The 72089-nt window shown below is 33.7% G+C and overlaps 4 protein-coding genes across 5 annotated transcripts; 2 read left to right on the forward strand and 2 right to left on the reverse strand.

The window, feature by feature from the left end:
- The first annotated feature begins 1981 nt into the window (after positions 1-1981).
- Positions 1982-7006, forward strand: LOC109135358 (cytochrome P450 86B1). The gene is made up of 2 exons (XM_019250384.3): positions 1982-2688; positions 5731-7006. Exons 1-2 carry the CDS (start codon positions 2191-2193, stop codon positions 6829-6831), a joined length of 1599 nt encoding a protein of 532 aa, XP_019105929.2. The 5' UTR covers positions 1982-2190; the 3' UTR covers positions 6832-7006.
- A 12116-nt stretch (positions 7007-19122) lies between these two features.
- Positions 19123-26439, forward strand: LOC104897308 (proteasome subunit beta type-7-A). 2 transcript variants are annotated; one of them, XM_048637488.1, is made up of 9 exons: positions 19123-19293; positions 19408-19565; positions 20326-20467; positions 24643-24739; positions 24843-24912; positions 24996-25100; positions 25345-25443; positions 25583-25670; positions 26049-26439. In XM_048637488.1, the coding sequence occupies exons 2-9, from the start codon at positions 19422-19424 to the stop codon at positions 26120-26122; spliced, it is 819 nt and encodes a 272-aa protein (XP_048493445.1). In that variant the 5' UTR covers positions 19123-19293; positions 19408-19421; the 3' UTR covers positions 26123-26439. The 2 variants fall into 2 exon arrangements, with proteins under 2 accessions (XP_048493445.1, XP_019105928.2); XM_019250383.2 differs by having other exon boundaries at positions 19124-19293; positions 19381-19565.
- Positions 26440-34098: 7659 nt separating this feature from the next.
- Positions 34099-43040, reverse strand: LOC104897212 (glycosyl hydrolase 5 family protein-like). The gene is made up of 4 exons (XM_048637521.2): positions 42591-43040; positions 36106-36353; positions 35181-35701; positions 34099-34791 (listed from the first exon to the last, which is right to left on the reverse strand). The coding sequence occupies exons 1-4, from the start codon at positions 43002-43004 to the stop codon at positions 34364-34366; spliced, it is 1611 nt and encodes a 536-aa protein (XP_048493478.1). The 5' UTR covers positions 43005-43040; the 3' UTR covers positions 34099-34363.
- Positions 43041-59036: 15996 nt separating this feature from the next.
- On the reverse strand, positions 59037-68162 carry LOC104897211 (hypothetical protein). The gene is made up of 4 exons (XM_010684042.4): positions 67706-68162; positions 62389-62636; positions 60913-61433; positions 59037-59594 (listed from the first exon to the last, which is right to left on the reverse strand). Exons 1-4 carry the CDS (start codon positions 68123-68125, stop codon positions 59131-59133), a joined length of 1653 nt encoding a protein of 550 aa, XP_010682344.2. The 5' UTR covers positions 68126-68162; the 3' UTR covers positions 59037-59130.
- Positions 68163-72089: the final 3927 nt, after the last annotated feature.

The raw sequence follows: 72089 nt of genomic DNA on the forward strand, positions 1-72089 counted from the left end.
ACGATATTCTTTCTCCTCTTTTGTGTCTCCATAAATCATGATTATTTTTTTTTAGAAATATCCAGATGATGCTATATTGCTATGTAAAGACACATCAATCTCTACTTTGTATTTTATTTAATTAATTATTGCAAGTTTAATTTTTTCTAGAAATAATAATGCAATATTGTCACCTATTTTGAAAAATTCATCTACATATTGGTATAATGTATTACGTATAGTTCTCAAATAAATATACTTTGTAATTTCATAGCTAGCCAAGCAACAAGAAAAACAAGTTTCTAATAAGTGATTCCATTACTTGATTGAAGCAAACACCTAATAAAAGTAACAATTACTATTACCATTCCTTTTCTTATACAATTCCATCCCCTTTCCATTCCACAATATTGAACCAAACGCCCTCTTAGTGTAAAATGATTTTCATGAAAAACAATTTACAATGAAAAACACAATTCCAAAAATCAGTTTTTAGTTGTTTGGTTGTATGTAAGAAAAACGATGAAACGAAAGGAAAATGAAAGGAAAATTAAGGAGTTAGAGGGAGGAGTGTATAAGAGAGATAAGGAAAAGGAAAGAAAACAATGTTCTCTTCATTTTGAAGGAAAAATGGTTTTCCATCTTTGGAAGAGTAATTTCACTCTTAGAGAAAATGTTTTTACACTCCTTCACAAACCAAACAATGTAAAATTAAAATAGAGAAAATTATTTTTTTTTAAAAATGGTTTACGCCCTACCAAACGGAACCTTAATCAAAGTTATTTAAGTTTAGTAATCCACTTATTTATTGATTTTTGTGTATATTAATTAAGTTTGTATGATGTGTGGAGATAGCTGAAGAAAAAGAAATGCTAAAACCCTAAAATTAGCCTACTATGGGCTATAATTAAAAGTGAAATGATGCCCTCTATCTCTGTTTATTTGGAATACTTTTGTTTGTTAAGAATTATTATATCATAAGGTAGGATCTTAATAAGCCTGTTTTAATGTTCATTTTCACAATTTCATCTTAGCTTTTTCTACATACTCCATCCGTCTCCAAAATATTGTAACACAACTTTGCCACTATTTTACATGTTTATCACAAAGGTTGTAAGTAATTGGCAATTATTATTCCATTATATACATATACATATACATATACATATACATATACATATACATATACATATACATATTATCCCAGACAAACAAATGTCATGTTGCCACATGTACTCTTCCTCCCCCACCCAATCAAATGATACATTAAGCAATAAAAATGTGTGTTGTAAGATTTGAACCCATGACCTCTCATTTGATAGGCTAATGCACTAACCAACTACGCTAGAATACTCATGTTAGTCTTTGAGAGGGAAAAATCATTTAAAGACAAGATACTATTTCTACTTTTGAAGACTTCAAATGCACGTTAAAATAATCTGGGGCGTATCGCCCGAGACAAGAACTAGTTATAACCTATAACTAATCCTTATTGTTGTTGTTGTTTTTATTATACAATATCAAATGATAATGTTGGAATATCTTACATTTGTAGTCTGGTGCTCCGGATAACCCATCATACCAGTCAACAAGTCGGAGTCTAGGGGTAAAGCGCTCTGGTTTGGGGTTTTGGGGGTGCGGGGTGGCCTCCATAATATTCAGTATATAGGGTTTACAGTTTTATTTTCAGTTTTGAGCGCTAATTTGGCCTATTTTGTTTAAGGTTGATTAGAAAAATATTATATAAACCTTTTAATTAACGTTTTCCTACATATTCTATAATCTATACTATCTCTCCGCAAATAATAATAAAAAAGAATTTCTCCTCTATTTGTAAATGTAACTAAGATATTATTAGTAAATCACATTAATTTCATGTGTCAAAATTGTTCTGTATTTGTACGTTGCTTTTGTTATAACAGATACACAAACTATAAGACAGAAGATATGAATTTGATGACTTCCATATAATCACCCCATATTCAATCCTTTAAGAATAAACTCTATGAAAGTCCAAATGTCATAGTCGTACAATCTATATACATTATGCACTAATTATGTAGACAGTTAATAGTCATTTGCGAACCTCTACATGTGCTATAATAAGACCATTAGTTCTTCTTCATCCATCCAAATCTAATCCCTCCCAAATTATATTTTACTTAAGAGTGTTTCCCTGTTCTTTCCTTCTTCCCAAGACTAACGAAAACTATGGAAACCACAAGCTTTCTGATCTCATTTTTCACCCACATAGAATTTTATGATATACTTTTAGCTTTGCTTGGACTCTTCTTTTTCTCTTACATCCATGAAAAACTCACCAACAAAGGCCCTACTTTATGGCCTATTCTTGGTATGCTCCCTTCTTTTGCTCTTCATGTCCATGAAATCCATGAATGGAACACCAAAACTTTGGAAAAGAGTGGAGGTAGTTATAGAATTAGGGGTCTTTTGGGTGGGTTTCAAGGGATTATGCTAGGTGATCCTGTTAAGATTGAGTATATTCTCAAAACTAAATTTAAGAACTTCCCTAAAGGGAAGTACTACAGGGAGAGATTCAGAGAGCTCCTCGGCGACGGCATCTTTAACGCCGACGATGATGGATGGAAGGAGCAACGGCGGATTGCTACGTCCGAGATGCATACTAGTCGGTTCGTGCAGTACTCTTTGCAGACCATGCAGAGTCTAGTGCATGATAAATTACTCAAGGCATGGGTTTTTCTCTGCCATGTTCTTGTTATCATTTTTTTATCTATATATTTTAATTAATATACATTTGTGTTTTAGGCACAGGCCTAGTCATGCTGGGAGACTAATAAGGTCACGTCAAGGTTGAACTAGTCTAATTTAGGCTTAATACAACATATTTTGCCCCTATTACAATGCATATAGTGTGTTATCGTCGTTGTCCTTTAATATAATAGTGTATGTAGTAAAGGATAGGAATTAGCTCAAGTGGGTAGAGCGTTCCCCTTGGCTCCTGAGGTCAGGGGTTCAATCCTTACCCCCAGCATTATGTTGGGGTATTTTCGTAGCATGCTATGCATGCCTTACCAGCCAATGTGTTGGTGTTTCTACAGCCTAGTAGCCTTGTAGGGGTTAGCCCTTGGGCTAACTTAATTTCCTAATAAAAAAATAAAAAATAGTAGTATATGTAGTGGACCTTACCAACCACCGCGACTATTTGCGAACCTATTCAAATAAAGTTGATTACAAGCGCCACCAATTTTAACAAAAGGTCACTTCTTAATTCGATTTCTATGTGTATTTTGGATTGAACTTAACCGTTGTCTAAATTGAATCGAACTGAAATGAAATAAATTGAACTGAAATGAATGAAAACTGTGAGAGAAAAATAATTGAACTGAACTAAATTAAAATAAAATAAATATGTTTAAATTCAACTGAATTGAATTTTTATTAATTCACTCAAAAAAAACATATACTTATGGTTCTTCCTCTTAATTCTGCCCGGCCTGATGGACACCTTTAACATATTGTACATATCAACATATGCCTTTCAAATTTTTAAGAGAAATAAATAGGCTTGTCGATAACAAGTTGCTATACAAGTTATTGTCGTTGCCAGTATTGGGAAGAGGGGAGGTTATGATTCCACTTCACCCAGTCCCTCCTCATTAGGACGATAGTAGTTGCCAAATAAATTAAAAAAAAACGGGTTGATAGTATTCTTGGTCCATGCAATAGATGTTAATCAAGCAAAGGCCCTTCTAGTATTTACTTCCAAGAGAATTTTTATTTTTTTTTAGATATAGCAGTGTACGTAGATTGTTTATTTCTCCTTTTCATATACTTTGTCGGATTATATTTTTGCACTCCATATCAAGTAGTACTTGGTTTATTGGTAAGGAGTAGTGGCGGATTTAGGATTTTTATATAGGGTGAGCCAAACTTATTGATTAATTTCTTTGAAAAAAAACTAAAAACAAATGTCCTTAGAATTGAACTCGTGACTTGATGCCTAGTATAGGCGCGCTCCAACCACTCGCTCCACAATACCTATTTGCATTACTATCTCACATAGATTACTTATAGAAATTTCATTATTTTGGATAATGGGGTTAGCCGAGGCTAGGGGTGTAAGTGGATTGGACTGTATTGGACTTTGCCAAATCCAAATTCAGTCCAAGTTTTTTGGACTCGAGAAATTGAGTCCAAGTCCGATCCAAATATTTTTTGAGTCCAGTCCAATCCAGTCCGATAATTTTTTCTTGAGTCCGAATCCAGTCCAGTCCAGTCCGATTATTATATCTTTTTTTTCCGATTTAGATCAATGATACACGTTTTTTGAGATGCTTGAGCATTTGACATCTGATTCAATTATCAATATCCACAAATTAGATTGAAAGCTTAAATCAAAGTAAAATACTATGAATAAAAAGGTGAATTAGATGCTTACCTTGATCTAAGTTGAGAGGAAGCAGAGAGACTGAGAATTAATCTGAGGAAGAAATAGAGAATGCGAAAGTCGAGACAGCGAGATAGAAAGAAAATGAAGAGTAAGAGGAAGTGAGCAATAAGGACTGAGGAGTGAAGTGAGATAGAATTAGTCAACTACTAGCCTACTACTGCAGTACTGCCAGTATAATTTACTTATTTAACAAATGGAGCTAAGTGCAATAGTCTGGCTTTATTTTTAATTATCAAAAAAAAAAAAAAAAAAAAAAAAAAAAAAGTGCAATAGTCTGGCGTCAAGTAAAATTGTCTGGCGCCAGTTGAAATATTTAGAGAGGGAAGGTTGAAAACTCACAAAATTTTAAAAATAGTATAATTTTTTTTTAATATATACATTATATATGTATTAAATATATATTATATATAAAAATATTTTTGGACTGGACTAGACTTATTGGACTCCAAAGGGATGAGTCCAAATCCAGTCCAAAAATATTTGGACTCGAAAATTTGAGTCCGAGTCCAGTCCGAAAATTTTTCAGTCCAGTCCGACAAGTTTGGACTGGACTGGATTGGACTCTGGATTTTTCGTAGTCCGCTTATACCCCTAGTCGAGGCCCGGGTAGGCCACCCCCTAGATCCGCCCCTGGTAAAGAGAGTATCCTGGGGTTCCAATCCCCACTAGTGACACTTTGAGGGTAGGGATTCCCTTTACTCTCAAGTGTCTGGCCCATTAAGACCCGAACGGGGTTCGAGCCACTTCTTTTTACCAAAAATAAAAAGTCTTGCACTCCATTGGTCCCACTTAATTACAGCTTCTGCTATAATTTTGTCAATAGTCATTAACTTTAATCGAATCTTATAACTAAAATATCAAAAAGTAAATCAATGTGAAATTTTGTTTAATTTATTTGAATGTATACTTTTTAAATATTAATTTTCTATAATTTGTATTAGTAGATAGATGAAGAAATTAATAGTTAAAGACATATTTGAGAGACTGTGACATAAAAGTTGCAACTATATTATGATGCAAAAAGTATATTATTGCGTCATAATTTCCTTTTCGAATTGGGTCATTTTGATATGAGTTTAGTTCTAGATTTTCTGGATTAGTTTAAAATCGAGTCATAGATTCCTTCAATGATGAAAGTTAATCATCATAAAACATAACTAATAGTGGATAAATCTTATTTTATTGTGATGAGCCATCTAATTACTCTCAAATAGTATCAAGAACTTAGATTTTTCTAAAGGTAAATATGTAATATGATTCTAAATCTTATTTTCTACTTAATTGTCACAATAACATCTATATGAATTCCTTGGTTATAGGTAATAGACAAGCAAGTATTTTTATCAACAAACAACACAATGGACCTTCAAGAATTACTCCTTCGTTTCACCTTCGACAACGTATGCGTGGCGGCTTTCGGTGTTGATCCTGGTTGTGTGGCCCTGGACTTGCCTGAAATCCCTTTCGCGAAAGCATTCGAAGAAGCAACAGAGTATTCTCTGTTTAGGTTCTTAGTTCCACCCGTTGTTTGGAAGACCATGAGGTTCTTCAATATAAGCAACGAAAGGAAACTCAAAGATGCTGTTAAAATTGTGCATGAATTTGCTGAGACAACAGTAAAAAATCGCAAGGCCGATTTAAATAAGCCTGGTAAATTAGATCATGAACCTTGTGATCTTTTATCTAGGCTTATAAAAATGCAGGATCATCAACTTCACAAAAATTCTCATGATATCACCACAGTTTTCTCTGACAAGTTTCTTAAAGATTTTTGTATAAGTTTTATCTTAGCAGGGCGTGACACTAGCTCTGTGGCATTAGTCTGGTTCTTTTGGCTCCTACATGAAAACCCAAATGTCGAAAACAAAATCTTACATGAAATTAACGAGATCTTAACTCAAAGAGGCGCGACAAAAGATGAACTGAACAATATTGTTTTCGGAGCAGAGGAATTGGACAAGATGGTGTATTTGCAAGCTGCGTTATCTGAGTCGCTTAGACTTTACCCTTCAGTGCCAATTGATTTTAAACAAGCTAAAGAAGATGATGTTTTCCCTGATGGTATGCCAATTCCAAAGGGTCGTAGAGTCTTATATCATGTGTACGCATTAGGGAGGGTGAAGTCGATTTGGGGTGAAGACTGCTTGGAATTTAGGCCGGAAAGATGGTTGAAAGACGGCCAATTTGTGAGCGAAAACCAGTTCAAATATGCTGTGTTCAATGCTGGACCGCGGCTTTGTATTGGAAAGAAATTTGCTTATACGCAAATGAAAATGGTGGCTGCCTCAATTCTTCTGAGGTATAAAGTTAAGGTAATTGATGGTCAAGTTATAACTCCCAAGGTTACTACTACTCTTTACATGAAGCATGGTTTGTCAGTTACCTTTCAGCCGAGGCAACTTGAAGGCAAACCCTTCTAGCTCGAATGATTAACGGGTAATTAATATCATTGTTTCATACTGCATACAGTTGTGGTAGAGTGAAATCGAGTACTACATTACTACTATCTATAGTAAAGTTGTATGTGGACAATATACAGGACTATTTAGAGGGATGAAGTTGGCTCTTCCAAAATTTATACATTCCTGTAGGGGAAAGCATGCATGATTTCCAATGCGCCTCTTGTAAACAGGAGTGTGTTTATGAATTTTGGTAAGCATTGAAATCGATAGTAGAATATCTTTCTTACCGGGTGAAATGTATGCTATTTGTCTAAACCTGATGTGATACGCACATGATAAATAAGTTAAAATGTTTTAGTTGTGTATAAATCTACCTCCAAAATTTATTTCCGTCAAAGTTGCAAATCTTTCGATTATGGATTTATGTAAAAAATTGATAGTCAGATGTCAAATACTCCCTCCGTCCCAATTTATTTGCTACATTTTGCCATTTAGGAGTGTCTCAATTTATTTGCTACATTTGCAAATATTTCCATATATAGTACATAGGTCCCACACTTTATTTACAAATTTGCCATCACTCCCTTCTTGATTTTGTAAATGTTTTCATATATAATACATAGGTCCCACAATTTACCTATTTGTTTTTTTGTTAATTCCATTTATATCAATGGTCCCCACTCCCTCTTTGGTCTTTGTGAAAAAGTGTTTGTAGCAAATAAATTGGGACGGAGAGAGTAATAGAGCATGCAGTTGAGATGGTGATGTTATCCAGATTGTATGTCAATTTCAATTTCCAAAGCATAGTAGAGTCCTATACACCATAACACAATCGAATATGGTAGATTGGTAGCCGCCTCAACCCTAGTAAATTATATATTAATAATATTATGCTATGATAAAGATATAATAATATTATTAATTTAATATATTCTTAGAAATATTTGCAATAAGTATATGATTAGTATTAGGAATAATATATTTTTAGAAATATTTTCCTATTAATAGTCTATTTGTACTTTTATATATATTATATTCATGGTTCATTATTATTGAACTTTTATATATATTATATTCATGGTTCATTATTGAACACACATTAATATAATATAAGCTTTTATTATTTTCTCCCTCTCTAAACTTAATGGAATCAAGGCAGATTAGGTCTTAGAAACCCCTCAAAAAAAAAGGCCCTTCAATGAAGATGTTATAATGATTGATGTTTTTGGTATGGAGGTAACGTGAGACATGATTCTATTAACAAAAATAAAGATAAAGAAAGAAAAAGAAAAGAGTAAGTTTGGTGTTGATGTTGCTGACAGTTTTGTGGATTGTCTTGTAGTTTCCTCACAAGCACTCTAGACGTTTATTTACTGTTGACTATTGATTTCTTGTGTTGACTTTTTTAGTTGCTTTGTGATCTCATGTGAGACCTTGATAATTAACTCTCTTGATGATTTTTTCGGCTTTCCCTGTATTGTGAGACATGATTTATTTGTTCTCCTGATAATGTGAATTGGTTCTCCTTGTATCGTGAGACAATGTTTAATTCTCCTTTGTCATGAGATTGAGGTTTAATGTGTTGTGAGCGCGGTTATGCTCGAAAAAATCAACATTTGAAGAGAACTCGACTTTGCTCAAAAAAAAGTCCTCTGTGAGCGTAACATAAAGGTCACAGGTTCAAATCTCATACATCCCTCCTTTCTAAGTGGAATATTTAGCATCAAGTTTGAGGGAGGCATGTATTGCCACACTTCAAGCCCAATGGGCTCTCTCGTAAGAGGGTGTGATAAAGTATAGAAACTAATCCTCGGACTCCAATCGTCAGCTTAAACTTTTGGTCGAGTTGATCGTTTAACATGGTATCAGAGTCAGGCCCACAGCTGGAACCATTAATTTACTCTATGCCAATAGAAAAAAAGGGACCTCGCATGTAAGGAGGAGTGTTGAAGCTATGATGTATAAATGCGACTTGCGAGCGTCCCACATTAATAAAAAAAGAGAGAGATTGATTTACTTTATAATGCAAAGGGGCTACTCCCCTTATTGCCATGTGGTTTCAAGGTGGAAACTCCTTGTTCTTATGAAGTGGATTATCTCTCTTTGTGATGGATGCGACCCAGGTTCAAATTTAACTGTATAAAGTCAAGGTAGTTAATAGTCAACTTATTATCCGCAAGGTTACTACTACTCTTTTATATGAACCATTATTTATCAGTAACCTTTCATCCAAGGGAAATTGGAGCCAAATAGTGCTTTGTAACCCAATAAAATGATTTGAGTCATTTGTCTCGCAGGTGAAATTTAGTATTGTTGATGCATCACTTTTTATCATTTGTCTTTTCAATAGAGTGTTTCATTTATTTTCAAATGAAAGAATATATATAAATATTAGATTGCTAAAGTTGTACTCTCAAAATTAATAACTACGCTCCTACTGGCAAAAGCATGATTTTCAATATTTCTATCATACATTAAAGTGCGATTATGAATTTTAGGGATGTATTTAAATTGGTTGTCAAATATATTATGTTCGTTTATCTAGGTCAAATTTATATGTCATTCGTCTAAATCAGATGTGATATATAAGTACATCATAAGAAATCCCAAGAAGCTATGGATTAATGTTGTACTATGTACTACTCCCTCCGTTCCAAAATATAGTTCTCATTTCTCTTTTTTCACGGTAACTTATACAAGTAGAATCTAAGAGGGATAGTAAAAAAAATATTTATTTAAATAAATGTTGTATGGAAAAATATGATTTTAGGAGAGAGAATGGAGAATAATTGGTAAAAGAGTTTTAATTGTAACATTTTGGTTGAATAAACAAAGAAAAAACCAAAATTATAAGAAGCAAATAAATGATGGGACACAGTTTTTCTAAACAAATTATGAAAAAATATGGAACTAAATATGAAAATGGGAAGTATATTTTGGGACACCCAAAATGAAAATGGAAACTATATTTTGGGACGGAGGGAGTACCTCTTTATTTTTTTAGATGCACCATTTGTTTTTTTTTACATTTGTCGAGATGCTTTTTTGCACGTTCGTATCTCTTATTGGGTGTAAGTAAAAATTATAAAAATTTGATATTTGGAATCCTCACATTGAAACGAATCTAACAAGATCTCACTTGACTATGTTTTTCCTTATATAATAATGCGAGATAGCTTTAATAAAGTTGATTGATAAATAGTGCTAAAAAGACAAATGGTGACACTAGAAAATACGGAGATGGATGAGATAGAAATGTCAATATAATTATATAGTGTAGTGTTGTTCTTCTCCTGAACAAAACAATACCAATATGCATTGCCAATTTGCCATGTGATATGCTGTATAACTGCTAGGGATATTTGTTTAAAATTTAATGGCAGTATATTGACTCCCGAAAATCTTAATGGTTAGATATATCTGATGGTACATTATGGTGAAATTGGTGACGACTTTAGCATTATGGTATTAATGTCCAGAGAAAGTCGGTTTTTATTGGCAACGTCTAGAGGCTAGTTAATGCACTTCTTTTATGTACTTTCTTTTAAGAGCATGTTTATATGCTTAACTTTACAAAAACGACAATTCATGATCTCTCTCTTACTCAGTTACTTGAACGAAATGGATTCATGATTCATTTACTAATCACTAATCTTTGTTTTCGGAATAAGATAGTCCACCTAAATTTCTTTTTTTTCTTTGTGAAATTGAATGTTGAACGTACCCAATCATACAAACTTCAAGTTACACAGACTCTGCAGATGATGACTTTCAAACTGACCTTCTCCCTTCTTTATTTTTTATTTTTGAAAACTTTGTCAAAAAAAAAAAACTTTACGAGTTTATTTTTGCGAAAAAATTCATTATAAAACATTTTTAGCAAAAACAAATCAGAAGTTTTTTTTTTTGCAAGATAAAACCTTACAACATTTTTCGATGTTTGGTAAGTGTTTGTTGTACACCCCTTTTCCAAATTAAAATTAACTTACTTACCCTCACAAAATAATGTATAGCGGAATTAAGGATTGTATCCATAGGAGCAATAATACGAGTCAATAATTAACGCAAACAAGGTCCTAATGTACCCTAAGGGAAAAGTGATTGAAATATGGGTGGGGGATTTGGAATAATGCACCAAGAACTACAATAGGCAAATTAGTAAATGAGAGATAAACACAATAGAAAAAAACTTGGACTCGATTAATATCCACTTTCACTAAGTTTTCGATCATTGAACTCACAATCCTAACAAATCCTTTGATCACCGACCTATTGGAAAGCTTAGACCTTTATCCTCTTAGATCGTGGTTAAACAAACACGATCAGCGTGGTTTGAAACCTCTTACTATTTCTTAATTAACTTAAACATTTAGCACTTAAGTTCAAACCAATAGTAGCATTAAAATCGAAGAACAATAGGGTTGTCAATGTTACTTATGCAATAACATTCAAACAACAGGTTAAGTTCTCCCTAAATTTAGCATCAATGTTCAGCATACCATTCTCCCTAAATTAGTTAATTTCCACAAATCTTCGATCATCTTCTCCAAAAAGGTCAATCACTCTCGTAAAGTGGCTTTAGCTAGACAATTTGACATGCTTCCTAATTCTTCCCTTGGCAGATTTCTTGGAATCTTCTTCAGCTCCAACCATCCGCCTAAATCTAACCTTGCCCATATCACTAGTGGAAAAAAGCCAATCTAATGCGGTCAAAATCGAGCTTACTGATGTGGTTTTGGTCCGCATCAGACAGGCTCGCAACAGATCCCAATTATTTACTGATGCGGTTTTAAGCCAAAACTGCATCAGTTAATCGCATTAATTGATGCGGTTTAAAGCTGAAAACCGCATCAGATTTTTCAAATTCATCTAAAAAAAAAGTCCAAACATGCATCATGGAGGTCTGCACTATCTTTCAAAGGTCCATATATATAATTCTATATTAAACGGACGAAAAAAAAACACACAAAGCCAGAAAAATGAGTGAAGCTTGTACATCAAATTTTGAAGCTTGTGTACCATAAAGGTGCACATATATATAAAAAAAAAAAAACCAAAATGTATATATACTTATATATACAATAACAATACATACCAATTTACCTTATTTTCAGTTTCCAGAAAACGTATATATATTATATACATATACATACCAAAAATATATACCAAAATTTCCAGTTCAACAATGGAAAAAACCAGAATTACAAAAAACAAAACGAAAAAAAATCATATCTAACTAAAAAATACAAACGAAAAAACGCATATAAACTAACTAAAAAGACCAGATCTAACCAAAAAAAAAGGAAAAAACGTATATAAAGTGAACTAAAATTACAAAAAAAACTAGATCTAACTAAAAATGTAAATTACAGAAAATTGAACGAAAATTACAAAAAACAAAAAACTAGATCTAACTAAAAAACGTAAATTACAGAAAATGAAAGAAAAAATGAACTATGAACTAGATCAGATTTTCGTAATTTTTTCTAACATTCAAATTCACAAACCCTAATCCGAGAGCAAAATCATAAAAAGAAAACTATCATTCAAATGCTAAAAATCGACACAAAGAACCCTAAATGTTACTAAAAGACTTGCCGGAAACGACGAAAATAGAGGAGATGCATCGTTCGCTTCACTTGCGCAGCTTTGTTCGCGAAAAATGAATGGTTCATGGCAGAAACGACGAGGAATTGCGGGTACTTGCCGGAGATGACGAAGAAACGACGAGCTGTGAGGAAGATGGAGAGAATGAAAGAGGAAAGTGAGAGTGCATAGATCGAAGAAAAGGAGAGGAGAGGATGAAAGAGGGAAGTGAGAGTGGGCGTTTGAGAGAGGGAGGAGAGATTGGTGGCTGGGATTTAGGGTTTCAACAGACTGAAATGGGATTTAGGGTTTCATAAGAGAAGAGAGAGGGAAGAGGGTGGGTGGGAGAGCACACTGAAATGAGATAAAACAAAAAAAGGCCACATGTTTTTTTAAAATACGATGAAATGGGCTCAAGGAAAATGGGCCACACAAAAACTGGACCACGCGTTTTTTGGGTGATTCTTTTGAGCGAAATTATAACTGATTTTTCGATGCGGTCCAACAAACCGTATCAGCTTTTTTAAAACCGTAGTGGTTTTTTTAATCTAATGCGGTCCATAAGAGGACCGCATCAGATTTTTTACTGCCAACTTTCCCTCCTATTTTTTGGTTGCTTTTTGGATGCGGATTTACAAAAATCGCATCTGTTACTAAGTGACATATAAGGTTTTTTCCACTAGTGTTTGTCCAAAAAACAAATCAAAGAATTAATATTTGGGAATCTGGCTTCCTCTCCAAAGAGGGATATTAACTATGATACATGCCAACCTCAAAGCCCTACCGGCTTATATTTGCGCTTCAACAATGTTAAGCCCTGGAATTGCTACCTCTATTGATTCTCTTCACAGGAAATTTTTTTTTGCGTCAAAATAAGGATAAAAACGCAACCCCACTTATTGCTTGGGATAAAATATGCAGAACAAAATCCCAGGGGGGTTAAGTTTTAGGAAAACAATGCCTATGAATTACGCCTTTATTGCAAAGTTTGGATGAAAAATTCTCACTGATGAACCAAATAATTTTTAGGTTAAACTCATCTTAGACAAGTATCTCCAAAATAAATCATTTTTTAATTGCCAACCAAAATCTAATGACTCCCCAATTTGGAAGAAAATACTTGAACGTCCATTACTTCATAGAGGCATTTGTTGGAAAATCGGAGATGGATCTCAAAATTTTCTTCTGGCTCCGTAATTGGTGCCTAGATGAAAATCTAATGACCACTTTAAATTTAAAGGAGAACTAGGTTGATGTTAACCTGCTATTAAAAGAATTCATTCTACCGAATAGATCTTGGGATCTTCTCAAATTAAAAACTCTTCACCCTGACCACATCATCAACTACATTAAAGGTACCCCATAACCTTTTGCCTCAATCCCCGATGAACCTATTTGGTGCCCTAGTCCTTCAGGCCTCTTCACAGTCAAATCCGCTAATTGGCTGGCTCACAACTGTAACACCCCGATAATTCTCTCTTTTCAGAAATAACTTTAGAATATAAAACTTAGAGAATTACTCAGGCATTATCGCCCGTGTGATAACGTATCGGCTTATTCAAAATTTTACAGCAGAAAACAATTTACTAAAACCAACTTTATTAAAACTCACTAAGTAAAAGACAATGTCGAGAATCCAAACAACCAACTTAAATAAACAACCATCTAAAATAAAATGTTCCTACGAAAGCATAAATTAAACTATGCTAGAAATACAGTCTCTCCACTCCAGATTCCCAATGCAATGCACATCTGCGAACCTGTAATGTCAATGCAATATCGACTCTGCTCACCAGAAGGATCATCACATGATCAATAAGCAAAGCCATGATCACACACACAAATAAAGCACGTAATCAGCAAAGTTGAGTACTACATATCAAACATAAGCATTCCTAAACATGATACTAAATAATAACGTGTAGGAATAAATAATAAATAAACATATAATAATCTGCAGGCAACTTTTACTGAACTAAACTCAAAACATCTTTTTATTACTTTAATGGAATAGTTATTGGACGAGTTGTCTTGCCTACTAATGTGAAATGCGGGCGCGACTCCGCATTTTAGAGTGACCTGCGATATCGAGGAACCTTTGAAATAAAAGAGGGATGGTGATCAACCCATTCTTAGAAAAGCTATGGCACGCTCACCATAACCCCAACCCTTACGTCCAACTCTAGACGTGCACAAGTCTAAAGTCTATAACTTATTCTCGTTGCACTTTACGTTATTTACATATTATTACGTGTGTTGACACACACACACACATACCAATAACATATAAATAAAATCAGACAATCACCACAGAACTTCTTTTATCTTTGGATTTAACAAGTGATCACAACTTACAATCCAAGACTACTTTAATTCCTTCTTAATCTTAACTTCCTTTAATTGTTGAACCTAGCCAACAATAATCTTACCTTTATATAGGTATAACTTGTAAACTTACCAAATAAGGTCCACGACCCTCATAGGATAATAAAATGATATATACTTCTCAAAGAATACATGCATTACATGATTCACTTTAACATATACTAATTCTTATGCGAATTAATAAATTAACTAACTTGACATGCTTGCATCAATTATTCCATGTAAACATATAATTCAATATTCGTAAACAATTCTAAGTCACATGTTGCACACAGGCATAAAACATGTAAAATAATTCTAGAAATCACATATACGAACAAATCAGGTTCCTATCCATGATACTAAAAATTTAAACCTTCCTTAAAACATGATACTAAGCCACATAGCACGTAAATAATGTACGTACCTCGTATATACTAGCCTGTAGGCCACTTTTAAATCGTTAAAAGTCTCCTACAATGTTCTCCGCCTAGAAAACAAGTAACTAAAATTAATAACTTAAAATAAAATTATAGCAGCTTTAAATAATTTAAAACCCCTTTAAAACACGTTTTAAAATCGATTTTAAGTGTCAAACTTAAGTTATTTTTAATTCCTAGAATAATACTACTATTCTAGCAATTAAAAATCCTTAAAATCTCCATAAATACCTCTTTTCTGAAATTACAGCACTTTTAAAATCTAATAACCCTTCTTAAAATATGTACAATGTATTTAAAATTACGTACTAAGTAAATGTCATAGTTCATAATATATTTCTTTAGTTTCTAGCAATTAAAAACTCTAAAAACTCTTGTTTTCATGATTAAAACTAAAAATAAACTCAATATAACAAATCTTAAATTTTTTATAATATATAACATATGTGCCGAAATTATATATCTAAAAAAACAGTAATTTAACTAGTAAACATGATTAATAATAATAAAATAACATAAAAACCTAGTCTTTTAATGGAATCTTAGAAGGAAGAAAGAAAACAACCAACAAACGAAGGAGGAAGAGTAGCGTCGGCAAGGACAACTCACGGCAGCAGCACAACGGCGGAAATTCAGAGACTTTAGGAAGGCTTGTGATGTTTCTTGTTGAAGAAGAAACGTTACTTGAAGAAGAAGAAACGAGATTTGAGAGAGAAAACCGAAAGAAACGACGCACAAAGAGGAGAGAGAAAAAGTCGAAGGAAGAAAGGAGAAGTGAATGACGTGATTTGTGGAGAAAATAATTGTGTGAGACAAAATAATTGGGTTTTAGGATATTTATATAAAGGCTTCCCTTTTTGGGCTTAGGAAAAGAGATAAGGTTTAATGAGATTTGATGACTAATAAGATGAACAACTTAGGACTTTAATCATCAACATGACTCTTTTCCTTTTTATCCTTTTAGGATTTTCGATTCCATTAAACTTCTTTTTCAATATACTTTAATATTTAAAACTTTTATCAAAACATGCTTAATTAAAATATTTTCAATTTTATTAAGCCATGAAAAATAATTTCATTTGACTTTTAAAATAGTCAAACTTTTTAAATAGTCAAATCATTTTCCAAACTCATTTGAGTCTAAATATAAATATATAAAGCCTTAAATATATTTATAAAATCCTTTAAAATTGTGGGGGATTACAACAACCTTCCCCCTAATAAAGAAAATGACCCCATCGTTGGATTTGGAATCTCGATCTCCTACCAAAGCTAAAGATTTTCCTATGGCAAATCTACCATAATAGTCATGAGGTTTGAGCAACTCTTGCAGAAAGAAATATCATCTCTTTTAGTCACTATGCCCTTTGTACCTCTCATGAGGAATCCATAAATCATCTCTTTGGAAACTGTTCCAAGCTTCTTCCTCTTTAGCAGCTTAAATACTTTAACGATTGGTTGCCCCATACCTTAACTAATGATTCTTTATTAGATACTATTTCTAATATACTCCCTCCGTTTCCTAAAGATCTTCCCTCTTTCCGTTTAAGGGTGTTTCCAAAAGATCTTCCCTCTTTTGCTTTATTCCTTATTTGGCAAAACAAATTTCCCTATTTACCCTCTCATGTCACTATCATATGGTCCACCATCACATTATTAATTCAATTTTACTCCCTTTCTCTCTCCTACTTTTTAACCCTTTTTATTTGTTTATTTATCTTAACCCCTTTCTCTCTCCTACTTTACTCACACCATGCCCCACATAACTTGATTTTCCTTGGAATCTGTAGGAACAGTAAGTGGGAAGATCTTTAGGAAACAGAGGGAGTAGATTGGAATAAAGACTACACTACTAAATTTATCTTCCTCATTTGGAGTATTTGGAAATAAAGAAACAATATAATCTTTCATAACGACTCTCTCGATGTTTATAGGATTCTTCACAAAGCTAAATTTCTATTCTCAGAATGGAGTCTTTAGTAATGCAATTGATTATTGTTATTCCTCTAGCTCCCCTTTTCCCACTCTCCCCTCCACCACTCCACTCCCAAGTATCCTTCTTCCATCTTGGTAGCTTGGGAGCCTCCTTCATCTCCATTCTTTAAACTCAACTTCGACGGCTCCGTTCGTGATTCTTCAACAGCAATAGGGTTTATCATTAGAGATTCCAAGACCAACCTCTTCAAAGTCGTAGCCTTAAACCTTGGAACGTCTTCATCTCGGTGGCAGAAGCTACGACCCTTCAGCATGGAGTATGACTAGCTATTCAAAATACTATTACTCATCTACACATCGAAGGAGATAACCTAGTGGTTATCCATTCTATCTAAGGCATCTGGTCCCTCCTTTGGTAGATCGCTCACATAATCCAGAATATTCATACTTCTCTTCGCTCTTTCTCTTCATGGATTATTAGGCATGTCTACCGTGAAGCAAATAAAGCAGCTGATTGGATTGCAAATGTCGGCCACCTCATAGATTCTAAGTTTTTTGTATTGAAAATTGTACTCAGTCAGTTCTTTACTCTATCCTTGTAAACGATAAGGTCGAAGCTCCCCTCGAGAGTAGGTTCTCCTAACCTTCTTTTCTTTACCTTTATAAATAAAACCTTGTAGGACTACAAAAGGTAAAACGTATATGGAGAATTGGCGATATAATGAATAAAGATTTAACCCAACTAACAAAGTTTTCCCTTTTTAATATATTCACGTTGGATTGCAGTACGATGGTTACGGCCATGCATAGTGATCATTCTATTAACAACAATATAGCTTCTACTCTTGATTTATGTAGGGTATTGCCCCATGAAATGCCAGGCGCTAGGATCATCTATGAAGGAAGAGGAGCGAACAAGTTCGCGGACCATATCGCTAAGACTGCTAAGGGGAGAATGAATGGACTCATTATCATTTGTATTTTGTCGACCCGTCCCCCGATTGTATGAATATATATTTATATTATTGATCGTCAATGTTGTAGCAACGTTACTAACCTGGATTCCCATACAGAATCCCAAAAAACTGTAATAGATTCTTTTAGTAATTAAATCTCCTCTTTCTACCAAAAATAAAAAAAAGAATTCAGGAAGAGGCTGCAAATCAAGTATCTAAACTTGGATCTACCCATAATTTAACTTTTACTTGATTTGATTTACGAATAAATTGTACTCCCTCCATTACATAATATAGTGCTTGTATTTCATTTTGGGTATCCCAAACTTTATATTCTACCTAGTTTATTTTCTATCAATTTGTTTAGATTAACTTATCCTCAATTTTTACATAAATTCTCCAAAAATATTCCTATCTTTCTCTTAAAATATGTGCTCCTATTTATAGCTATGTACCATTCCAAAGAAAATTTACCGCATTTTGATTTTTTGGAAGAAAAAAAACAAATAGTTCCAAAACAAAAGTACTTTATTAAATTTTTTTATTTTGAGAATCCTACTCCTCTCTCGATTCTCCTTTTCCCGTAAAAAGGAAAAAAATAAGAACTATATTATAAAATGTAGGGAGTAAAAGTAATGTTTAATAACCTCATAATATAATGAAAGACACCTTAAAAACCAATAACGCTAACAAGTTCGATTCTGAGCACATAAAGCTAATCAAAGGTGAGTTGTTATATAAGCAATCCATTTTACAAAGGAACTTAACAAATTGTCCAGATTCAACAAAAAGTTAAAAGGTCGATCTAATTCAATCTGAAAATCCCGAATAAAAATCGATAAAATAAAATTGAAGCAATCAGTATAAAGATAAACAAATCTCATAAATCCAGTCCAAAATCCGACCCATCACAATACCTAGTTACCTACGCACAAGTCTTATGAAAGCCCATTTCATTTAGTTAGTTTGTCGACTAAGCAGACTCTGGGCCTTTTACATATTGGGCCAAAAATTATTCCCGTCAAGAGGAAAACCAAAAAAAAAATGCCAAAAGCCATGAATCCGATTTCTTCTTCTCCAAGTTCCTCACTTTTTCACCTTAATTAAAAACAACAAAAAGTTTCCCATTAGTTTTCTTCTTCAAATCCTCACTCTTTCTTCTTTTGCATTAGATCTTCACTACATCACCCTCACATTCGGTAAGTATCAAATTCATGCTTCATCAATATTCTTCCTTTTCAGTGGATTAATTTCTGAGATTTGCTTTCTTTTGTTCTTTGATTTAGGGTTTTAGCGAATTGCGATTTTTTCAGAAGAGATAGAAAAGATGACGAATGCGCCATTTGAAGTTCCGGCAAAAGGTGGATTTAGCTTCGATTTGTGCAAAAGAAATGAAATGTTGTTGAAAACGGGACTTAAAGCTCCAACTTTTCTCAAAACTGGTACCACTATTGTCGGACTCGTTTTCGAGGTATTAATTGCAAATTTCTCTACTTAATCTTACTTATAATCAGTTGTATTGTTTTTTGTATTGAATTTTGATCGCAGGTTTTGTTGTTTTTTTTGTTTTTTTTGCTTTGATGATCTGTTAAGAATGTGTGAGGCAATAAACTTTGTTAATTGGAATGTTTTAGAGCATTTTGGTACTATTCTAGTCATTGGTTTATGTGAATCTTCATCATAATCATGTTTCAATTATCCATCAGGGATTTGAATTGTGAATGAAGGTATTTTTCATGAGCTACATCAACTTAATTTGATGTTGTTGTAAGCAGTGCTAATTAGTTTGAATGGCCTGATTTGCGGACGTAAACGAGATTTAGTCAAACAATACGGGTTTACTTAGTATAAATGAAGAAGCTGTTTGAATTAAGATAGAGTGATTTATATGAAGAGTGACGACCTAGTGAGATTGGCTTCCTTGGGACAATGTTTTACTTAAATGAGCCTGTGTTATGGATAAGGACTAATCAAGGATGACTTTACTTCTCTCTAGTTTGTTTTCTTGTCCGAATGACTTGCCTGATTTATGGTTTATTATGCCTTGTGCCATGGAACCTGTACTTCTTCGTTCTGATAAATAACCGTTGTCTCATATGAACTTGTAATGGGATATTACTATAAAACTTCATTATGATCAAGTATTAATTTTGATTATTTTGTTGAAGCATACGTGATGGTTAACTGCATTGTGCTAACAAACTTTGACAAATCGTGGCCAATCTAATTAGGACGGTGTCATTCTTGGAGCTGATACAAGAGCAACGGAAGGCCCAATTGTTGCTGACAAGAATTGTGAAAAGATTCATTACATGGCACCAAACATTTACTGCTGTGGTGCAGGGACTGCAGCTGATACCGAGGCAGTAACTGGTGAGCACCCTTTTTTTTCATGTGGCTAAGTTAGAACTGCTGTGTTCCTCTTTGGCCTTGCCTGTAGTGTGTCAAGATATATCTCCCTCCTCAATTGTTTCAATATAAGAATATTGCTTAAGAATTGAAGATCCATGAATTTCAATGCGCATGCTTCAAGAAAATTTGTTTGGGACTTGTTGGAATAGCAAACATTGCCTTTTGGACAAATCTATAGGTAGAATGATGGTGTTGATTTGTAGGTTTTTTAATAAAATGTAAAGAACATTTTTAAGTTCTTAGTCATATTTTCTGGTAAGATGGGGTTTAACCCATTATAAATAACAAAAGAATGTTAATTTACTCAAATTGACTTTAATATTTTACTCCTCAACCCTCAAGGGATAAGATTGTAATAAGAATCCCCGTCATGATAGTAACAATTGTGACTGTCATTTGCTGTTTGAGAACCTATATTCGGTATTTTTTCTTTTCCAAGTCAGAGTCTGTTTGAAGGTTAGACCTCTGTGAAAATCTATTGAGATGTTTCTGGCAATCTAAGCCATCAAATGATCAACTCATCTCAATTAAATTAAAATATTGAGGACTAGGCACACTTTGTAATCAGAACAGATTCTGACACCAAGTGGAAGAGCGCAGTCCTGTGTTTTGTAGTTTTTCCTGAGTCAGAGTTTGTTTGAAGGTTACACCTCTGAAAATGTAGTGAAATGTTTAGACCTCTGCGAAAATCTAGTGAGATGTTTTTAGCAATTGAAGCCATTAAATGATCAACTCATGTCAATTAAATTCAAAGATTGAGAACTAGGCGCACTTTGTAATCAAAACAGATTTTGACACCAAGTGGAAGAGCGCAGTCCTATATTTCGTAGTTTTTCTGAGTTTGTTTGAAGGTTAGACCTTTGTCAAGATGTAGCGGAATTTTTTGTGGCAACATACGCTACCAAATGATCAACTCATCTCAATATAATTCAAATGCTGAGAACTAGGAGCACTTGGTAATAAAAATAGGTTTTGGCACCAAGTGATAGAGCTTAGTTTTGTGAGTGTTGATGTTTGTGACAGTTTACCAAATAGATCAAGGAGACTATTTTCAAAGGGATGAGGGTAATTCCCTTCTTGAGCTATGAAGCACGGGTACTTCTCTCACCTGCCGTATCTCGTACCTGGGACGGGTACGAGTTGGGGACGGGACAGATACGGCAAAAATACGTCAAGTCGTATCTGGAACTTGGAGACGACCGGTGTAGTTGTAGTTGTGGACGGCTAGAGAAAGCAGCGGGACGGGGTTAGAAGCTTTATGACGTACCCCACAGTGCGTTAATATCGTCTTCGCTCCGTTAATGTCGGCTTTATCGCTGCATCCCACCCGTTAGCTATATGCCGGTGGGATTCATCGGGAAATGTCTAGTTATCTACTGGTTTACCTTTTCTTTGTTTTGGTTTGAATGTGGGGAAAGGGGAGGGGAAGGGTTGAGGACTTTAGGCACGTGAAATAGGGGACAATGCTGATACAACTGTCCAACACTTTTTTTTTTTTTTTTGTAGCCATAGCCTATAGTGCGCTGCAAGTTTGCAGCCCTTTGACTCTCTAGTTCATTTTATGTGTTTCTTTCTTTCTTTTATGTTTTTATTTGAACCTAATCATCTGTAACTTTTAGCTTTATAACCCCATAGAAACTATAAATTTTTATCTATATTTCGTTTAATGTTTTTTGCACCATTTTTTTTGGAGATTATATGTATGAAAAATTATTGTAATATTATTCATTATATATATATATATATATATATATATATATATATATATATATATATATATATATATATATATATATATAGAAGTGAGTTCATATGAGAATGCATACTTATATGAGAAATGAGAATAAATTTTACATGCTATAACTTTTACGAATAAGTGATGTAACTCCAAAAACAAAATATTTGAAAAAAAAATTCAAAAAAAAAATATATTTTTTTTGAATTCAAATTTTTTAAGAAGGATATAACTCTAATGAATAAGTGTTGTAACTCTAAACCAATCATGTGGTTGAGATTCATTCTCATTTCTCATGTAAGGATCATTCTCATGTGATCTTGCCTCTCTCTCTCTCTCTCTCTATATATATATATATATATATATATATATATATATATATATATATATATATATTCCGAATCTAAGCCGTACCCATTTTTAGAAATTTTGATTTTTCTGTTTTCCGTCCCGTATCCGTATCCGTCCCCATATCCGTATTGGTGCTACCTTGTTCTTGAGTGGGTTTAATTATAATAAGTTGTTCTGTATACTTCTGTATATCTTGCATGAGCTACATCACATATATAGAATCAGTTGTGGCGAACATGCTTATGGCCTATACAGAATACAAAGGATTTGCATCAGCATGCATGGTGAATGGAAATAAATTGTGTGGAGGGGAGACCTTGTAGAATTTTAGTGGGTAAGAAGCTTTGAAGTATGAGGGAAGTTTTTTTATGTATATAACAGGTGCTTGATCCTTATAGCCAATTATGTGAGAGAATGGATCTCATGTAGAAAGGGGAGTAGATGAATGAGTAGGTAAGGGGAGTAGAGTAGGTAGGTTTCTAAGGTGAGGGTATGAAACTTTTTTTTTTTTTTGAATCAATGATTGTAAGTGTGGGTGGATTAAATGGATTGCAACTAAGATGTTGTGTGACTGTAGCTTACCTATAAGGTTAAAGTATAAATTGTATAGAAGGCCAGCTAGAATACCGTTATTTGTTATGGATCAGAACATCGGCGTTGTTTTAGAACCGCAAAAGAAAAAATCAAAATCAAAATAAAGATGTGCCTCACTTATGAGATGCGCCTTTGTCCTTGCACCTCACGCTTAGGCTCCAGGGACTCGTTGCACCTCCTGCCTTTTAAAACTATTACATCGGGCATTTGGTAAGGACCCTATTGAGAAAATGTGTGTAGCATATACGTATATTGAGATGGAAGAAGCTTTGAGTTGTAGTCTTGTAGATATTGAGGAAAATATAAGGATGATTGGCTAGGTTGGTTTTAGCATGTGCGACATTGACCAAATTGTGGACTGGTAAGTTAAGATTGAAATTATGGGAATTTAGAAGAAGATGAGTAAGACCAAAGATTACTCGGATGGAGTCAAAAATTTATTAGCAACATGGGTTTGCTGATAAATTAAATGGAGGAAGATGATCTTTATAAATGGCTACAAGAGAGAATTGGTTGGTTCATGCATTTGGACTACATCTTTTTTGGGGATTAAGGCTTGGCATTGTTGTTTAATTAGACATGGTAAATGAAAAGGATGGAAGATATTTAATTTTTTCTAGTGATGCATAAACATTGTCTAGTCACTAAACCCACCACCCACCGGAATCTCACTAAGGGTAGTATTATTAATACCAATAGGTCTGCAAAGGGAGTTTTTGATTGGCAAAAGTGATAACAAAAAGCAGTTTATGGCAAATTTTATTTGCATTAAATGAACATTAATGATAAAATTCCTATGAAACCATTATTTTGATGTGGAATCAACATATTAGGCATAAACTTTGTGCTATGGTTTTTAATATATTTGTGAGCTGCTTGAATTTTACAGATGATGATTCTAGGCTAGGCATTGTTTTGGTGCATGTAGTCTGAGTATGGAACTCTGAGCTACATGATAGAGTTGATGAAGTTGATTCTTAGATTACCGAATTTTCTTGGATCTTGAAGTTCCCTATGTAATTTATCTTCCATGAGTCCATGACACACATTGAAAGTGTTCCATACAGGGGGGGGGGGTAGGTCACATGATCTTTTACAGAAGCTGTGAATTTTAACACTTTGAAATCGATTAGGGCTAAATTACTTTGCCAGAAGTCAAATTTGGTGACGAAACAAAACAATTTTCTGATTGTTTAACTTCTAATTACAACTTTGTATTCGATGAATCTGCAAACATTTGCTATCAGCTATTTCAGTGAAGCAAAGGGTAGTTTTCTTAAATGTTTTTCTGGCCACTGTACTTTGTTTTCTAGATTATTTGTCCCTTGTTTATAAATTTTTTCATCTGTCTACAAGGAAAAAAGAAAACAACATGGATACACTCCATTTTTCTGATATCTGGCTTATTCATATTGACTACGTTAGTCTTACATCGCTCTGGTGTTCATGTATGTAGACATGGTTAGTTCCCAGCTAAAACTTCACAGGTATCACACTAGCCGTGAGTCAAGGGTTATTACAGCTCTTTCTCTTCTGAAGTCTCATCTTTTTAGGTAAGATTGTGACTTCTTTTGTAACAAAAGTAAGTTTTATATATATGCTCATGCAACTAGTTCAAAGTTGATCTCCTAACACCAACTTAATTCTGTGGTCAAGGCATCAAGGACATGTCTCCGCGGCGCTGGTGCTAGGTGGAGTTGATGTGTCTGGACCACATCTTCACACTGTGAGAAATTTCTCAGCTTATTGTGAATGAAGAATATAGCTATCTACTGTTGGTTATCAGTCGCTTATAATTTTACTGCGCAGATATACCCTCATGGATCAACAGACACACTTCCTTTTGCTACAATGGGATCAGGTTCTCTTGCTGCAATGTCCGTCTTTGAGTCAAAATACCGTGAAGGACTCTCTGTAAGCTGGCATTAAACTTGGATGTGCTTGAAATTTAGCCTAAAGATTACTGTGTTGGTCTTTTATGCATCAGTAGAATTATATTATCGTTCTTGGAAAAGCTTGATATCAGATGCTGGACAGTCGTGGATGTGGATACTTAACTAATTAAAGTGATTTAGGCTGCTTTTTTGTCAGTTTTTGTTTGAGCTTTCTTTATTGCGTTCCTTAAAGAGAATGCCTACATTTTTTCTTGTGCATGCAGAGGGAGGAAGGAATTAAAATAGTATGTGAGGCAATCTCCTCTGGTATTTTCAATGATTTGGGAAGTGGAAGCAATGTGGATGTATGTGTCATAACAAAGGTCTGTTCATCTCTACCTACAATTGTCAATATGTTTTGCTCCCTGTATCTTGTGACATCCTACTGCTTTTGTCTGCCTCAGTATCAGGCTTATAAGTTGTTATTTATTCATCTATATTTATTTCTTGTTGCTTTCACAGGGAAATGTAGATTATCTAAGAAATCATGTGCTACCAAACCCTCGTACCTACACAAGTGCAAAGGGCTATTCATTTACTAAGGCTACAGGTGAAGTACTCAAGTCCATCTAATTCTTTCATTTCTGCCAACTTTTACCTCATCTTCTACTGACCATCATAATATTTTGGTCGTATGTTCAAATAGGTATCCTGAAGTTCATATTACATGGTTTAAATTGTTTGACTATATTCTGTTTTGTATCTAGGGACAATGTGATTCAGAAATGTTTTTTTTTTTTACCGTATTCCATATAGTGATGGTGCGTAGAATTATATGGATGTTATGAAGTTTTTTTGGTTTGTGCTAAAAGTTATGCTTTTTATCTGTATTGCTACATTACCAGTATATATTTTGATAAGATTTATTTTTTAGTTGTGTCTCTTTATATAAGCTAAACTATATATTCTATTATTGTTGTGTTTGCAGAGGTCCTTTCAACAAAGGTTACATCGTTGAGTCTTCAAGTGGCTGAGGGAGGTGAAGCAATGGAAGAAGAATGATGGTTTTGGTCAGTCGTGTATTTGTATTTGTGATTGCAACATGTTTCATCTAAATCTAAATGCAGATGCTGATATCCGAGTTCATAGCGGAATACTGTTGTGTTCTGTGAAACTTAGTCACTCCTATGCGGACAAAAAGATGATAATGGATTACTACATTTCCCTTTCTTTTTATAGCTGCCTGTCTTTCTCATGTCGCTTAATTCTTCGGTAGTTTAGACTGCAGTAAAAGAGCCCTATCATGTTGCTTCATTGTAACAAATTGATATTGTATGGATTTTGCGCATTTGAGATTTTAAGTAGAGATTTCTCTCGTATTTTACGTTTGCCTTTAGTTGGCACCGGAAATGGCAATAGGTCGGATTCGGGGTGTGCTTAGTTTGACCAAGATCTGCCTGGATCCATCGGTTCCACTCCATAAAATCTAGACCATTACTCAGACATGAGTCTAGCGTTTTTGGAATCTGAAACGAGTCCTTAAATTACTTATTTAATCGCCTATTCATCCTTTTTGTATTATGATCCGTTTGGTAGGGCGAAAACATTTTCAGTGTAAAATGATTTTCATGGAAAACAATTTACAACGGAAAACACAATTCTAAAATTAGTTTTTCGTTGTTTGGTTCGATATAAGAAAAATGATGAAATGAAAGGAAAATGAAAGGGAAAGTACAGAGGTAGTGAGAGGAGTGTACAAGAGAGATACGAAAAATAGTTTTCTCTTCATTTTGAAAGGAAAATGGTTTTCCATCATTGGGAGAGTAATTTTACCCCAAGGAAAAATAGTTTTACACTCTTTTGCCAACCAAACAATGTAAAATTAAAAATAGAGGAAAAACAGTTTTCCGGGAAAAACACCCTACCAAACAGAGCCTTAATCTTTTTTTGTCGCTGAATTGTTCAACATAGATAACAAAGTAAGTGGTAAGCACGATCATTAACTTCACCAGAGTATTGAAAAATGCTCATATCAATGAGAGCAACTTTAATGGTTCGTTAAAATAATACTTTGATGAAATATGGTGGTCCATATGTCCACATATTCAGCCCATGATATATTAGTCCAGCTTATGTAATAGCCTTTTACTGTTTTGTCATATAGTGAAAATATCTTTCTAGGGATTGATGTAAACAATATAAATAGTACTAGGTTGTCTATTTTAATATATCAATCAATGACATAGAAAAGCTGCGCCGCAATTGTCTCTCATTCCTTCACTCTTATTCATTTCTTTCCTTCTTGAGCAACAATGAACTGCTCAACATGGTATCAGAGCTGGATGTGCGACCAATGAGAAGAAATTGCGGAACAGAAGCTTAACCAACATTCTAAACCTCTCTACCTTCATATCTTAAGTTAAAAGTTTGAAACCTTGCTGTAAATGGCTGGTGGTAAGGAAAAAGTAAGTCTTTCAGACATACAAAACCCCTTGTATATTCATCCATCAGATGGTCCAAACTCCGTTTCTGTAGAGAAGTTGCAAGGTGCATCTGATTACAGACCATGGAGAAGGTCAATGGAAATCAGCCTTGCTTCCAAAAGGAAACTGGGGTTTGTCACTGGTGTGATAACAAGAGACAAGGAAGATACTCTGAAACAAGATCAGTGGGATACTTGTAATCATATTGTGATTGCTTGGATCCATGGATCTGTGTCTGAACAGATTAAGAAGTCCATACTGTACCTAGATACTGCTAGAGAGATATGGATTCACCTGGAGAGAAGGTTTTGCCTAACAAATGGCTCAACTAAATACAGGTTGAGTAAAGGGTGTTATGAAACAAAACAAAGTGGCTCATCTGTGAATGACTACTACACAAAGATGAAAGGGATGTGGGAGGAGCTTGAGTCACTGAACCAGCTACCACCTATCACAAAAGTCACAGCAGAAATCACTGCATTTGTTGAAGCTTTGCAGACTCAGAAAGAAGAGCAGCAATTGTTCCAGTTCTTGAATGGGTTAGATGAAGACTTCAGTGCCCAAAGAAGCCAGCTACTGATGCAGTCTCCTTTACCTTATGTGGAGACAGCTTGTTCCTCTCTCCAGCAGGAGGAATCCCAGAGAGAGATACTGAATATCTCTAAGCTGAGCATTGAAAGTTCAGCAATGTTCAGCAAAGGAGGAGGACCTGAAGGATGTTGTTCAGTGTGTGGGGGGAAGAATCACGCATCTGAAGCATGCTGGCATGTGATAGGGTTCCCTAAGGGACATCCTAGGAATAAGAAGCAGAGCAGGTACTCTAACAGAGAAGAAACATCTTCAAATGCCAATAGAAGATGGAACAAGCCTAAAGGGAACAGAACAGTAGCAAATGCTCAGAGTCAAAATGAAGGAGGATCCAGCTTGATCACTCCACAACAGCTTGAACAACTTCTCAAGTTGCTGCCTTCCATTCCTATGACCTCAAAATCAGGGCCTGAGACTGAGGAAGAGATTGACCACTCATTTGCAGGTATGGTGACATGTTTTTCAGCTTTTGGTAATGCAATTGCTTGGATTATAGACTCAGGAGCATCTGATCATATGACTTGTGATCAAGGCCTGATGTCTAATATTAAAGAAACCAAAATCAGACCTGAAATAAATTTGCCAAATGGAAAAACTGCCTTGATTACTCACACTGGAAATGTGAAATTGGAAAATGATTTGAAGTTGGAGAACGTGTTGTGTGTGCCTGAGTTCAGACACAATTTGTTATCTGTAAACAAACTTGTGAAGCAAGATAAGTGTAAAGTAACATTTTATCCTGCATTTTGTGTCATCCAGGACTCAGTTTCTCAGATAATTAGAGGAATTGGGAAGGCTCAGAGTGGTTTGTATTACCTGCTGAACATACCACTGAAGAAGGTGCATAGTGAACTTAAGAAAATTTCTGGTGCTAAAAGAAGTGTAAACAAATCTAATGTAAATCATGTAGTTAGCAAGAAAAATGACTATGTGTTGTGGCACAATAGACTAGGGCATGCACCAATGAACAAGTTGAGAATGATTGAATGTATTTCAAATACTTGTGTTGAAACTGATGATGTTTGTTTAACTTGTCCTATGGCAAAGTTTACTAAATTGCCTTATTCTCTGAGTGATTCAATTGCATGCATGCCATTTGAACTTGTTCATATTGATATTTGGGGACCATACAAGGTGAACACAAGAGAAAAGTTGAGATACTTTCTCACTATTGTGGATGATTACTCAAGAGCTACTTGGGTGTATTTGCTTGCTCTGAAATCTGATGCTCTAAGTGCTATGAAGCTGTTTAGTAATTTTTTGGTGAATCATTTTGGTGTGGCCATAAAAAATTGTGAGATCAGACAATGCCCTGGAGTTCAAGGAAGGAGAATGTAAGAAATTTTTTGGTGAACAAGGGATTATTCATCAGACTTCCTGTGTGGATACACCACAACAAAATGGAAGACTGGAGAGAAAACACAGAAATGTGTTAGAGATGGCAAGGGCATTGAGAATGCAAGCTGGTTTGCCACTGTGTTACTGGGGTGATTGTGTACTAACAACAGTGTATCTCATTAATAGGTTGCCTAATTCTGTTATAGGGAAACTCACACCATTTGAAAAACTCTTTCACAAAAAACCTAACTACACTCACCTTAGATCATTTGGGTGTCTTGTCATGGCAAACAATCCTTCCAGAATTCAAGATAAATTTCAAGCAAGAGGCATTCCCTGCTTGTTTCTAGGGTACCCAAGCAATCAGAGAGGGTACAAGCTCTTAACTCTCACAACCAAACAAACCTTTGTGTCCAGACATGTGAAGTTCTATGAGCATGTTTTCCCATGTAACAAATTCAGCCAAACCACTTATTTTCATCCACAACCTGTGTTCATGCCCTCAAACACAAGACCTACAAATGATCAAACTAACTTTATTTCAGATGAGAATGAACCTGATATAATGGATGACCCTGAACCAAACACCACAACAACACTACCAACTACTGAACCTGCACCTACTGAACCTGCACTTACTGAACCTGATTCCACAGTTCCTGAAATAGCTCAACCACAACAAACTACCACAGCTGACATGAACCTAAGGCAATCCTCTAGAACAGTTAAAGCCCCAGCCTGGCTTAAGGATTATCACACCACCCTGCAAAGCAGAAACAAGGGAGATACGCCACCTTCTCACATTGCTAATGTAGCTAACCTTGCTGTTCACTCAAAGTTCTTTGCATTTCAGGCACAAACAGCAAGTGTGGAGGAACCTACTTCATTCAAAACAGCAGTGATGAAGAGTGAGTGGGTGAAAGCTATGAATCAAGAGCTAGAAGCTCTGGAATCCAATAAGACATGGCAACTCACCACACTTCCTCCTGGAAAGAGAACAATAGGATTTAAATGGGTGTTTAAGACTAAGTTTCAACCTGATGGAACTGTAGAGAGACATAAAGCAAGACTAGTAGTGCTGGGATGTAGACAAAGGGAAGGAATTGATTATGAGCAAACCTTTGCTCCAGTAGCCAAGATGACTACTGTCAGATCCCTCTTGGTTGTTGCCTCCATGGAAAACTGGGGTGTACACCAAATGGATGTGAAGAATGCATTTCTTCATGGTGATTTGGTGGAAGATGTGTATATGAAGATACCTGCTGGTTACTCAGGGCCAGGGGTACCTATGGTTGTTGGTCAGGGGGAGAAATCTTACATCCAAGCTAATCCTAACATTGTGTGCAAGCTGCAAAAGTCTTTGTATGGGCTCAAACAGGCCCCAAGGCAATGGTTTGCAAAACTCTCTGCTGCTTTAATTAGTTTTGGATTTGCTCAATCCAAAGCTGATTACTCTCTATTTGTTCCCAAGCAACAACAAAGCATTGTGACTGTGCTATGCTATGTAGATGACCTATTGATTGCTGGAAATGACTCTAACCTTATTACACAAGTCAAGCAATTCCTTGCTTCTCAGTTTCACATGAAAGATCTTGGACACTTAAGCTACTTCTTAGGCATTGAAGTGAATAGATCTTCTCAAGGCATCTTCCTATCACAAAGGAAGTATGTCATGGATCTTCTCAAAGAATATAATCTTCAAGATGCCAAGCCACTCAAGCTGCCCATGGATCCTCACCTCAATTTGACACATACAATAGGTGATGTTCTTCCTAGTCCTACAGAGTATCAGCGCTTGGTGGGAAAACTCATCTATCTGACTATTACAAGACCAGATATAGCCTTCACTGTTCACATTCTTAGTCAGTTCATGCAGAGACCTACAACTGTACACATGCAAGCTGCAAAAAGGGTATTGAGATATCTCATTGCCAATCCAGGACAAGGGATCCTACTAGCTGCAAAATCTGCTGCTATACTCACAGCCTATACTGATAGTGACTGGGCTGGGTGTCCTAACTCTAGGAAATCCATCACTGGTTTTTGCATCTTGTTAGGTGATTCTCTCATTTCTTGGAAAACCAAGAAGCAGCAAGTTGTTGCTAGGTCCAGTGCTGAAGTTGAGTATAGAGCAATGGCACTCACTACATGTGAAGTAACATGGCTCACTCATTTGCTTAAAGATCTTGGCATTTCCTCTCTCTCACCAGTGGCCTTGAAGTGTGACAATCAAGTTGCCTTATCCATTGCTGTGAACCCAGTCTATCATGAGAGGACGAAACACGTGGAGGTAGACTGCCACTTTGTAAGAGATAAAGTATCTCAAGGTCTCATCAAACCTGTGTATGTTTCTACACACAATCAACTAGCTGACATCTTAACCAAGAGTCTACCTGTGGACAAGCATCAAGGTCATCTGTCCAAGCTAGGAGTTCTTCCTCACCACTCCAAGCTTGAGGGGGAGTGATGAAATATGGTGGTCCATATGTCCACATATTCAGCCCATGATATATTAGTCCAGCTTATGTAATAGCCTTTAACTATTTTGTCATATAGTGAAAATATCTTTCTAGGGATTGAGGTAAACAATATAAATAGTACTAGGTTGTCTATTTTAATATATCAATCAATGACATAGAAAAGCTGCGCCGCAATTGTCTCTCATTCCTTCACTCTTATTTATTTCTTTCCTTCTTGAGCAACAATGAACTGCTCAACATACTTGGTTAAAATAATAACTTTAGCTAATTCTATCTTTAGCCAACTTCCCTTTAGTGGCTTAGCTAAACTATTTTGTTGCTTAGATAGGTCCCATAATCATCTTTTTCTTTTTTTTTTATATATAAATTATCATTTATTGAAAAGCTAAGTGGGACCCAACATTTTGGCTAAGCCAATTTGTTTAGCAAAGCAAAATTTCATTTTATGCTCCAATGGTTAAGTAACTAGCTAAGTATTTTGCAAAATTGCTAACAAGTACTTCTTTTGTATCATTTGAGTTGCTTTGATGCTTATATAAGTTCATATATACTTCAGTGAATGACAAGAATATCAAAAATATTTCATTTCCTAGTCTTTTCTCCACTAGCTTCATAATTTATTTCCTACTTCTTAGAGAATAGAGACTTAGGTTTGGTGTGCAAGTTGTAAATTGCATTTTTGAGTTTATGCAATATTCTTTGCAGAAAAATATAGATGGGTGATTGGGTTCATGGGTTGAATTTAAGGCGGTTCCAGACCTAACCCACAAACATTTAGACCAAGGCTCTGTTTGGTAGGGCGTAAAACGTTTTCCCGGAAAACTGTTTTCCTCTATTTTCTGTTTTACATTGTTTGGTTGGCAAAAGAGTGTAAAACCATTTTCCCTTGGGGTAAAATTACTCTCCCAATGATGGAAAACCATTTTCCTTTCAAAATGAAGGGAAAACTATTTTCCTTATCTCTCTTGTATACTCTTCTCACTACCTCCTTACTTTCCCTTTCATTTTCCTTTCATTTCATCATTTTTCTTACATCGAACCAAACAACGGAAAACTAATTTTGGAATTGTGTTTTCCATTGTAAATTGTTTTCCATGAAAATCATTTTACACTGAAAATGTTTTACGCCCTACCAAACGGAGCCCAAATGTAACTTCGATCCATTACTGAAAAATGTTGACCTAGTACCTTATAATGGGAGTGGGTGTGAAAGGGTCTAGGTTGGGTTTAGGTCTTTAGGATCCATTGTTTGTAGTTGCGCCGTGGATGGTAATATGGTGTACCGTATACGTATGTGATTCTTAAGTCACTGGCCCGGCGCATGTGGATCTGGAGATAAGAAATTCTTGGGTGGTCTTGAAGATTTTTAGATGTTTTCCAAGTTTTTCTTTTTAGTTTGTGATGCTTCTTTTAATATTTTTTTAGTGTAATACTCAATCTATTCTCAAGCAAACTTCATGTTATGCGTGGGCAATATTGTATTTTTTTTTTTGATAATTTTAATGGATTGTATTTATCGCTTTTCCAACATTACAAGACATCAGTTACATTCAAATCCAAGAAACTATCCCAAGGTGAGGGATTAAAACAACATTTGAGATGAGATATATGAGAGGAGCTACAACCAAGCTAAAAATTCCGCATCCCTCCGCAAGCCTTGTTTTGCTAATGTGTCGGCTACAGCATTGGTGGCTCTTCCTTTGTGGATAATTTCCAGAATTTGGCCTCCCTTTCTTGCACTTCTAATGAAATTGAGTTGAAAACATAAGTTCCATGGCCCTCCCGAGTCTGCGTTACACCACATGACCGCGTTTGAAGAGTCGGATTCAACTACTATGGCCTGGTTTTTTAACGAGTCACAATGTGATGATATTTGTATGGCACGATAAATTGCGAGCACTTCAGCACAGTTTATCTCAATAGGCGGAACCGGGCTTGAAAACACAATATTGTATTATTTGTAGATGATATTTTGAAATAAAAATATACAATTTCATATTACGTGTGGACAATTTTTTTTATTTTGGTAGATAGTGTTATTAAATAAAAAGATATAAATTTCATCGGCAATACTGGATTGTTGGTAGATAGTGTTATGAAATAAAAAAATTGTGTGAGAGTAAGTGAAGGAATTTGGACCCAACAAAAAAGCAAAATCTAACATTGGTACAGGTATAAGTTGTTATGGACCAAAATGAGAAGGATATTACTAAACATGAGATAATTCATACTTCTAATAACATCTGAGATGAGTATGGAGAGGCCCCAAACTTGAGATTGGTGACTATATTTTTCTTATAAATATTATGCCATTTTCAAGCATGTAATTTTATGGCTTTATGCCAAGAGCAACGTACTACTATTATTGTTCTGGGAAATTTATATTGCATCATAGGATGTACTCTGCAACAATTTTAATGTAGTTGTTTATCAAAAGCATCAGCAACCTTAAACCACTGGCTCCCAGGATCGCACTTGTTGTCGTTACTTGTGCACTTACAAGTAGTTGTAATAAGATTGTTATGAGAATCCACATCTAAGCAAGCTGTAGTATTGTTGCTCAATGTGGCGGCGAGGAGTAGCTTTGAGTCTGAGATTGGTGTCCAATCCGTACCTCTTCCGGGACATATAATGCTGAGCCTCGTCGGGCGGTTCAGACCTTGAGCTTGTAAGCATAGATATGACCCCTTAATCTCTAGGATATTATTGGCTGTGTAGCTCCAATGGTTTGATTCTGAGCAATTTCCAAGCTCCACTCCCATCACTGTATTTTTTAGGATGCAAAGTCCTGTGGACGGGTGAAATATTATCTTGTGTTTATTGTAATATGGTATCCCGGGACCTGCATTTGACAGACTACACTGTTAAATCCAATACTTAGACCAAAAACAAAAAGATCATGCCACAGGGAAAGTGGTATTGTGACAAATCAACAATTTCGACAAATAACACAATTTTCATAATAATAACATTTTTATCTACGTTCGAAACTCATAACTAAACATACTATTATAAAATATATGAATAATAGTTTTCACCTTCCTATAAATTTAAATGGTTTATGCTCATATTATATCTAACAGTAGTTATGTTTAGCTAACAATATTTGTTAAAAGAACATGACTTCTAACCTCTAGCAATGAACATTTTAACAGTTAAAAGCTAACAAGTTGTACGACTAGAAGAAAAACCAAAGCCCATTTTGATAGGTTGCACTAAAGATAAGGTTACCTTGAAGAGGGGATTGGATGACAGAAATCCTTTGTAAGAAAGTTTTATCACGAACTTGAGTCCAATTCTCATTTAGCAATCCAAAATACTCGCTGCTCCCAACCACACCACTTTTGAAAGTATAGCTCCCAACCAAAGTCCATAACGCCCAATCTAAGTCATGTTCAACAGCCCAAGCAAGGAAACAATTCAAGTACTTTTGCTCACTCTCAGATTGTTTCACCAGATTTATCCCCCACTCACCTACAAACAAAGGAAAGCCTTGATCAAGCAAAAATCCCGACATTTTCATAAGATCACTCATCATTTTCCCACAAGCTTCATTTGGGTTCTTAGTCTCCCATTCGAATGTGTCTGCGAACGAATACTTATGGACCTCGAAAACTATTTTCCCAGTGAAGCTAAGAGATACTGGTTGTTCGCGGAGGAAGCTTAAGTTTGTGTCGAAGCTCAGGCCGGAGAGGATCACTAGTACATTCGGGTTGGCTTCATGTACTGCTTCAGCGCCTCTTTGCATGTACCTTCATTTAGACATTTCAGCAAACATACATATAGTAAATTGTCAGCCAATAGCCATGAAAGTTAAGGTAACACCATTCTTAAGCTATTACTTTGTTGAAGAGCTAAATTAATAGTATTTCAAATATTTAGCGTCTTATTAACCTATGCATGAATGATGAATATATTACACATGCAAAGCAGGTCTACATGCTTTATGTTAAGCTATCTCTGTTGTGCACATAACAGCCAAACGATTAATATGACCAGGTTTTACTATAATTACTTGAAATACATTAGGATGACATCCTCTTTGATCGAAAATTAATATGATTGATCACGATTAACATCTAATATGGATGTAATTTAGTCATGTAGAAAGGAGTACGTTAATTTGTAATAGCAACGATATTAATTGTAGATTTACCTATACCAATCATTAGCGTTCTGCTTAGGTCCACGAAGTTCGTTCCTTAAACTCATACCAACAACAAATGGATTGTTTCGGAAAAGAGTTGCCATTTTAGTCAAGCCTTTAATCCAAAGATCAGGGTTGAAATATTTGTCACCAAAGAAGCCATTACCATCAGAATAACTGCAACACCACCCTGGTTTACTTACATGATTATCCAGTATTACCATCACATTGTTTTTAGCTAGGCTTGACACAACTGCCTGCATCAATTTCAGGAAAGTATAACATTATTCATACGTACAATTTTAGTATGTTCAGGAAAAAAAAAAATTACAATTCTAATCTGTCAAAGGACCAACTCAACCAAAAATCTAAGCTCCTTGTGTCTGACGCTAATTATTCCACAAGAGGGGAGTGGATGAGATTTGAACCCGTGACCTTTATGTCACATGGACTCTAATACCATGTCAAAGGACCAACCCAATCAAAAGCTTAATCTGACAATGGTTTCAAATACTCTTAACTACCCCATTTGTTTCAAAATATAAGGCACGCACGATTCTCGAGGTCGAACTTTGACCGTTAATTAATCTCAATTTACGTGGATAAAAAATTTAAAAAATTAATATTATTATAGTATTTTTCATGACGTATTCAACGGTATAAGTTTTCTAATTTTTATATATCATATTATGAGAGATATTTATGGTCAAAGCAAATTCTCGTAAAGCGTGAATGTCTTATATTTTGAAACGGAGAGAGTAAGATTGAAGAACGGGAAGAGTAAAATAATTGTCTAGTTTTTTAAAGATTGTTTGGTGATAAAATTTTGGTATATCCTTAATTATGATGGATTAGTACAACCTTTACTAATGTAGACAATTTGCGTATAGTTTTTTTTTTTGATGGTTCAATTTGCGTATATATAGTTAGTTAAGCCTTCTGGCTTCTCACACCATGTTAACACTAGGTTGTATTTATATTGCTGTATAGGAGAGGAGAGTTATCTGTATTTAATTTCAGTTCCCCAATAGGAAAAGTGTTAGGATAGATGCAAAAAGTGATGAGTGATCATGATGGCCCCTAAACCAGATGCTTATTAGGGATTTTAATTACATGACATTTATAGTGTCAAAATATGGTAACCTCTTTCATAATCGTCCTTCTAAGCAAAACCAATTTAGCCAGCACATTATTGAGATGTACACATCAAATTATATTGTTATAGTATTCCTTTGATTTATTTGACAATAATTATAGGACCACTTTCTTTTTTTCATTTCACTCACTTTCTTTATTAAGTGTTACGTATTTTCACTACTACATCCATCTATACAAATATATTAAAAGGTGTTTATATTAAAAGAATGATATTATGTGACATTCTTATTAAATTTCTAATACACATGTTTATAATCTCAATGTAAAAAAAAGTGTAGTTACTAGGATTCTGACACATGACCTTTAAAATGAAATGTGAGAGTTTAACCACTAATCCACTACAATATCAATGTTTAATGTCTCAAAGTAAAAAATAATAAATTCTTATAATTATATGTATTTATAAAAACATGTAGACAATCTTTTTGATCTTTAACCCTTTACTATATTAACATTCTTTTACTACCCAAACTTCATTGAAATTATTTTTATTATCTCCAATTCTTTAGAAGTTTTTTTGAACAACTTATCATGTCATAACATTCATTTTCAAATCTCGCACTCGACAAAATATATATACAAAAGCTAATAGTATCAATTATGAAATTTACGAATAATAATACTTTTGACGATTATAATTGACTCGTGGCATGGCCTGGACAAAAAAATAGTTCTTCATGAAAACCAGTTCCACTTATGTGCTACACCATTTATTACCTTTACCGTACCTTTTGTTGTTTTAAAGTGAAATTTTATGAACTCTAATCATATTTGTACAAATATATTAAAAAAACGTGTGTGACAATTGTTGTGCATGTACATGTTATGTTTTATGCACATGTTATGTTTTGATGATGAAAATTAATATAATATGTTATAGCATGAAAGTATGTAACAGTTGCAACAGATGCATGAAGAAAGAAATTGATAAACGAAGACTTTGAAGAAAAGAAGAATCAAGAATGAAGTTCGAGTTTATAATTTCTTAGAATAGTAACTTTAGATTAAAATGTAATATGCTTAGTAATATGCAAGGTGCTCAATATAGAAATATAAAGTTAATATAATTATTATCTTCTTTGAGTTAAGAAAGTAAATAATTATATTAAAATTATATTTCTATATAAAAGGGAAATAAGTTTTCAAAATCAGAAATCAAAAGGGATTAGGAAAACGAGTTTTTAAAGAAAAAGATTTTCTAAAAAGATTTTAATAAAAACAAGTTTTATAAAAGATTTTGATAAAAACGTGTATTGAAAAGATTTTAATAAAAACAAGTTTTATAAAAGATTTTGATAAAAACGTGTATTGAAAAGATTTTGATAAAAACAAGTTTTGATAAAAGATTTTATAAACCGTGTTTTTATATAAAACGATTTTTTGAAAAAGATTTTGATAAAAAATCGTTTTGAATAAAACGTGTTTTTAATAAAAAGATTTTTATAAAATTGAGTTTTATTAAAACTGTTTTCTGATTTTCTAAAAAGGATTTGAAAAATAATTTTTAGATATAACAGACTTTGAGTTGAAAAAGAAAATCTAGATGGAAAACTTATCTTTTGTTTGTTAAAAGATAAAAGATAGAAAAAGATAAAGTTTATCCTTAAATCAAGGATTAAAAGATAAAGATATTTTTAAGTGATTTTCGTCCTAACCAAGCCTATAAAAGGGAATCAGAATTTACTTTTAAATCTCACGTTTTCAGAGAGAAAAATCGAGTCTAATTAAAAAGCTGAAAACTATTTCCTTGGCACTGAGCATAGCACTGAGCTGTTAGGTTTAAGTTACTATTTCACAATTGTAATTGTCCTCTATTTGCTTGACTAAGAAGCACATCTTTGAGGATCGTTCTTTTTGTAACTTTTACATTATAAAGAGTGTTAACACTTAGAGTTAAGTGTTGGGAGTCATTACTAGGGTTAGTAGTGAGGGGAATCGTATTGTATCAAGAGTTTGATATTCTAGGATTCAAAGAAATAAAAGAGTTTTTGTTTCTTGTGGACGTAGATCTCAGAGGTGAGATTGAACCACGTTATATCTTGTGTCAAATCTAATATCTTTTAAGTTTATTATTCGCAAAAACGCAAATTAGTAATTTTCGAGTGTTCAGCTCAGAGCCTGGCACTGAGCTGTGAAAGGATTTTTGCGAAAATCGACTAGATTTCACCACTCAATTCAACCCCCCCCCCCCCCTTCTTGAGTGTTCCCTTAGGTTACAACAACAATGTATACACGTTATGTGACACCTCTGTTACTGTACAAGAACTGTCCAATATGTATATAAGTCATGTCAATTAACAAATGTAAAATTAGCTTGTAACAAGATTTGAACTTGTGACCTCTTGATATTATACATGACACAATTACCATCTCAACCAACTTTTAACCATGCTTTGAGTCCACATTATTATATTTGTACCTTTTAAATGTTGAATTTCCCTTAATATATTTTAATGGGAATGGAAAAAAATGCATATCAAAGTCGAAAAACAATACCAATCCGTGACAACGGACTGGCCTAAATACTAGTTTGTTTTATTAATACATGTACATATTCTCTCTGTTTTTTTATTTGCTACATTATATATTAAAAAATCATGAAACTACCAACTTTGACCAATTATCTTGATTATATTATAAATGAAAATGTAGTTAGATGTGGTCTTGTTTGATTCATCTCGATATATAGATTTACAATATCAAATTTTCACAATTTTTTACTTAAAAAGAATAAGAGATATTAAAGATTAAAAAATGCCTTACAAACTATGTAAAAAATAATGTATCAAATAACAAAAAGTAGACGAAATAAGATTAAACATTCTTGTAGGAGACATTGCTTTGATATATCAACTACTTTTTAGTATATAACTAGTGTTTAGGCCCGGGCGCTGCCTTGAGGTTTTTCTGTGCTACAATTAAGTAGTAGTTAAATAAGTCATCTCATACTCATTTAAAAGTTATGTCATTCATTATATGGATTTCGAAAGTTTTCTTTTCATATATCATCATTACTTTTGATTAATAAGCAATAATATTATAGTGGAGTGATGGTTGTATCTCTTTCTTTCATACTTGAGGTTGTGGGTTCGAATGTTCACGTATGCTATTTTTTTATTTTTTTACTATATGAGAAAGACGTAGATAGAATGTTACTCAATAAGGGATGGTGACACATGGCACATATACATTCTAATGAACGCTTCTCAATATATTACATGCGGCCTAGGCCTATATTTAATTTAATACAGACTTATTTTCAAATGGTATCATGCATACATAATTAACTGCAAATTTATTTATTTTTAAGGATGCAAGGGATATGTTTAATAACATTAACTAATTACAACATATATTTGTAATTTTGTGGAAACATGGATCACTAAGAGACGTTAGATCAGATGGTGATTCTTTGAAAACCCTTACATAAGGTTAGGGGTTCGAGCCCAAGTTTCAGCATATTTATTTTTTAAACAATGACCACTTGACTTTGTTTGTCAACAGACACGTGGCAAAATTCCGGTGGCAGGAGGAGGGTGCCACGTGGCGTATCGACGTTGTTATGCACGCCTTTTAACATATTTATATAGATATAGATACTTCATAATTAAACATTCTAACGAATAAGCGTATGTTTTACAAACCGTAATAAACCAAATGGTAAATTAATTAAAAAATGGTGGGAGTACGTTGTCAAAAAGGGTTGATTACCATTAAACCTTTATTTGACATGTAGATTTTTTTTTTGTTAATCGATTCACATTTTGTGTATTATTTGTGTGCTACGTACTTATTTTAATTGATAGATTATAATGTGTTTTTAAATTTTAATTAAAAACTGATGGATCATAGCAATATTATTACCAGTGATGGATTTTGAGTAACTATTTTACAGAGGTCGAATGAACATATTAAAAATTAACTGTAAAATTTATAAGGAAAAATTTCAAAAAAACAATCTTTTATAACCAATTTTTTTTAAAAAAACTATCTTTTAAATTATTTTTTTCAAAAAACTACCTTATATAAAATATTGCTTTCAAACAAAAGCAGGTGAATTACCCTTATTTTTTATGGTTTCTAGGAATAATTTGAAGGAAAAAAGTAGTTATTGTAATTGGAAAAGAAAAAAAAGAGGTTAGTAACAATAGATGGCCAAAGACATAGGGAGTAAAAGAAAAACAAAAAAGGCATTTGAAATGAAGAAATAAGAGAATGTGAAAAGTAGAAAAAAATGCATTAAACTTTGTTGTCAACTGGGTTCAAATCTTGAACCTAAATATGAAAGGTTCCTTTGCATTCAATGCAATTGCCAATGTGCCAACTTTGCTTTTCATACGTTATGATGCAAGGGAGTTCTTTTATCTTATAAAATAAGGGGGGCCAGGCCACACAAGCTCTAACAATGATCCGCCAGTGATTATTACTCCATCCGTTTTAAATTATAAGGCATATAAATCACTGTTACACGTATTAAGAATTTAGTTAGTTCTAGTTAGATTCGCATAGATAATAAGAATTGATTGTATTGATAATACAAAATAACCTATAATTTTATATTAATAGTATGAAGTTTTATTTAATTTTACATTGGTATTTTAGAATGCTTTATATTATAAAACACATTTTTCAGCTAAAATACCTTATAGTTTAAAACAAAGGAAATAATTAATAATAAAAAAGTGGCACATAAGTAATACATAAAAAGTGTAACACAAGATTTTGACTCCATCCACATTGATATGATAAGCTGATTCACTTTAGTTGATCAGTTTAATCAAAGATGTAAAATATATAAGTCACGCACGATGTTCGAGGTCGAACTTTGATCGTTAATTACTCTCAAATTATGTGGATAAAAAAATTTAAAAATTGATGTTATAGTATTTTTCATGACGAATCCAACGTTATAATTTTCATAATTTTTATTATCATATTATGAGAGATATTTGTGATCAAAGCAAATGTTCGAAAAATGTAAATGCCTTATATTTTAAGGAAAATGATATACATAGGGCTATGTATAAGGTGCTTAAAATGAAAATAAAATATTAAATCAAGCATTTATTACCTAAGTTTATGTAAAAATATATCTTAAATTCTTAAACTGTTTTCATTTAGGGCTACATATAACATTACCCATATTTTAAAATGGAGGGAGTATTCATTTACTCGATGGATGTGCAAGAGAGTATTTAAAACATTGTTTTTGTTTTAGTGCAAAGAGCATTTAAACCTTTAAGTGGATAGCACATAAATGAGTTGTACTTAAAGAGTTAAATAAGGAGTAATTAATTTAATCTGGCCCAATTTTAAATAAAGGGAACAATAATTACCTGGAAAGCATTAATGAGAGAGAGATCAACAATGGAGGGATTGTTAGCTTGTAACTCAGCAATAACGGACGCAGAAAGACCAGCATTGAGAAAAGATTGTCTTACAGTTAGAGAAGCCAAAGATTCATTACTGGCCAAATAAATAGGCCAAGTTAGCCTAACACAATTAAATCCCAACTCTTTTATCTTCTTTGATATTACATCAACTGGCTGTTTGTTTAGTCCTTCTGCCACCACCAACTCTAGGTGTGATGCCCACGTTACGCACGCTAACTTTACGCGCTGCCCCTTCGCATCGACGATCCATCGAGAGTTCGTTGATAGGGGCAGCGCGTGTGATGTAGGGAGGAGGACGAGAGAGAAGAGTGAAAAAATAGAGAGGAAGATGTTTATAAGTGAGTGTCTTCTTCCCATGTTTAATTTGATAGTTGTAGAATGTTTTTGATTTGTAACTGAAAACCGTGTTTTATAAGGGTAAGGACGTGAAGATAACAGTGGTTCTTTTTTAGAATGCTGAATTATTAGATGAGTATTTTATAATTCACCCTTTGACTTTTAGTACTCCTCATGTTTGGGTGTGTACAAGGATTAAGAAGAAAATAGAATAGAGATCGATACAAATAAGAATTTCTATATGCTAAAAGAGATAATATATTGGCTCTGTTAGAGAAAGCATTTTAGCTACCTTAAATGATAAGGTGCTAACATAGTTTATGTGCTAAAATGATTAGTTGTGTTTGGGGAGCACCTAAAATAAAATTTCAAGTGGTTAAGAGCCTATTCTCCCCAGCTTATTTTCAGTTCAGTTCAGTTCAGTTCAGTTCAGCTCCAATAAGTTCAGTTCAGTTCAGTTCAGTTCAGCTCCAATAAGTTCAGTTCGGTTCAGTTCAGTTCAGCTCCATTCTTTTATAATTATTTTGTTAAATATTATTATTGTTGTATAATTTATTTTACTAATTACTCTTATTATTATTATGATTATTATTATGATTATTATTATTATTTAAATATATATCATTACTATTAAGTATTATTATTATTATTATTATTATTATTATTATTATTGTTGTTGTTGTTGTTTCTATATATTATTTTGTTTATTATAGCTTTACTCATTATTATTACTATTATTATTAGGAGGAACATGATTTAGGTCAAAGCACAAATAAACCCACTTTTTTTAGCCCATAAACCAATCAAATCGCGTCAAGACGGTTTATGATGTAATTTTTGCGGTCCAACCCAATCATTATTTTTATTACTAAATATTTTTATATTATTAAATCTAATTATTAAAATATTAATATTAATTTACTTCTTAGATATTATTGTTATTATATATCATCATCAAGTATTAATATATTAATAAAAATAATATAAAATAATTATTATTAATTATTATTATCATTAATTATTATTATTAATTTATGATTATTAATATTATTTATTTATAACTATCATTTAAAAATATCCAAAATACTATTATTATTATTATTCATTATTATTACTTATCTTTATAATTATTATTTAATATTCATATTATTCTTGTTTAAAATATTATTTATATATTTATTACATTCAGTTTAATTCAATTCAATTTAATTCAATTCAGTTCAGTTCAGTTCAGTTAAATTCAGCTCTGATCAGTTCAGTTCAGTTCAGTTCAGCTCAAATAAGTTCAGTTCAGTTCAGTTCAGCTGTTTTATGCTGAAGAGAACAGGCCCTAAAATGACTTAAATGATAAGTCAAAAAATTTACCTTTTCACAATCAGGTAACTGAAATTTTGGAAAATCTTTCCAAAATTTTGACAACAACTAATTTTGCTAAAATAATTTATCAACTTAATCAACTAAGGGCCTGTTCTCCCCAGCTTATTTTCAGTTCAGTTCAGTTTAGTTCAGTTCAATTCAGTTCAGTTCAGTTCAATTCAGTTCAGTTCAGATCAGTTCAGTTCAGACCAGTTCAGTTCAGCTCTTGACAATACTTTTACTCTCACATATCGCTACTCATTTCAGTTCAGTTCAATTCAGTTCAGATCAGTTCAGTTCAGATCAGTTCAGTTCAGTTCAGCTGTTTTATGCCGAAGAGAACAGGCCCTAATTTTGCCAAACCGTTAAACTAATCAGTTACCTTATCAGTTTCAGCACCTTATCAGTTTCACCTTTATCTTATCAGTTTCAGTTAACTTATTAGTTTCAGTTTATTTTTAGCTAATAATGCCAAACAGAGCCGTTGTCAAAAATGTTCATGTTGCAAGTAATAGAGAACTTCCTAAAATAGGATATGTTGTAAATATTAAAAACAAAGGAAGAATGTATACTATAAAAAATTAGCAACATATGTATATTTTTAAAATAATACGGAGTACTCATTTACTAGTCTTGGCTCAACACTTCACCCAACACTTGCATTGAGCTGAGCATATCCTATAGTCCAAGTTTGAAATGCGTTTGAGAGATAAAGTATAAAATATGAATGAGTCATATATATATATATATATATAATATATATATATATATATATATATATATATATATATAATATGATGAGAAACGCTTATTTTTACTCAATTTATGAAATGTTGCTATTTTCATATTATTTGTACTCATTTAATATTTTTATACATATTTATATACTTCTATAAAATATAAAGGTTGAGGATTCGAAACTGTACTGTATTAGTTTCTCAATTGGTGGACCTATGTGGCTATGTGCCTATGTTGAAATCTCGATATGTCGTATGCATTGCATGTGATGGTTACATGCCCATAAATTTTTTGTAAGATCAGCTTAATGGCGAGATGTCGGCGGATGCTACTCTTTTGTTCTATATTGAAGGGTTTTTTTTTTTTTTTGATATGAGCCACAAAAGCAGTACAAAGTATAAAGAAGGGGAGGGGAGATTTGAACCTGTAACATATCGTTCACAGTATCTCAATCTTAACCACGAGGCCAAGACATCATTGGTGATATTGAAGGCTTTTAACGAGAGAACACAAAATTTACTAAATTGTTGATGGGATCTTAAATCAACGAGGTTACATGGCTCGAGTAACTACTCGAGTTTTTCTAAAGAGATGATATGACAAAGTCATTTTTTCTAAAGGGATGTGGTTTGGTTAGAATAATGATTCTTTAGTAAATAATTATGTATGTCTTACGTACGTAGGTGTCATGTCAATATGTGGAGACTTAGTAACCTGCATCTGACGTAAATAACTTTCCACACATTTTAATAATAATATAAATTAAGGGCATTATCTCCATTTCATTATGAAAATGTCATGTGATTTGCAATGTATTACAAAAATTCGCAACTGCATCTCTATTAAGTAAAAACTAATATGAAGCTGGTTAAATAGAGTAGTATGGACGTAATGTTAATTCATGTGATTTATAAAAAAAATGTCACTATAGAAAAAAATAAAATAAAAGATGAATAGATATAGATTATGAAGTTTAATTATATGAAAAAAGGTTACTATGTTACAAATTGAAAATTTCATGATGACAAACTAATGTTGGAAAGAGTGATTATGATAAAAAAAAAAAAAGGTAAATTGTGGTAGATAGTAAATATATAGTGTAATTTAATATTTTAAAAAGTTATGAAAAAAGAGCCATCATGTTAAATAAACGGATTTGATCCATAATAATATTAGTGTGAACCAGATCCACGTAAAAATAACTCTTTTATTTATTAGACGAGATGTGGCGTTGTAAAAAAAAAACAAAAAGGATCTCAAGTGTCTTAATAAGCAATTAGTAGATCATGGACCAAGGTGTAGGATGAGCATCCTACACCAGCTCCAAAACGCAAGGCAATAAGAATGAAACACACCATTCAACATGCAAAAAAGTAATTGATTTGACAGCTAATGTACATTCCCATTACATCCAGTGTACATGTCAAAAATACAAAAAGTAACTGATTTGACAGTTACTGTTCACCATTTAATAACTGATTTGATGTCCCCCCATATACTGTTCACTACTTCTCTCTTTTCCACACTCTACCTCCTTGTACATTCTTTGCTTCGTGGTTGTTCATTAACAAAATTAAAATGTACAATGACAACCCCCTAGCTGAAAGTAACTCAATTCCTGAAGTTGATGTCAAGTGAGTAATTTGCAATATTTGTACACTGGGTGTGTTGATGTTTGTTTACTAATGAAATTCAATATGTACAATTACAGTCTCATACCAAAATTCACCACTTTTCTCTTTTCCACACCCAACCTCCTTGTACATCCTTGGCTTCGTGGTTGTTCATTAATAAAATCAAAATGTACAATGACAACCCCCCAGCTAAAAGTAACCTAATTCATGAAGTTGATGTCAAGTGAGTAATTTGCAATCTTTGTAAACTGGGTGTGTTGATGTTTGTTCAGTAATGAAATTCAATATGTACAATTACAGTCCCATACTGAAATATGTCAAGTAAGTAATTTCCATTCTTTGTACACTGGTGTATTTGATGTTTGTTCACTAATGAAATTCAATATGTACAATTACAATCTCATATCGAAATTCAATAAAAGCACAATGTACATTGATGGTCATTGCTTTGATCACTGAAAATCCCCAAATGTACACTCGTAGATTATTGTACACCAAACCATATGCATTTGTACATTAAAAAAATTGTTTCACATGATGAGAGAGAAAGTGTTGGTCCACTTTCAAAAATACTGCCAAAAGTCAGCCACATGGGCAAGGTGTAGGATGCTCATCCTACACCTCGGTGTATGATCTAATTTGCGCTTAACAAGTACTTTTAGCCCAACAAATTGTTTCCAACTGGCGTACACGACAATTATACTCTATACTTGTTCAATTTTTCATTATATATATACTTGCCTAACCTCAAAAGTCCGTGATTGGGTTGAAAACTATCAATCACGGATTCATGTTATTGTTTTGGATCCAATCAAGGAACTTAATCTGTGTATTAACAATGCTATGGCAAAACAAAATACTCCACCTTATAATATAATATAACTAGTTATTAGGCCCGAGTTATGCTCCGGGTAAAAAAAAAATTCATTTATTAATATAATACTTTATGATAATAACACTAAATACAATTTAGCCTAGTGGTTAGAACTTTAGTATATGTACTTGAGGTCTCACGATCAAACCTTATACAATGCAATTTCTTAATTTTTTATTGTACGTGGATTACATAAACTAAAACTCTCTAGGGAGAGCGCCACGTGGCACAGTTTCTTCTTTTCCCACGCCTTTTAATATATTTGTATAGATGCTTGTATTTTATTTTGAGTGTTCTAAAAGATTTTTTTTATAAATATTTCTATTTTTAACGCACTATAATAAATAAGATTAAAAAGGGTAAGTGAAATTACCTCTTTTACATCCAAAATTTGCCCTATTTGTTTAAAAGGGCAAAAAATTATTTGTCCTCAAGATTGCCACGATAAGACCATTGTATTAGCCTTATAGGTCAAAAGTACAAAATTTACCCTCTTTATAAAATTTAAATGAACAAACTTAGATTTTGCCCTCTTAGTTATGCAAATAGGGGAACTTTCATTGCCTTTTTTTGTTTTACAAACATCTATGGCAACAAAGAGGGCAATATATATATGTGTTAAGAACATATATTCCATACAAAGAGGGCAATTTATGTCTTTTTTTTTTGCCTTCTTTTTATTTTCACAATGCAAGTTCATTGTTACCTAAGCATATATTTATAGCGCAAAATTTAATAAACTCAAATATTTATATACAAATCACCTATTATATAAAATAAAATAGAGTTCGTATTGTGTCGGACGAGTCCGGCACAATCAGCCTGTCGGGCCACTTCACTTGAGTTTCAGGTAGTCTTCATTTTTTTTCAGGTAGTCTTCATTTTTTTTCAGGTAGTCTTCATTTTTTTCAGTTAGTCTTAATTTTTTTTCAGTTAGTCCATTATTTCTTTCAGTTGGCCCATTATTTCTTTCAGTTGGTCCATTATTTGTTTCAGTTGGTCCATTATTTGTTTCAGTTGGTCCATTATTTGTTTCAGTTGGTATACATATTACGAAACAAAGTCCAACTGAAACAAAACAAAGTCCAACTGAAACAAAACAAAGTCCAACTGAAAATGGAAAATAGGAAAAGAATGAAGACTGAAATTAAGAATTTCATGAAGAAAACCCTCATACCCAATTTCACCATTAAACAATCCGACGCTTCAAACTGCAAACTCAACGGCCGGAATCTTTTACTAGAAGAATTGAATAGAGTGAATGCAGAGAATAAGAGGCTTACAGAAATGTTAACTGTAGTGTGTGAAAACTACAATGATTTGAAGAGGCAAATGGTGGATTACATGACTAAGAGTTCAAGTAATGAGGTTAACAATGTTAACAAGAAAAGAAAAACAGACAATGCTACTCTTCTTGTTGCAAACAATAATAATGTTGAGACCACCAGTTCAAGTGATGAAGAAGATTCATATGAGAAACAACCTAAAGAAGAGACTATTAAAGCTAAGATCACAAGGGTTGTTGTTCGAACTGAAGCGTCTCCGGCGTTCTGGAACTCAACAAATGGGGCCACCGGCGGCGAGTCTCCAGCATCGGTGAGGGTGGGTTTTTTGCTGCGTTTTTTGAGTCCCATTTTTTTGGGTTGTTATGGAGGAGAGAGAATGTGGGAAAGTTAGGGGTTTTGGGGAGGTGAAAAGTGTTGGGAAAATGGTGATGATTGAGCTTTGTGAAGGGCCAAAGGAGACGGTGTTTTGAGGTCACTGGGTCAGCCCGTCTGACAGTAAGTATTTGGTCAGACGGTCTGACCCAATACTTTCACAATAAAATATTCTCGAGTATGGGATAACACTTCTTCACCTACTGACAGAGCTTGGCATATACTAGATCCGTAGATCACACCAAGGCTCTTTAAGACAATGTTAGAGCACATATCAATGAGCAAATTGAGACATTGATTCATAGTCTCCAATTACTTCAAATTAATGGATGTACATTAATATTTGTCGTACAAAGAAAATTTATCTTAGGTTAATTGCCCTTCAAGAAGCAATTATGTATAGTCGAGTTGATATATCTGGGAAAGACATCTAGAAGCAAGCATCCAAGCAACCGTCTAAATTGATATAACACACAAGTACATGTTACAGGAAAGCACCTTGAATCAAAACATACGAGTCATGTACACAATTGTTGACGCCATATCTTCTGGTTTGTGTCTGATAAAAATATAAATTAAGAAAATACCAGACATTCAAGTTGTACAAAGGTGCAATGTTGTATTTGGAGGGATGATGGTGCTCATTATGCTCAGCATATCAATTCAATGCTATACATTACTTAACAGAAGAGGGTGGTAAATGTAACTGCATATTTGAAAACTTACCCGGTAAATGTCACTCGATAATCCCCGATCCTCGTCATAATCAATTGAATTTGATTTTTCAACTTTTCCTCTCTGATATTTCCCTTGCTTCCTTCTCCTTTTGTGCAGTTTCAACTTTCATTTGATCGATTTCATTTCGCAAATTTTCTTGTCACTCCGAAGTTGATCCATCTCAGCTTGCATCACTGCTTTCCTTTTTTCACTTGTACCGGGTGGCCTTAACCTAGCCCTCATGCATAACCCGAGCAATAGCCAATAACCTATGTGATAGGCCTCCTCTAGAGAAAGATGTCAGCACCCTTTGCTGTAATCTCATCCTCATGCAGTTTTCAAACCTCTTTAGCACCAATTGAGCTTCATCATCAAATTTTTCATTCTTATGCCTTTATGTAATTCAATTATAGAGTAAGATAGTGTACAACAAAAATATATAACGAAATAAAGAAAAAACTACCTCTTATTCATCTTCTAGATCTTTATGTAGTTGGGCACATTGGATCGGTGTGATGTGGAAGTCGATGCTTCAGTGGTAATAACATCTCCAAGGACCTCATCATCCTCTTCAACTCCTACATAAATCCATGTTAAGAGTTCAGAATTTTCGAAATTAAAGAACATGCATATGGAGTGACATTATAACTCCTGATGGAGGGATCTGTCAAATTTCATGTCATTAATCCATAATCAGGAGCTTATCCTCCTCTTAGCATTGGCATACAAATAATTTAGGTAGTTCTTGAATTGATTTAAGGATGAAAACTGTTTTTAGAGGAACTTCTATTACACTTGCAATCCTGGATTTCTCACCAATCACTAAACATTACTAGCTGTTTAAGATAACAAATTTGATTCAGATGAACATGCCATATGTGTAGATAAACTACCAAAACATAATCAGCCATCAATTGAATTTAGTGAAATGCAAGGCTTAAGATGCTATTGCCGAAGTGTCATGAAGCTTTGATGCTCCAACTCTATCTCAATTTGGCATACATTACATGCATACACTCTATCTCTTTCATTATTTCTATCCATCATGTTGAACTTTGTTTCCATCTGATTCATATACCGAGAGTAAAATACATGTCATTCCGTTTGTATGTAGGCTTCTGCTATAAAGCCTTCGGGCGAGCCTTATTCTATGAATATGACTATAGTACGCATTTCCCTCTCAAATCGCCACATCGAGCGAAATTGCACCGGACCCGCAAGCAAAGCCTCATGAGGTAAGTGCAGTGGTGGGTGCACCATAACGTTAAAAAATCTTGGAACATAGATATTCTTTCAAGTTTACAAAGAGTAATGGCAATATCTTTTTCCAGCTTTTCTAAGACTCTCATAGTTAGGACCTTTGAGCATAGTTGTTTTGAAAATATGCTTAGCTTAATTAATGGCTCAAAAACCTGTTTTGGTAAAATTCCTTGAAATGTCAGTATTAACAATTCTTGCTTGGGGATCCTTTCTCTCTCTCTCTAACTCTCTCTCGACTCCATACCAGAAGCCCTAAAAAAAACCCCGCCGCACACCTTCAACCCTAGAGGGCTCGACTGCCGCGCGAGCCTCCTCGGGCTCCTCAGCAGTCGAGCCCTCTGGTTCTCGTTCTTGTTCTCGTTTGTGTTTTTAGTCTGCCGCCATCCCGTCGAGGCCAGCCGCCGCTCGTTCCTGCTTTCCCTTGGTTCGTCGTCAACCATCCCGTCGAAGCCCGCCGCTGCCGCGCCCAGTTATTTCCCCTCCCCGTTCCCCTGGTTCGTCGTTCGAAGTGATTAGGTTTAGGTATCCCCTCCCCTTCCCCGGTTCTCTTGAGGTATTTAGGTCTAAGTCTCCCCTTCCCCGCTCCCCTGTTTTGGTTTCGACGTAAGTGGATCTTAGTGCCCCTTCCCCGTCCCCTGTTTTGGTTTCGAGTAAGTAGATCTTAGTGCCCCTTCCCCGTCCCCTGTTCTACGTTCGAGTTTAGTCTTAGATTAGTTCCCTTTCCCGTTCCCCTTTGTGTTAGCTGCTAGTATGTTGAGTTTCGCCAAGGAAGCACTTGTTAGGTGCGTGTAGGTTACATACAGTTTGCAGGTTGTGCGGTGTTGTTGTAGGCGTGTTTTCATGATTCGGGTGGTGGTTTACTTAGCTTGTTTCTGTTATGTTTTTTGCTTTAGTCTTAGTTTAGATATATCTAGATCCATTTACCCGTCCCGTATGGAGTATGGCTGTTTTTGGGTGCTTGTTAGTATGGTTAGGTGGGTAATAAGAGGTTCTTGGGTTTTGCAGAAAGGATGTTCTCATTTTATATCTGTTGTGGTTCGATCTTTCGGGTTAGAGATTGCAAGGCTGGATCTTCGGATCCATAGTTTAGGTGAATTACTGTATCATAATTCACCCTTAGTTATTATTATAGTGCTGACTTTCAGAGTCATCACACTGCAAAAATGCATCTAGTGGGAGGCCCTCTAATTTCATTTGGGGCAAGTTTAAAATTTTGACCTCCACGTGTTTCGAGTTTCAGTCTTATGAGACTAAACTCTGGTTACCCTCGCAAGAGGGTCAGAAGTCACCAAAGGACGTGACTTCTTTGTTACTTCTATAGGTAGAATCCCAGGAAGTAAATTTCGTTCAAGGACCTTGGGATTTCTCATCTAGCAGATATTGGTGTCTGCTAGTTGCGACGTGGCAGTCTATTTTCGAAGATCGTCCGAATTTCATCTATCAACAGGGTTCCTTTCATATCATGTCTTCTTTAGGAAGACATTCAACCCAGCTCCACCTATCATCGCTCGCGACAAGTTTTAATTGGATCAGATATGTAATAGTTAGTTTGAGTTTGGTAGCGTATGTAACAGCATATGCGGCTCGTGTTTGCTTTGTTTTCTGTTTGGATGTATTAGCCTTAGCCTGTACTTTCTTTTTTAATTAATGTACGTTTTCCCGATGTCAAAAAAAAAAACAATTCTTGCTTCAATATATGACAATCATGACTTTTCCATCATTTGTACTTGCATATCGAGCTATATTAGAAGAATAAGCATCTGGAACATTCACCTTGGACAAGAAGTCACACACTTTTCTTCTCTCCAAGAAAGTCAATTGATATGGTGCTAAAGGGACAGAGTATTTGTTTTCACCAACCTTCATAGCTTGTAGCTTCTTATGCAAATTCAAATCCTTCAAGTCCAATCGAGCATTCAAGCCATCTTTTAACTTCTTATGAATATTCAGTACCATTGCTAAGATGCTTTCACAAGTATTCTTCTCAATGTGCATGATGTCAAGGTTATGGCGGATTAAAAGCTTACTCCAATAAGGGAGTTTGAAGAAAACACTTAACTTCCATTGATCAACTATATATCGATCATCTCGCTTCCGCTTGCGATCCTCTATTTTCCCAAACTTCACATTATAAAATTGAGATAAAGTCTCAAGTGTTTCATCTCCTGATAAAGGAGCAGGAGCTAGTATGTCTCCTTTCCACCAAAGAAAGATTTATTATCGTTTCTCCACCTATGATCAAGATCGAGAAACCTACATCGACCATAAAAAATCTCATTAGACCAATGGTATAAGTGCTTATGGCAAGTCTCCTGATGGCATGAAGGGCAAGCGAGCCTCCCGATCGTACTCCATCCCGACAAGCTAGCATATGCTGGAAAGTCACTAATAGTCCACAATAAAGTCGCCTTCATATTGAACTTTTCACGACTATAAGAATAAGTGTGATAACACTAGTTCTATTAATATTTGAAAAAAAATATTGTTTAGCATTCTAAGACCAAGCACATCAACTCTATTAGTTATTAATCCTAATTTTTACTTAACCCCTATTTCTCCCCAACCTCTAACCCTAACCATAACCCCTCCCCCACCCCGAACCCTAAACCCTATATTTCACTGCCAAAATGACTTTTTTTTGAAAAAATAGACGCCACCGACGATCCTTCAAGGGCATGAATTATGAGAAGCCCATCAAAACGAGTACCAATACGACGGTATTCTAGGCATGCTTTTTGAGACGGTCGATTTCATTAATTACTAAAACGACTTTTTCTGAAAAATGGACGCAACTGACGACCCTTAAAGAGCACTAATTTCGAAAATCCCATCAAAAAGAGTACTAATATAATGTTATTTTGGGAACGCTTCCTGAAGCAATATTAAACAACCGATTTAACCGCCACAATGATTTTTTTTCAGAAAACGGACGCCACTGACGTCCCTAAAGGACACGAATTTCGAGAAGGCCATTAAAACGAGTACCAATACAATGGTATTCTGGGCACGCTTCCTGAAGCAATCTTAAATGGCATACTTAACCACTATAATGATGTTTTTTTTTGAAAAACGAACGCCACCAACACTTAAAGGACACGGATTTCAAGAAGTCCATCAAAGACAAGTACTTCGTTAGGGTTTAGGGAGATAGAGAGAGGTTAATTATGGTCTTTTTAGAAAATAGGATTAATGACTAAAAGAGTTAACCTCCATTAGACATTAAGGATATTTTGATGTATTACCATGAAACTCGAAGGTACTTGATGAATTTTGAAAAGTGCGAGGGTACCTGGTGAATTTTTTGAAAACTCGGGGGTACTTAGTGAAAAAAAGATTAAAAAAAACACCAACTTTTGGAGCCAAAAGTATCAGAGATCCACAATGAAACAAAGCAGATTAGTAGACTAACATTCCAACATAGCCAAACGAACGAAAGAAAGTTGCAACCAATTAAGCCAAATAAAATAAACAAAATTACAACAAATAATTATAAAGGATGAATTCAAAACAAACAAAAAAAGCTAGTTAAAAAGATGGGAAAAAAACCCTAATCACAAAAAACAAAATTACAACAAACGAAATAAAAAACAAACAAATTACAAAAGACGTAATATAAATTTAATTTATAAAGCCCCCGATTTCGAAACATCCCCCCATCCCTCCACTCCTACTCCCGTCATAGCACCACCCCCTTCCATTTCGAGATCTCCTGGTGAATTTGCAAACAAGGTCTCGTTGAGTAACCTGAACAAGTTGCTTGCGACAGGGGTAGGGGAGGGGTGGGGTTCAAGGCTCGCAACAGGGGCAGGGGGATTAGGCTCGCGACGGGGGTAGGGGAGGGGTGGGGTTTCGGGCTCGCGGCGGTGGCTGGGGTTGGGCTCGCAACGAGGGCTGCATGGGGAGGGGGAGGGTCTGTTGGGGTGGGGCCGGGGCTGCAAGGGTGGTAGGAGGGTAGGGGAGGTGGGTTTGGGTTAGGTTAGGGTTAGTTAGGTTTAGGATTTAATTAGGTTAATTAGAGTTTATTTAGGGGTTAAGACTAACGGCGGTCAACGACGTTGGTCATTAAGGGTATAAGTATATTAGTTCGAAACTTAGGGGTACTTGGCGAATTTTAAAGAAATGGAGGGTATCAGGTGAATTTTTTGAAAGCTCGGGGTTAAAAAACCATTTAAAAAATGTTTGAAGAGTGATCGCATACATAATCATATAGTCTCGTAAAGATGTTCAAAGCGTGATTATGTACAAACTAATAGACTTGTAAGGTTATTGTTCCTATTTCAGACATATATATAAGAACTAGCTTTCCACCCGTGCAAAAATGCACGGGAGGTTTTATGTAGAAATGATTTGGAGCCGTGTATAATGTACGACAACATTATTTTGTATATTAAGTAGTTGTTTTTATTCGAAATATATTGAATCTGTGATTATTAGAATCCATGTCCATGTATTTAAGATTAAAAGAATATAAAAAGTAAAATTATTCTTAATATATATAAAAATCCTTTGTTACAACATTTTGAACTTCAAAAATATCGTAATCGTGATATATATATTTATAATTACGTAAATGAAACAAAAAACACGTTAAAATGCGGGGGAATACTTTGCTTATAAATTTAAGATTTTAGGATGTTTCTCCTAAAATCATGATTTGAATAGTAGCTGGTTGATTTCAAGTTTTCATAATCATATCGTGTATTAAAAATAAATTTTAAAACCGACTTACGACCCGTATGTTCAGTGATTGATGTAGCTAATGTCATGATAACACATGTGACCAACCAACTTTTTTTTTGTTGCTTAGCAAAGGTTTGCTTTCTCTTAGTTGGTTTTAGGTTGTAACTATTTGCTCTAATTAATTTTATTACTTGCTTAGCAAAAAAAACTTTCTTAAACAAAAAAAGTTAAAAGAAGAAGCTTTTGTTCTGCCTATCGTTTTATACAGAGGCTCATATAAAAACACAATGCGCAGCACTACTGTCACTCAATCATGCAACAACTTTCACTCCTTGCTTTCTGCAGTTTCGCTCAACTCCTCTCTCTTATTAAACTATCTTATTACAATTTTTTTTAATGATATGATTATCCAAATTGTATTAAAAAACAATCTCAAAGTTTATATAGCATGATTTTCATCAAAGTGAATGGGGTTATCTCTAAATTTCTAAGTGAAAAAATTAATTTAAAGAGACAATCACTCAAGAAAATTATACAAATATGGTATTTTTTTCTTGATTTGCCTTTTATTTCTTAATCACCATATGATCTGTTTTTTTCCATATTCTTTTCGATTTTTATAATTGTATTGTAGAACAATTTCAAACTTCTATATTTACATTCCAACATACTCGTGAATGAGCGAGGTGTATCTCGTAATTTTAGGTTGAAATATTTATTATGGCTTTGTGATCAAAAAATTTAGAATCTTGTAATGAGAATAGTTTAAAACTGGCTTACGACCTTGTGCTGTAAGATTATGACTTGTGAATTATCTATATTAGTAGTATGATTGTTCTTGTTTATTAGAACGGGCCTTATAAAAAATGGACCTGCTTAGAGTCATTTATTTAACTTTAACTAACTTTTTAGCGGTAAAACTTGTCTCGTAGATACTTTAAACTCACGTAATTTTATGCCATTGTTCCTTATAGTCAATTTTAAATGTCTATATCAATTTCTTTACACACAAAAACAAAGAATAGCCCCCCTAATACCATGGTTCTCATGTGTGAGTGGACATAATATATGCTACTAATAAATTTGTTCGAAAATTTTTAGTATAGGTTTTTGACCCCTGCAAATTACATGGGAATGATAAATATAAGATTTTATGATAGTTTCGCCAAAAATATGTTGTAAAGTTCATAAATATTTACCGAAAATTTATAATTAAGCCAATGTATTAAATATTATTTAATCAAAGTAAAGAGTTATTACGTTTTCCATCATTTTTTAAAAAAAACATGTGAGTTTATTTATCAAATAGACAATATATTTCATTTATATATCTTTCCTTAAGACGCTCCTTATGAAATTAGGATCTAAATTTCGAGCACCAAGTCAATAACTCTTGTATGATTTTTAGTACTGAAATTATGATTGGTCGTACTGTTAGATATATCCAATAAAGGGCTCTTATGAGTTAACAATATAATGTTTTTTTCTTATTGTTATGTAGCACAATCCACAAAAATATTATTCAACTATATCTAAAAGCATACATCATATATCAAGTACGTACATTATGCATCAAAAGAGAAAACCCAATTTTTTAACCTGATAATTAGTTATGTATACATCAAAAAATAAAAACCATAGTAATATGTTTAAAAATTGTATTTTTTTTATATAACCTTAATATCAACTTATACAATAAGATATCAGACTTTATTTTCAACTCTTTATATCAAGCTTTATATACAATACTTTATAAGTTGTTACACTTTATAGCAAACTTATACAATTGTTTGTATTCAGATTATTCAGGGAACTTAAATGAGATGCATTCTTTCTTCCTATTCCTTATATTGATGTACCATATATTAAAATTTTTTATGAACAATTATCCATTACCAACAGCCATTCTTCTTCCTCTTTGATTCTCCATCAAAACCCTCCAAAAATTAAGTCCAAAAAATACGCCTACTCATCTTCTAAAATCTAGAGCCTTCAAGCAAATCAAATTACAATCTCTCATTTATAAGTAGCTACATTTTTATACTTTAAAGCCACAAATTATCAATCAAAATTATACTCCAACATCTTGAATTGTTATCTTCTCAAGTCATCGACTTTTGCAACAACAACAATTATAAAACTCACGCATGTGGGTTTTGTAAAGAAATTAAGCCTTTGATTATCTTTATGCTCTTTGCATTTGAAGCATGGTTACTATAATCCCTTAATGCAACCAAGGTGTACATCATTCCATCTACAAAGTGAAGAAGATTTAAAGACCGCATGCAAAATCACAAATCTGTGAAGGAGTTGGATTGAGTGGAGTTCGAAGAAATTTTCTAAATGGGTCAATATAGGTTGGAATTATTTGGTAAGTTTATTTTTAAAAAAATGATTTTTGACTAATTATGATGAAATTTCCATGATTTTATGTTTGCATGTAGTTTTTAGCAATTAGTTATATCTTATAATTATAATACTAAAATGAGTCATATAATTCCTAAAATTGATAACAGTGAGTGGGAAGAATCAAAATTCAAATTATTTGAAACAATAACATGAGGTTGAAATGAAATAGTGACTATGCCAATCTATAGAAAATATTCTAATTTATATATTACAGTTAGTGAGTGAGAAACCTATTGAAAAAATCAAGATTCTAAATTTTAACCGTTAGTGAAAATTAATTTAATATATTAGTAGTATAACTGTCATTTAGGAATTTAGAATTGAAATTGAAATTAGGATGAATGCACATTCTAATTTTCTGGACAATCAGTTTATATTAGGGTGTGATTACATAAACATCTTATATAATAGAGTAACATTTTTTACCTTTATTATTCCGCAACTATAATAACAATTCTTGGTGGGTGAATTTTGAATTTTAAATAAAAAAATATTTAATTATATTTGACCTGTAGCTATAATTTAGGTAGTTGTTTAAAACTTCCCACAGTAATATCATTGTTTGATTTCAAGGTAGTTTTTTTTGGAAGGAAATTATCACGCCATGTGACATCAGAATTTTTGTATATAATAGAGTGTCGAATTTGGCAATGACACGTGGCAGATGTAGTAGTAGCATGACACGTAGGCGAAGTGAACATTGAATAATATTGGCTTGACACGTAAGCAAAATGAACCTTGTTTTATATATATATATAGATGTATACACGACAGAACTGACCATATACTTCTAGTATATACTAAGGAGTTTATCACTTCGATTATATCACTTCAGGCTCTATTTGTTGTAAACTTGTAGTGATTGTATCAGCAACTTCAACGATCTTAAACCACTGGCTCCCAGGATCACACTTATTATCATTACTTAAACACTTGCATGTGGTGGTAATGAGATTGTTATCAGAATCTACATCCAAACAAACAGTAACACGCCTGCTCAGTGAAGCTGAGAGATGCAGTTTCGAGTCTGAGATCGGTGTCCACCTCGTTCCGACCCCCGGACAATAGAGGCTGAGTCTGGCAGGGAGATTCATACCTTGTGCATGCAAGCAAAGGTATGAACCCTTTATAGTAAGTGTCTGTGAAGGTGTGTAAGTCCAGCGGTTGGATTCAGCACAATTTCCAAGCTGCACCCCCATAGGCGTCATTGGTTTTTTGACGACGCAGAGTCCTGTTGATGGGTGATATATAATGTTGTGTTCAGTGCGTTGTGACATTCCTGGCCCTGCATTTCAGACATTCACCAATATTAATCTCGCTTAAGTAGGGTTTCAAAAGGCTTAGATATCTGCAAACTTTACCCATTAAAGATTTTGTGATCTCTTCCGCTTATTTTTACTGAAAATACATACAAAGAATTTTCAACCTATATCAACTAAACGGATGGGAACTCATTATTTTTAATTTTTTTACAAACTAGAATTATACTCGCTTTGTCGTCCTTCTCACTTTCATGTACACGTCTCACATTGAATATAGGGATGCAGGTAGGGCGGGTCAAACAGGAGACCCGCCCCATCCCCGCCGCAGTGTGGCAGGGATGGTTTCCAGTTTGGTGGGTGGTGGAGCGGAGATGAGGATTAAAACCATACCCGCCTTGGAGATGAAGATGGATTTTAAGTTATATCCGTCCCATCCCCGCCCCGCCAATACCAACCCCACCTGCCCCATCTTTTTAAAATAAATTTGAGTCAAAAGTCAAAAATATCAAAAAGCCAAATGGCCCCTTTACATTATGACAAAAGAGTAAAGAATTTTGGGCTATTTGATCATTTATGTATTTTTGGGTCGTTTCATCATTTATGTATATTTAGGCGTTTTATATCTATCAATGTCAAAAATATTGTACATGTTTCTTTCCTTTTAAGGTGGGTCTAAGGTGGTGGGGATTTGGTGGGCGGTCGGGTGGAGAAAATGGTGATAAGGCGGGTATAGATACCCACGCGGGTGGTGGGGCGGGGATGGTTTTATGTTCATACCCGTCGGGGCGGGGATGGGGATGGGGATTATATTAATAGGTGGGGATCATGGGGATGGGAAAAACAAAATCCGCGTCGCCTCGCCCCTTGCACGTCTTTGAATTTAATATCTTCTTTTATATATTAGTAAAATTATAACGATTAAATATTAATAAAGTATCAATTGAGACGAATCAAACAAGACCCCGCATGGCTATATTCTTTCTTATAAATTGAAAAAAAAAAAAAAAAGATTTTCTCTACGTATGAATACTATCAAGACTCCAAGTGAAGGATAAAAAAACAGATGGAGTATTGATGACTAATGAAAAATGAAAACTTGTTTAACTATAAAATCTATTTTTTTTTTCACTAGTGTTTTTTCACGTACAACTACTATTTTTTCCTTTTTCTTAGGGGACGGATGGTGATTTTCAATTACTGAATGTTGTTTGTTAAAATATTTTTTTCACAAGGAAATATGTAGGCCTCAAAAGCTATTTTGTGGGAGATATTTTATCTAAACATATTAACTGAAATTGTTCTAGTTTATCCATAACATTTGGTAGAAAATTAGATTATTACCTTGAAGAGGAGATTGGATAACAGAAATCCTTTCCAAGAAGCTTGTATTACGAACTTGAGTCCAATCAGAATTCAACAATCCATAATATTCTACCATCCCAACTACCCCTTCTCTCAAATAATAGTTCCCAGCCAAAGTCCATAATGCCCAATCCAAGTCATGTTCAGCTATCCAAGCAAGAAAACAATTTAAGTATCTATTGTCATTAGTATTTGTGCCTCTCAAGTCTACCCCCCACTCACTCACAAACAAAGGAAATCCTTGATCAAGTAAAAACCCAGACATTCCCATTATGTTGTTCACCAACTTCCCACAAACTTGGTTTGAGTTTCCATTTTTCCATGCTTCCCCATCTGAGAAGGCGTACCAATGTGCCTCGAAAACTAACTTTCCGGTGAAACTTAGAGAGATTGGTTGTTTGCGAAGGAAACTGAAGTCTTTGTCGTAGCTTAGGCCCGAAAGGATGACTAGTACATTTGGGTTGGCTCCATGCACTGCTTCTGCTCCTCTTTGCATACATCTTCATACAAGAATATATGTTGGGGGAAAGAATCAAACAATTAGCCCACCATTTATATGATACTTTCTTTTATCGGTTGTTATTATTAGTTTAATATTACGTTTCAATATCATATTCAACTAATTTAAAAGTACACTATAATCAACCAAAAAAATGACACGCAAGCAATATACAAATTGTAAGATATAAACTAGTATATGAGTCCGGGCGTTATTCCGGATTGGTATTGTTTTCCGAATTTGATATGCATTTTTTTCCATTCCCATTAAAATATTTGAAAGAAATCTCAACATTTAAAAAGTACAAATATAATAATGTAGACACTTAAAACATGATTAAAAGCTGGTTGAGATGGTAATTGTGTCATCTAGAATAGAAAGAGGTCACGGGTTCAAATCTTGTTACAAGCTAATTTTACTTTTGTTAATTGACATGACTTATATACACTTTGGACAATTCTAGTGGAATAACAGAGCCAAGTAACGTATATACATTATTACATTGTCACACACGTCTTTTAATATATTTGTATAGATTTTTTACCTTGGAAGTAGTGTACTTCAACTTTTAAGAATGAATTATTTAGCACACATTGAAACCAAAAATATTTGACTAAATCTACAAAGTTGAGTTTAGTTGGTCCAACACTATTTAGCTTTAACTTGACTATTTAGGCCAAGCCACATCCCAATAAATGCACCGAGTATGGGGACCAAATCTCGGCTGAACCAAGTAAGTTGGATTAGTGAATAGTGATAACTCATAAATACCTCTACTTTGGTTACATGCAATTAGAAATATCATTTGAACCCGATTAGTCATGCATGTATGCCAGTACTAGACCAGACCGGACAAAGAAATATGAAACTAAACATGAACGAAAGCAAAGCCAATATGGGGCTTAATATGGACCATACATCTAAGAGTAATTAAATTGCTAAGTAAATATGTTTACCTATACCAATCATTAACATTCTGTTTAGGCCCACGAAGTTCATTCCTTAAACTCATACCAATAACAAATGGATTGTCTTTGAAAAGTGTTGCCATCTTGGTTAAGCCATTGATCCAAAGGTCAGGATTGAAGTATTGGTCTCCAAAGAACCCATTACCATCATATTTGCTGCAACACCATCCTGGCGTACTTATATGATTGTCCAGAATCACCATTACTTTGTTGTTTGTTAGGCTTGCCACCACTGCCTGCCAAATTCAATTCGCGCATGGATTATGATATTAACTCCTCATCAAATAAACCTAAGACATAATAAGATACTTCCTTTGTCCTTCGACTTTTGCATTATTTACATGCGCAACATTTTGACTATATATATTTTTTTTTTACTAATGTATGAAAAGAAAAAGAATTTATAAATTATTATTGGATTTGATTTAAGGTATCTTATATCAACTATTTATAACTTTTACTAACAAATAATTGAAAAATATAAACGACTAAATTGGTGTTGATTTATGTGAAAGTTGAAGGTTAAACCATTAAAAAAATTGGAGGATGTCTATGTAATACTACTGATGAGTTAATTGATGATAATCACTGGCGAATCTAGGATTTCTATATAGGGTGGGCCGAACTTATTGATTAATTTCTTTGAAAACCACCTACTCTACCATACCTATTTGCATTACTATTCCAAATATGTTATTTATAATTATTTTGGATCATGGGATGGGCCGAGACCCGGATAGGCCATCCCTAAATCCGCCCCTGATGACAATTAATTAATAGTATTATTAAGATGGCATATTATTGAAGTATGTTTCCTCGTCATTCACATCTTCCTTGCACGAAAGGAACTATCTACGCTCTACCTAACCCACTATTTTCTCTTTGCTAACCCACAATAATTATGCACATAATACTTAGTCGGAAACTAATATAAAATTAGATTTTGTCAACATCAATACATCTTAGGTTGTTGCAATATAATCTCATATTCTTGTTTCAAGTAAGTGAACATCTATTTTCCTATCTCCATCCCATTAACACTTATCCCTATTATACGAGTCAAGCGAGAAAAAGATGGTATTTTCTTACAAAAAGTTTGATATATACCCTTAAGGAATTTTAAATTATTATATATATGAAATAATTTTTTTTTTCCTACTTGCCATATATATTGAACAAGTTAATAATAAAATTAAATTTGAAATTTTAATTAAATATTAAATTAAGGAGAATGATTTCCTATCTCACATGTGTGAAAAATAAAAAATTAAATTGATAATATAACTTGATTGACACAATCAAAAGAAAAAAAACTTAAATTTCATATTAATAATCACACTGATAATATTTAAAACCTAATTATTGATTATTATTCGATAATCTCCATTATATAAATCAAACTCTTTTACTTTATTAATATTCAACTATTGAACGTGATACACAAAATATCATACTAATTTTCTCTTTATTATAACATATATTTTTCTTTTTACTAGTTTTATCTTTATTGTAACATATCTTTTTTTTTCCCTCTTATAACCACCACTAAATATCATACTCACATAGTAAAAGTTGAGTTAAACATCATTTACACATTTCAAATATTTAGCGCTTTGGTTATTTTTGCATCAATAATAAGAATTTACATTAATGATTGTATTGATCGATAATATAAATTAGTTGCATTCTTAGCTTAGTTTTTAAAAAAAGTGGCGTTTATTATTAAGTTGATATAGTAAAAATTGTCATATATATATATACTATCAAAACAAAGTTTTACGATGATTTATAATTAGAAAGGGAGGAGTATGAACATGTGAGTTAAATTACTAAGAGATCGTTTGGTTCACCTCAAATTTCAGTAGAATTTGGATTTCTAGAAAGTACGAAATGGAATAGTTGTTTGGTATGCAGGAAATAGGTAGATCATGGGAAATAGATTTTCTAAGGAAATGAAAATTCCTATGAAGTATAGGAAATTAATCACCAACCCCCTTGGTGATTAGAAATTTCCTGTGTCAATTACATATTCCTATGCTCAACCAAACACCAAAAGCCATTTCCTAGAAAATAGACAAAAAAATTTACTTCCATAGAATAAGACTTTCCATGAAAATTAAGTTTCAACGATAACCAAACGAGCTCTAATATGATTTAAAAGTTCATGATTTTCTTAAGACTTTTTAGTAAAGGACAAGACATTTTAGAGGACAAATTAGTATATGATATGAGATTTAGCCCTACATATATATAGGCTACTTTAACTTTGATTCTTTTATGCTTCGTTTGAATAAAAGATATTATTTTAAGAAGAAAAGTTAGAGACTAAATGCATTGATTGCGTTATACTTTCGTGCTCTAATGGCCGTTTGGTTAGTGGTTATAAATAGTGGTAATGGTAATGAAATTTAGTGTAAATTTGTAAAGATTTTTATATGTCCATAATCATGGGAATGAAACTTTATCACAAAACATGGGGCTTCCTTTATGAATATTCATTACCACCTAATACCACCTTCCCAAGTGGTAATGGATAGTAATGAGATTTTAGGAAGAAAATGAATATCTTGTGATTAAGTAGCATTACCATTGTAATGACATTGGATTTCTAGTACAAATTTACACTATAATGCATTACCATTCCCACCATTTATAACCTCTTACCAAACGGGCCGTAAAAGTATTGGTACATTATCCTAATCCCTAATCTATGGAGTACTATTGAAAAACATGACTGCTGAGTGCTGATATGTGCTATCATGTTATATGTTATTCATTTGTTTATTGAAAAAATATTAGAAACAACTTTTTAAATACAAGTTAGTGAGAAATAATCTTTTAAAAAAATTTGGCAAAATAAGATTTTAAGAAGAAAATATTTTGCGACAAATAATCCGACCTATTTTTCGACATTGACCAAGCATTTTTCAGGGTTGATTCGTTAAAACCAAACATGTGGAAGGCACGTGAACAACATCTCTTATGTTTCAACTCTATTTTTTTTCAATTTTTTAACATTGACCAAATATTTTTCGCTGTTGAATTCATCCGTTTATGAAGGAAAATGGGGTTGAAACATAAGAAATTGGATTACGTGCCTTGCCATGTGTGGTTTTAGTTAATCGAAGCCGCAAAATACTTGGTCAATGCTCAAAAAATGGGTTACGGTTGTTCCTCGCAAAAAATATTATTTTTAAGGCCTTATTTTGCCATAAAATTTATAAAAGGTTGTTTCTCGCATAAATTTGTATTCAAAATATTATTTTTAACAAATTTTTCTTATTTATTATTAACATGGTGCACTCTGCACATAAGGGATCTCCTTATACATTGGGCTCTCTCAAAATTAGATGCTTAAACATAGTAAATGTAATAGTGGATATCTAAAGGTATTATTTTACTATATATGTGTCACTATATATTTCAATGTAAATATAGTGTCACTACATATTTTAATATAAACTAGTTATTAGTCCCGGGCTATACCCCGGGTAAGAAAAATTTCATTTATTAATATTGTACTTTGATATGATGTTACTAAATACAACTTGGTCTAATGGTTAAAACTTTAGTACATGAACTTGAGGTCACGGGATCAAAACTTATACTATGCAATTTCTAATTTTTTTCATTGTACATGAATTACATGAACTAAAACTCCTTAGGGAGAGCGCCATGTGGCACGGTTCCTAATTTACACACGCCTTTTAATATATTAGTATAGATATAATGTCAGGATATTTAATAAAAATAAGCTGTCATTAATTATTCATATGGTATCAAGAGCCAAATTATCTCCCCTATTTTAATCCCTAGCAGCCGACATTCTCCTATTTTCAAAGATTCAATTATTTTCTCGGTAAGCCGTCATGAATAATATAACAAAATGTTTAACATAGAAAATTTGAATATATATGTTATGACCAATAATTTGCAAACTAACGTTTTACTACTCTAGCTATAAACTATGGATGCTTAACTCTCAAAAAAAAAAAAAAATTTGCTTACACATTAGATATCCTTTAAGAAAATAGAAGATGAATCATACTCTTAACTCTCTTCTAACAAATTAAATGATGTGTGGTCCTTTCCTCACAACAAATTAATAGAAACAAGCTAAGTTATGATAAGGTTGGAACCAGCTTCGTCTGGTTATTGTAGTTGCAATTTTATAGCTTTGAACACTCATATAAATCTTGACCAAAATATTATAGCTGATACTATTTCTAATGATTAAAATCACAAATGGATAATATTATGTGCTCAATAATGTTTAAATAGCAAAAATTTAGAAAGGGGGAGTAATTAAGGCCCATCATCCACTTCACTTTTAATTTTTTTAATGTTAGATCATGACTAATCAGGTCCAATCATGTGAAAATTTAAGATGTAATCAGGATTGATCAGATCCAATCAAATCTTATAAGTTCAGAGCCCGTTTCGTTCACTATTTTAAGGCTCCACAAAACGAAATCAATTATCGATTCTTTCTTCATGTTTGGTTCAACCCCTCACCAATCCATTCCATTACTTGGTGGAAATGGGCTCCCCCAATTTGTTACCTCCCGTCTCTCTCAAGTAACAAAATCCATTAGTTAGTGGTAATGATTACCATTCTATGGCTTCAACCAAACACCCAATAACTATAACCATTTTTATTACCATTCCCCTCCTTTATTTGTTCCTATTCCTTTTGCATTTCATATCTCAAACCAAACGATATATATATCAGTTTAGATGAAAAGAACACAACTTCAGGCCTAAAACTCTAGGAGCAGTTAGGTTCGGCAAATAATATTAAAAAAACAAAAGAAAAGTGGGAAATAAAGCAAAAGTAATCATGTGTTCCAATTATTTCAACGCTTATCTTATAACCTCGAATCAACCTACCTCTATCACTCTTAAAGTTTTTCTCCCTTTTTTTTTCTTTATTAGAATTGCTTATATAGTTATATTGAACAACCATATGAGAATTGTACGTGTATGTGGGAAAAAGAAACAAATTACCTTAGAAGATGATTGATACTTAAAGTCTAAAATAAAACAGTATCATCTCTATGGTCATATTTCTCTTCCAAAGACCCGAAACTCTATCCTCCCTCACAAATCACATAGTACTATAGCATAAGTAGCAAGATATGATTCTTTTATCAATAAGTACTATTATATTTACGTGAATGCATTTCAAAATCACAAAATTCTTGAATTTTATATTTTTTAAATAAAGCGTGTAGTGGTTAGCATGATGAAAGATACTCTTACAAAGTTCAATAAATAAATATAAAAATAGGTGGTAAAATATTACCTGGAAAGTATTGATCAGAGAGAGGTCAACAATGGAGGGATTATTAGCTTGTAACCCAGAAATAGAATCTGAAAGCCCAGCATTCACAAAAGACTCTCTTACAGTAAGACAAGCTAAGGACTCATTAGTAGCCAAATAAAGAGGCCATGTTAGCCTAACACAATTAAATCCCAAATCTTTTATTTTCTTTGATATAACATCAACTGGTTGATGACCTAGTCCTTCTGCCACCACCAACTCTAGGTGTGATGCCCAGTTCACGCACGCCAACTTCACGCGATGCCCCTCCTCGTCGACAATCCATCGAGAACTCGTTGAGAGGGGCAGCGCGTGTGACGCCGTGAGGAGGCCGAGGAGGAGGAGGAGGAAGAGAGGGAGAAATGAGAGGGAAGAGTTTATGAGTAAAAGTCTTCTCTTCATATTTTGTTTGTTTGTTTGTTTAGATTGGTTAAGTGAGATAATAGGATAAGTAGTTGCTTGGGAGTTTATTTTATAACCCTTTTCTTTAGCTCAACCCGGAGTTTTGAGGGTTGTGTAAGTGTTATAAAGTTGTGAAAGGCAAGATATGTAGGGTCTGGCAAAAGGCCAAATATATACGTTTTTTGAATGGTGGCAAATGGCAATTTTAACCGTATGAGAAGTTACGTTATTGTTTGCTACAACTTAATTGTTGGGATAATTGTTATACAAGGTTCTGATAGATTAGCATAGTTAATTAGATGCTCTTTGGTCTTGAGTTATTGTATGTTGTGTATGCTTATAGATTTATTGAAAGATATGCTTATCATTTTGTGTCATGCTCAATGAATGTAACTTTAAGTCTTTACTAGAGCAACTAAAGATTAATTTGGAGTCACCCATAAAGTATATGGAAATTTAAGCAAAAAAATTAACACGGTTTATCATTAATGAATGGGTGACTTATCACATGGTACTCTCTAATCTTAAGCTAATTTATGCACCTTACTCATATTCTTTTAATCATGTGTATCGTAAAGGAAAACTTAAATTGCTAAATATCAACCTACAACATCAAAACTAAAATTGTTTATGGATAAAACAGCTCGCTAAATTCGATCTGTGTTAGACTAGCGAGATTCGACAACAATTTTTTTTAAAATAGAATATAGACAGATTAGGCCCTTTCCATTGATATTAATAGATGGACATGCCTAACATAATTTTCTAAACGGATGTGCTAGCTTGGCTCTTATATATATTTCCATGAATTTTAATAGATCAATATTTGTAATAAAAAAAAGTAGAGTTTGGATTTGTAATTTATATGATTCTGAGTATTTTGTAAATTTTACGTGTTAATTATTATTTTTAAAATGAAAATGTATGAAATTATCATTGTATGCTTCGATTTAGTGTCACCCCTGATTTTTGTAACCCCCTCCTTATTAATTCTTGCATTCTCAATACTCAATAATATAATTATATTTCATTTCATGGTTTTATTCTTATAGTTTATGGAATTCTTGTTTTATATGACTGTAAATTATATGGAATGTAACGATATTTTTAGCAAAAAAAAGATTGTTGATGATGAAGTAATTTGAATATTCTTACATAAATTTTAGGTTCATGAGCTTGTACGCAGTTCCGACACGCTAACTATGGACAATTAGGAGTATAATCGTGTAAGTTATTTGATTAAAAACTGAATACCAAATCCAAATTACAATTCCATTTGGGTTTTTTTAAATTTTTGGTTTGGTTTGGTTTGGACTGAAAAATTATTTTTTTTCTATTTTAGTTTGGTCTCGGTTTTGATTTTAGAAAACCGAAAAAACTGAATCCAACCTTAAATTTTATACGTGGGCTTTGATTTTGTGGTATTGTCTAATAAAATAAGAAGCTCTCACTTGAAAGCTCAAAACCCTAACTGAAGTTATTTCCTCCACGCCACCCTTCATTTCTGTTTCTTTCATTTCTCTCACGCCACTCTTCATTTTCTCTCTCATTTTCTCTCTCATTTTCTCTTTTCTCATTTTCTGTCTTTGAGATCTCTAATAATGGAAAAAAATAGATTTTGTCTTCTCTAGTATCTCGTTGTTTCCGATTTATCTTTAAAAATATAAAGTGCTAGAAGAAGAAGTTATCTCGACTCTTAAAAATAATTTTTGAACTAAGAGATTGTTTCTTTTTCTCTCTTACTTTCATGATTTGCACTTGTTATTTTCTCACCCTTATTTTTTGCTTTGCTGCCTACAATACTGCTAAATTTTCTTTGTCATTTTTCAATTGGAAAATAACAAAATTGAATCTCTGTTTTTTTTTCTTTTGCTACCTTGAGAATTACTTGTTCTAGCTTATAATATCTAAATTTCAGACTTTGCTAGTAGTCAGACATTTAATTGCAAATCTAGTTTCTTTTTTAAGTGTTGTTGAAGATTTCGATTTGCAAGTATGTGTAAGTGTTGGAGAAATGAAATTGGTTTCTAAGAATTTCGTTTTTTTCGGTCTGGTTATGGAAATTTGATTTGGTTTGGTTTATGATAAAATTTTGTTTGGATTTGGACATGAAAGTTGAAAATCGAATTTCATTCGTCTTGGTTTGGTTTTCGCTCAAATCCAAATCGAGAACTGGACTTACACCCCGTATGGACAACATGTCAAGCTTGCTAAAAAGGATCTGGGGTTTTTCCATATGAGGCATGTTGGACAAAATATGAAGAACAAGCAGTCGTTGCTTACAATACTATCTATACAATACATTAAAAGGTGTTCTTATCAAAGGATGTATGTGTAACTTGACACGATTCTCAAACTTCTAATACACATATGTATGATCTCTATTTAAAAATATAACAATGTGTAGCTACTATGAATCGAACATATGACAATTGAAATGAAATTGTGATAGTTTAACTACCAATCTACTACAATATCGATGTTTAATGTTTCAAAGTAAAATATAATAAAGTCTTATAATTATATGCAATGATAAAAACATAGACAAGCCTTTTGATTTCCAACACTTTTATCAAGGCAATAACATTCTCTTACCTCAATGCTATTGAAATTGTTATTTTTATCTCCAATTCTTTAGAAGTTTTTTTAAAAATATTTTATCATGTCATAACGTCCATTTTTTCAATTTTTTTTGAAAATTACGAAAAGCTAATAAAATCAATTATGATTTCCCCAAGGCATTATCCAGGTTGAAATACTAGTTTTGTCCCTAAATAAAGATTGCTTTGTTAACAACCAATATAATACCTAACATCTATATTTCTTAAAAACAACCCATTGTCTACTTGAAGATTTAGTTTCTCATAATCAAAGAGAAAGAAAAAAGAGGACTTGATGAAGCTTATTGTCATCTCATACGGTACCATTAATAAAATTATACTTCCTCCGTTTTCTTTACATGTTACACTTTTCAAATCAGGGACTCCTAGCCAATTTTTTGAGAAGAGTGAGATAGCGAGAAAGAAAACAAAAAGGTTCCATGTGAACATGTGATAGGAGAGAGATAGAGAGAAGTTATTACTCAAAATAAAAGTGTAACGTCTAATTTGAAACTTCCTAAAATAGAAAATGTAATAATAATAGTAGTAATAATAATAATAACATAATTAGTTGTTGTTTTTGAAAAAGAACACGTAGTATATGAACATACAGTTAAAAATAAAAGAACACGTTTTAAATTAAAAAAATATATTATTTATGGTAAAAAGAACATATTGTTCATGTCTAAGGTCCGTTTACACAACAAGAATCCGCCTTTATAGCGTCTGAAATTAGCGTTCGTCAAAGAAATCAGACGGTTCTGTCAAAATACCGTCCGTGTTTCTCTCAGACGCTAAATAGCATCCGTTTTTCACAATTTAGCGTCCGACTAAAAATCAAACGTAAATTGTCATCTGTCCCTAGAGTTCACCGTCCGCTTCGAGACGAACGCTAAATTTAGCGTCCGTCTGGCAGACGCTAACTGGGGCCAGGCGAACGCTAAGTACGCGGATATAACATCAGAAAACTCGACCCTTGCAACCATATTTCGACGACATATATTCTCTACGAAACTCCAAACCCTAACCTCTCTATTCTCTCCGGCGAACCGTCGTGCCTCTACTCTCTCCGGCGAACCGCCACGTCTCCACTGTAGCCGGAGGACCGTCGCGGCCACTACAAACTAAGGTTTGCACCACAGTGCCTCTATTCTCTCCGCATCTCTCTTGCGCCTCTATTGTAGCGCCGCCTGCCGCCGTCAACGCTGCCGCTGCTCTTGCCGGAGCATCACCGGCGCCCTGCCGCCGCCGCCGTCACTCTCTCTTCTACAATTGCTTAAGGTATGAATTTATACCTTAGTTTTGTTAATTTTTGGCTTGAATTCCTTGTTGTTGATTGGGGTTTTTGGTATATTTGATTTGGT

This window comes from Beta vulgaris, chromosome 6, assembly GCF_026745355.1.
Source record: "Beta vulgaris subsp. vulgaris cultivar EL10 chromosome 6, EL10.2, whole genome shotgun sequence".
NCBI classification, from domain to species: Eukaryota; Viridiplantae; Streptophyta; class Magnoliopsida; order Caryophyllales; family Amaranthaceae; genus Beta; species Beta vulgaris.

Coding starts and splice junctions, on each gene's coding strand:
- LOC104897212 (XM_048637521.2), bottom strand. CDS start 43,004: ATGGGAAGAAGACACTCACTTATAAACATCTTCCTCTCTATTTTTTCA. Junction 35,702..36,105: donor AACGCTAATGATTGGTATAG/GTAAATCTACAA, acceptor GTCTAAATGAAG/GTACATGCAAAGAGGCGCTG. Junction 34,792..35,180: donor CATCCAATCCCCTCTTCAAG/GTAACCTTATCT, acceptor TGTCAAATGCAG/GTCCCGGGATACCATATTAC.
- LOC104897211 (XM_010684042.4), bottom strand. CDS start 68,125: ATGAAGAGAAGACTTTTACTCATAAACTCTTCCCTCTCATTTCTCCCT. Junction 61,434..62,388: donor AATGTTAATGATTGGTATAG/GTAAACATATTT, acceptor TCTTGTATGAAG/ATGTATGCAAAGAGGAGCAG. Junction 59,595..60,912: donor TATCCAATCTCCTCTTCAAG/GTAATAATCTAA, acceptor TCTGAAATGCAG/GGCCAGGAATGTCACAACGC.
- LOC104897308 (XM_048637488.1), top strand. CDS start 19,422: ATGACGAATGCGCCATTTGAAGTTCCGGCAAAAGGTGGATTTAGCTTC. Junction 24,740..24,842: donor CTGAAGTCTCATCTTTTTAG/GTAAGATTGTGA, acceptor TCTGTGGTCAAG/GCATCAAGGACATGTCTCCG. Junction 25,671..26,048: donor TTCATTTACTAAGGCTACAG/GTGAAGTACTCA, acceptor TTGTGTTTGCAG/AGGTCCTTTCAACAAAGGTT.
- LOC109135358 (XM_019250384.3), top strand. CDS start 2,191: ATGGAAACCACAAGCTTTCTGATCTCATTTTTCACCCACATAGAATTT. Junction 2,689..5,730: donor TGCATGATAAATTACTCAAG/GCATGGGTTTTT, acceptor CCTTGGTTATAG/GTAATAGACAAGCAAGTATT.